The sequence below is a fragment of the Candoia aspera genome, chromosome 10 (genome assembly GCF_035149785.1).
Source record: "Candoia aspera isolate rCanAsp1 chromosome 10, rCanAsp1.hap2, whole genome shotgun sequence".
Classification (NCBI taxonomy): Eukaryota; Metazoa; Chordata; class Lepidosauria; order Squamata; family Boidae; genus Candoia; species Candoia aspera.
This window is the reverse complement of record NC_086162.1, coordinates 18,597,352-18,658,299: the sequence shown is the minus strand read 5'-3', so window position 1 is coordinate 18,658,299 and position 60,948 is coordinate 18,597,352. Positions and strand designations below refer to the sequence as shown.

The following is a 60,948-nucleotide window of genomic DNA, read 5'->3' as shown; positions in this document are numbered from 1 at the left end:
CATTTCAATAAAAGTGTATGCATTTTAGCAATTACATGTTCATCATTTGTACACAGTTATGTTTCAAACTCAGTCTTACAATGTTCAGAACCATAAACTTTCATCTACTTTAAATCTTTCTAGTAACTGTAGATAAGAAAACCATTGACATTCTGTCCCTCTGCCACCCGTTCTTCTCTTGATTTTATTCTGTATTCCCCTTGATAAAATTCTAGTATCTCATGATAGGTTAGCCATTTGTGATTGCCTATTGTTTCTCATCTATAAAACGCTTCTTGTGCTGAGAGCCACAAAGGTGTTTTCAGGCACAACCTGGATTTGTATCTATTCCATATTCTCAACATGGCACATCTAATATAATGATTTTTAAAACCCACATTAACCTTGACTTTGTCATACCCCACATATCCATGCCACCCAAATCTCAGCTTGTGTCTTTCTAATTCTCAGAGCCTTCTATTTCTCAGGAGCACCCACTTTCACCCAAAAGGAACAGCAAGCTGAAACATATACAGTATGTATGACCTTTTGGAGGATTTAGGGGATGATGATCATGTAAACTAGGGTGGGCAACCAGTGGCAGCCTGTTAAATTTTATCACTGCAACGTTTCAGTTTAGAGTTCTGGTTTGAGGCATCTGTGATTTTAGCATTAAGAGGAGAAGCAAGTGGGGAACCATCTCAAGCTGCAAGATGTAGTTACAACAACTGGGTGCTGCTCTAATATAGGTGAGGGGGACAACTGAACTCGTTCAAAGCAATGATGAGGCCAACTTGTGTAAGGAGGGGGCACTCAGTGAGCTGAAGAGCAGTCAATTGTTGGATCCAGAAAAAATATATCTATCAATCAATCAAATAAAAACACATGTTTACCCCCAACTTGCTAGACCATTCACATACACAGAAGACCTTCTTTACCCCATGGTACAACTGTTTGGGAATCAGAGAAGGAAACAGCAAAAGAGAGAACATGGATGGACACATCTACTTTGGCTTCATCCTCTCCACTGAAAGTCTGGAATGAAAGGCTACCTTCTTAGCTTATCAGCTTCTTCTTTCAGTCTCCTTGGAGAAAGATCAGGGTTACAAAGTCCAGTTCCTTTCCTGTTTAGTAGGTGTTTCTCTTTCTCACTGAAAAGAGCTGGTGAGCGATTCAAATAGGGATAAAACCAATAGAAGTTGGGCAATAAGTCAAATCACCAAGAGTCTTTGAACTTTTCAGCCTGATGGTGAACAGTCAAAGGACTATAGTAAAGTACAAATGGTGAAAAGTTGAAGTACTGTACTTTAAACTATATGCAGTTGAGTCACCCAGCACTACCTTTTACACTTTGATCCTGCAAAGTAAGATGCATGACCATCCAAACCAGAAAGATGGAGTGGTTTGGTAGCTTGTGATTCTGACAGTCAGCAGTGGCTGGTCTTCTAAAGCAATGTTTCTCAACCTTAAGAGGTATGGCCTTCAACTCCCAGAATTCCCCAGCCAGAATTCAAGGACTTTAACTCCCAGAATTCCTCAACTAGCATGTCTGTACTTGAACTCCCAAGTCAGCATGCTGGCTGAGGAATTCTGGGAGTTGAAGTCTACACATCTTAACGTTGCTGAGGTTGAGAAATTCTATTCTAAAGTATGTGCCTTGGCTAACCCAAAAGTCTTAGCGGGGGTTGGCAGAACTGGGGGAAATCTACTTTTCTGAGCTAGCCTAGGCTGTATCATTTAAGCTGGAAAAATAAGGGTGGGCAAATAAATTGGGGGTGGGATTTAAACCTACACACACAAGCACACACACACCAGGAATGGGTCTGATTGGTCAAAAACCATGGTAACCATAGCTATCCTATATTACAGCTGCAAACAAGCTTTCTTCTTCCCCAAACAAGCTATTTGGGGAAGATGAAATCAATTGTTGCTGCTACTATTGAAGAACTGGGAGTTAGAATTCAGGATCATCTGATCTTCCTTCTTTTGCACATATCTAATTTGGAATACTTCTGCCTCATGATGGTGATTGAGGATACACAGAAGATCCAAGCCTTACAGGAAGAATTGTTGGAAAAGAGGGCAGTTCCACTTTATTCAGATTTGTTTTGAAGATATTCTAATTTATATTCTCCTAAATTAGGGTTGGTTTGGTTTTTCCCCAGCATTTCTAATTTGGAAAATGAGTTTTATTGGCATGGCACCCTTAATAAAATTTAAAATACATAAAATGAAACCATCCCTCCCTCAAGGTGAATAATTGTACATTCAGGGTTGTTGATAAATTAGAGTTTTCTCAATAATCAGAAAGGGTAAATGATGGTTGGATTGGGGGTGGGTTTTTTTGGGAGGGGGTTCTTTTGAGTTTCTTGTTTATTTAATGTGTGATTTGTTTTAACCTGTAAGCCACCATTGGAAGTATATTATTGCAACCTATGATAAAACTTTAAAAAAAAAGAATTAAGTCTCCATTCAACTCATTTTAAATAAAATCAGCTTGAGCAAGACCAACAAACTAAGAACTACACAGATATCAGGATGGCATCTTGAAAGCTAGTTGAAGGCAAATACACCACCTTGAGAACTGTAAGTAGAATTTCCTACCCTTCTTTATGGGGAGTTAATTAAGATGAAGTGTCTTTAAATATTTTGAAATATTTCTTCCCAGATTTCTCCACATCTGGGCTGAGTTACCATTTAGAAGAACTTAGCTGCCTATTTCTTGACTGCTTATCTCTCTGTTCTTTCCAAGCCTCCCCACAACATCTCATAGAAATTCATTGAATAATATAAGCACAACAGTTTCTAATCTGGAAAATCAAACTAATGATGCATATAGTACATCCTGCATGCAGGATGAATAAGAACAGCTGGAACTGAGGATTTCATCACCATATCTGGGGAGATCTGATTAGGAGTTATGGCCATTGAATATCTCCTGGCAATCTTAGACCATTCAGTTGTATAAATCAAAATACAAACCCAGATTAGACAACATCAGTAAGCCTCTGGTGACTCTTTCTCCAAGGAAACCAGATCTGGCAAAGACATGAGCCTTGGAACTTTTGCCCATTTCAAAAAGTAGATTCAGTATAGTTCTTCTCATCAACTGCTGCCACAGTTTCTCCATTTCTTTTCTATTCACCTTTGATGTTTATTTTCACTAGTAGGTATCCTGGGCCAGAAGCATCTACTCCTGCACTTTTTAAAATAGTGTTGTTGTTTATTCGTTTAGTCGCTTCTGACTCTTCATGACTTCATGGACCAGCCCACGCCAGAGCTTCCTGTCGGTCGTCAACACCCCCAGCTCCCCCAGGGACAAGTCCGTCACCTCTAGAATATCATCCATCCGCCTTGGCCTTGGTCAGCCCCTCTTCCTTTTGCCTTCCACTCTCCCTAGCATCAGCATCTTCTCCAGGGTGTCCTGTCTTCTCATGATGTGGCCAAAGTATTTCAGTTTTGCCTTTAATATCATTCCCTCAAGTGAGCAGTCTGGCTTTATTTCCAGGAGGATGGACTGGTTTGATCTTCTTGCAGTCCAAGGCACTCTCAGGATTTTCCTCCAACACCACAGCTCAAAAGCATCGATCTTCCTTCTCTCAGCCTTCCTTATGGTCCAGCTCTCGCAGCCATATGTTACTACAGGGAACACCATTGCTTTAACCATGCGGACCTTTGTTGTCAGTGTGATGTCTCTGCTCTTAACTATTTTATCGAGATTTGTCATTGCTCTTCTCCCAAGGATTAAGCATCTTCTGATTTCCTGACTGCAGTCAGCATCTGCAGTAATCTTCGCATCTAGAAATACGAAGTCTTTCACTGCTTCTACATTTTCTCCCTCTATTTGCCAGTTATCAATCAAGCAATAGTAATTTTATTAAAAATTGCAATTAAAGAGGTAAAAACTAATACTAACTGAAAAAAGGAATAAAAAGAAAAAATAGAAAGTGCAGAAAAGAAAAAAGAAAAATAGAAAAGAAAGGATAAAAATATAGTAAAGAAAAAGAAAATATATAAAGAAATGACTTCCCCTTCATCACAACAAGTATAAATAATTTTAGAAACTTATCACCTTCTCTTAAAATACAACAAATGATCTCTTCTTCTCATATCCCATCTCTTATCTATAAACAAATCCTTAAAACCTCATCATTTCAATCCTGATCAGCAAAAGTCCATTAAGGTTAACCAGAAATAACAACATATCTATTTTACCCTTGATCAAATAAACCAACTTTATATTCCTTCCTTTTACTTTTAACAATCTTGATCTTTAGTCCCTTCAAATAATGTCCTAAAACTTGATTTCTTTTCGTTTTTTCTTTGTACCTTGTCACAAAATTGTTCAAGGCTTTAACAAGTCTCTTTTGTCAATGCAATATAGAAAAGTTATCCATGTCATTCTTTGTTTGTTATTTGTGTATCTCTTTTAATTATTAAGACATCAGCCAGTTTCATTTTTAAGTCCAGGATAGCATCTTTTTCCATATCATTCTTGTAGCTTGTCATTTTTTAAATCCACTGTAAGATCAGTCTGTCTTTTCCAGTAAAACATGTTCCTCTTCCATAACATCTTCTAAACACAGTGTATCTATAGAGGCAGACACTCTTAAAATTAAATTCTGGGTCCATTGTTCAAAAATATCCTTAAATATGTCCAATGTTAAAATATATTGCTCCATTCTGTATTTGTAAGTCAAATTTAAGTGTTCTTCTCCTCTAATTGGACTCTTTAGTTCCTTCTGGTTCCCTCTAATACCCATTTTTCAAGGTCCCATCCTATTGTGTATGGGTTTTTTAAGAGAATTCAAAACAAAAGCATTTTCCCATGGGAAGGATTCTTATAATTAATTCCAAAATCTCATTTCAAATCCCTCTGGACTCTTAGCCCATTTATAACTTTCTTATAATTTATAACTTAGTCCATTTATAACTAACTCTAATCACCCTTTTGCTGTTTATTACAAAAGAAAAAAAAATTAAGTCCTTCTTAAGTCCTTCTAAAACTTCTTTCATTGAGGATTGAAGGAAACGCACCCAATGCTGTAAAACTTGTCAATCCAAAGGTTCCTAATAGCTGAAAAGCAGTTAACAAGCAATTTCTGAAAGTGATTAGAAAAGGAAGTATGTGAACCCAGGGTCCTTTTGAAAGGTGCCAACCACAGCTTGAACAAAAAGACAACTATTCCCTTGTCTCCCAGGGCTCTAAACCCACCAGAGACTGCTGTCTTGCGGTCTCCTCCTGAGGAGCAACTGTCTGGAGCACTTGTGGGCAATCTCAAGTCCCCTCCTTGTCCAGAGAGGAATTATAAAGAGCCAGTCTGCCTGCCAGCTCTTCATTCTGCCGCAGTCATCGGCTGTGCTTTGGTTCACCATTTCTTCCCCGGAAATTCCAGACGCATCTACTCTTACACTTTGGAAGGGGCCAGATGGCATTTCATAAGAACTCTCAATGTTCAAGCTTATTATTCATTCTTTTTTATTGTACTGATACCCTTCTATGAGAGCTCAATGTAGCACACATGTGGAGTTCCTCTCATTCCATCCTTATAACAACAACTTTTTGAAACAGCTTGTGTTGAGTATATGACCAGCCCAAACCCATCCAGTGAGCTTCCATGGTTGAACCTGGATTTACCCAGTTGAGGCTGAACACTTTAACCAATACACTGGCTTGTATGAACCTGATTATTATGGGTATGTTTTTCTATCCACCCTTGATGTAGATGCATTTGTATAAGGTCAATTCTCTGCCCCTGGGGTGCTAATGCTTTTTTCATTATTTTTTTTTAATGTGCAGGAGAGAATTGTATAGCCTTGATTGCATTACAATCTCATCTCACAACAACAAGTGCTTTGCAAACAAGATAATTATATTTGCTTAGTCTTCCCTGGAGCTCCCAATCGGCAAATTGCTTTTTTAATGTGCAATGTATGGCAACCGAGGGGCACAGAAAGGGTAACGTAAAGGTTCTGGATCCCCACTCTGGGCCTCATTTTGCTCTCATTCTTCAGTCAGTTCTACCCATTTTAAGAGGAAGGGAAGAAAAAGAGGAGATAATCAGATGCTCAGCATCTTTCATGCTTTTGCTCCAGCTCATCTAAGGTTGTTGTGCAGGCAATGTTTTCTTTTAAGGAAGGAGGGAAGGAAGGGTATCATTCCCATTCCAATATGATTACTAATCCCTTAGAAAGTTGTTCTGTGCCATCAGGAAAAGTTCATTCTCTCCAAGCTAATAATAATATGGATCTCCAAGGTCATTGACCACCTCTTTCCCAGCAGGGCAACACATGTCAAGCACCTGATGGACCATTATTAACAGAGTATCCATGGCTGGCTGGAGATCTTGGGCAGTAGGAATAACCTTGAGGAACAGGAGGAAGAACTGAAACCAAGGTAACAGGCAAAAGAAATCTGAGTCTCGGGCAGAAATGTAATTTGAGAAAGTGTCTCAGACATGATCCTCCCTAGTTCTCATGAAGATAAACGGAGGGAGTAGGGAAGCACATCTAGAATTGTAAAATTATATTACTGTAACCTTATAATAAAGTAGTCTTAGCATTCATAATCCTGGCATCCTAGTCTGGTCTACCTTGAAGGGCTGACATCATGAGAACTAGGGAGGGTCATGTCTGAGACACTCAAATTACATTTCTATCCAGGACCCAGATAGAAATATCTGACCGTTGCCTTGGTTGCAGCTCTTCCTCCTGTGCCTCAAGGTTAGTCCTACTGCCCATTACAGGAAGATATCCAGTGTTCAGAAGGCATAGACAAGATATTTGCTTTGGTCTGAGCACTTCCTCATGGCTGCATTAATATGCAATCTTCCCATGCTTGAATCAGTAGACAAGCACAGCACCAAAATCACGCTGTTCCCACAATAGAACTTTATTGAGCTTCAGCAATGCCTCTGGCAGCAAGGCCGCTGTCCTTACAGATTTAACGCAGGACTGTTTCAGGACAGCGATTCCCCTCCCTCCCAGAATCATCTTCTAGCAAGGAAAACCACCACCAATCCCTCTCCAATATACTGTATGTGGTGGGCATGGCTGGGGAACAACAAGACCTTCCTTCTGGAGCAGACAAATATTTCTTCTGTTGGGTTTTGCTATAGGTGCTATAGGACTATTGGTGTCCTTGGATAGCAATAAACCGTGGAAGAAAAAAGAAGCAAAAATGCAATCGGACCCTGATAAAAAGGGACCTGTCACTCCAACCACGCACAAGGAAGCTCATTCCCACTCACCTCCAAAGCTCCACAAACCAATCAGGGATATGGAAATCATATGAGTATTTATCTCTGCCTTTTCCCTGCTCCCATCTAGCAGGTATATCTACAGCAGCCTTTCTCAACCTTTGACCCTGGAGGAACTCTTGAAATATTTTTCAGGCCTCAGGGAACCCATGCAGATTCAGGCTCAAATATAGGCCAGAAGTTACAAAATTATTATATTCTTTTCATGGGTAGGCCTGTATGTTCTTAAACTAAAAATAAAGAATGAAACTTACCTCTTTAATGTGAAGTTGCCTGAATTAGAAATAGTTTTTAAAATGAATCGTGATCTCCCAGGGAACCCCTAGTGACCTCTTGCAGAACCCTAGGGTGCCATGGAAATCTGGTTGAGAAACCCTGGTCTACAATACACTTTTTGCTGGGAAATTAATGTGAGGGTCCACTTGGTCCCTCAGATGCTTTGTACTTTCCAAGCTGCAGATCAGAACAGCCTTGGAGACGTGGGTGAAAAGCATTGCTGGGCCTCATGTTTTCTACTTCCCTCGTCCTCCAGGATTATCCAGGTGTTCTTTGCTTTTTGCTCAGCCTTCAGAGTTGGAAAAACCAAGCAGGTCATAGTTCTCCCTAATGGTTTCTGGGGGAAACATTCTCCCATTCATTAGCTGTGCTTCAAATCACATGGCACAACTTCCAGGCATGATATGGTTTAACATGTGCATTTCCAGGGAAAGGAACTCAAAGCAAGATGCATCCTCCCTTTATACACTGGTTAAGTAGACATAATACTATTTGTATAATTATCTGTTGTGCAAATGAGGCAGAATATAGGATTCTCACAGAAGTTGGGGGCTGTACCTTTTTTTAACCCCATTGTGGATTAAAGTTGCATTTTCTCCTCCCCTGTCCCTGGGAATTTTCACCAAGGAAAAAATAGATTTTTTCCTTCTAATACAAAATATGGTGTATGGTTGTGGATCTCGATCTCGATCAGAGCTACAATGGCACAAACCCTGCTCTTCCTCAATGGCATGGAACACTGGGTAGCCTCTATTTCTGAGATTTCTCAAAAATTTTAAGCCCATTTATTTCTAGTAATCCTCATATTATTGAGTCTACAGTCTTCCTTGTGTTTTTTCCAGTGACAAAATCTGAGATCATCGAAAGAGCAAAACAACTTCAGAGACTTTCTTAAATAATCTCAAAATTATATGACTTATTCTGATGCAGACTTTTTTTTAAAAAAAATCAACTCTGTTAATGCGAATGCGAATAATTCAACATCTTATTTTTATATAGCAGCCTCATGAGCCCAACCTATTTTAATTGCTTATTTCAAAAATGTTCTTTTCCTCTGACATTCTTGCTGCATCCTGTGTGCCCTCTTGTTTTTCAAAAGTATATACCAGCCACAGCAACTAGGACAATCTCAGATAAGAACCTCCCCCAGTTCCTAGATGATGCTGTTGTCTTGTGTAGTGACATCCAGGCATCAGGATCCATAGGAATCATATTTCCCAGGATCCTCAGTTCCTCGGATACTGCCACAAGAATCACAACAATATCTTAGCCCAAATAAAAGCTCTTTTGCAAATTATTTATATCTTCAGTTAGATGAAGATAGAAAAGGAAGGAAGGAAAATCTCTTGGATATCATGAAGACTCAAATGATAGAATGGAACAACTCCAAAATTCATTTGGCTATTAGACTTGGAATACCTGAGTATGTACATTTGAAGTACTCAATATATTTCACCATTTTATTTTATTTTTTCTTTAATGAAACCCATTTTCAGTCAGTCTGTCAGGGCAACCCTTGCCCAATACTATTTCTAAGTTGCAAGAACCAAGAGATGAGACAGCTGGCTGAGATTCCTCAACCTAGCCCAAAACTGCCAAAATTACAATTCACAACATGTACAACATAAAAACTTCAAGTCTGGAGGCCTGGCTGGAAATGTCAGTAATCCCCAGAACAAATTTTGCACAGCCCATTTGGCCTTCAAAGAAGGATTCAAGAAGCTTCCAAGAAATGGGAGGTCATAGCCGGGAAGAGCATACCTGCTCCAGCGGGCCTGCTCTCCCCAGTTTCTCAGTCCCTCTATAGAAGAGCTTACGGATCAAAGAAGGCAACATGCAGATTTGTTCCATCCTGCTCAGGAAGTTCCAGCATGAACGCTGCACAGCAGAAGAAGAAAAATAAAAGATAATGGGGTCCAGGCTGGCATTGAAGGTGCTGGGAAGTAAGGCTTTGTCCCGCCAGTCTGGACTTCTCCATTCAATAAAACCAATCACGTGGGAGATGTTGTAGGGTGTAAAACAGATCATGAAGACAGCTAACGTGGCTGCTACCAACCCCACAGCTCGTTGTTTTTTGCTTCTGCGAATGTGGGGTGAAGAGATCACTATTCTCATAAAGCCAAAATAGCAGAAGCAGGTAATCAGGGATGGCACCAGGAAGAGAACAATGCTGAGCTCCAGGCGGACAGGGAGCAGGGTCTGGAGCTGCTTTTCGGTGAAATTGTCATAACAGATGTTCCTGGAGTATTCACTTGGTAGGGAATAGTTGTCCCGCTGAAACTCAGTGATATACACAATGCTGCAGTGTCCAAAAGAACAGATCCAAAGGCCCAGGCTGGCAATCAGGGCATAGACTGAATGGCGCCTCAGCTTGTAGTGGATAGGATAAGCTACACCCAGATAGCGCTCCACACTCACCGCAGTGAGAAAGAGCGTGCTGGAGTAGATGGTGCTGAAGTAAACAAGACCACTAAAGGGGCACAGGAAAGTGGGCAAGGCCCAGCGGCCAGCAATCTGCTCTGCAATCTTGAAGAGGAGGAAAAGCAGGAAGCAGAGATCAGAGATGGTCAGGTTCAGGAGAAGGACGCAGTTGGGTGTGGCCTTGTTCCTAATCTTCTGGATGAGAGCACAGAGGGCCAACAGGTTGGTGGGAAAGCCAATTAGGATGGTGATCAGGTAGACCGAAAGGTAGGCATTCCGGCTTTCATAGTTGTAAGTCATGCTGGAGGTTTTCCACCTGTGGGGAGAAGAGACACATAAGAGGCATTCTATGGGTCCAGCAAAGGGGGAAGAAGAGAGAAGAAACCTGCTCCCTTATATTCTTTTGAAAACTCTAGAAGCCTTCAACTTGGAGCAGGTGGTATGGAAGCAATTGCATATGAGATTCTGCCATAATTCCTGGTTGCCCAGTTCACAGTCTTGGACCATCTGACTATGCTATTCAGCCCTCAGCCCTGTATTTCTCCCCTCTTCCTTCTGCTTCTTTGCTTACTGACATTGGTAGTCCATCTTACTGCCCCTAAGTTTAGCCAAGGACTGATCTGCCATGAGCATGGGTTAAGCTGGGGCCTCTGCTTTTTAGACTTGCTCTTGTTATTTGTCACCTCAAGCGAGACTTCGAACAAAATGCATTGCATGGATGTTTTCCTCCTCAAGGGGGTGCAGGAACACTGGTTAAACTGAAGACTGTAGAGGCTCAGTGAATGAACTGGGCCATCTGTTCCTCTTCTTGTGCCTCCTTTGATCTACCAAATCTGCTGCTCTTCTTCAATCTACCTCCTCTGAATGATCCTTTGTAAGCAGGCAAGGTATGCAGAGTTTTGAATATTGGCTGGGACCTGAAGAGTGCACTGATTATATTATTATTATCACCATCATCACCATCATTATCATTACTATTATTGCAAAATACACACAAATTCTGCAAAGGTGGAGACTGCGGCCTGAGCAAACACGGAGATGTTTATCCTTTGAACAAACATCCACACCAGTTTGTTCCATTCCCAGGGTCTATTGTGGACTCATGAAAATTGCAAAACTCGGGACTGTTTCTCTGTTCTCTGGCCTTTCTGAATACATCTTTTCTACCTTGTGTAGTTTTGGAGTCCCTTAAACAGTTTCTTTCTTTATATCCTCACCTTTCTCCTTCCACTTTCCGGATTAGGAGTGTGAAGGCTAAAATGTTATTTATCTAGCTATTTTATATATATTTATCTACCTCACTGTTGTCCAGCACTGTAGTCTACAATGCTGTTGGGTGACAAACACCCCTTGTCCTCAATATTCATCATTCATAACAAGCAAAGTTTTTTTCTGTAGTTTTGGGGAAAGACAGTTGAAAAATTGGGAAGCTTTCAGATGGAGAGAAAAACGTTTAAATGATCTGGCAGAAGGTAGAAGCGTTTTGGCCTTATTTTTCACCCCCTTTTTTCCCTTTTCATGTTGTAGATGACTTCCTCCAAATAGGAGCTGGGCATGGATGGTTGCTTCAAATCTCCCTCTGATTCTGAAGGCAAAGACAGGGAATGAGCTATTTCTGCAGATTTCCCCAGAGGAAAGAGAAATGATACGATCACTTTTCAAGGCTGAGTACCGTTACTGAAAAACGCCCTATGGGAAGAATTCAAGGGTTTTAACGAAAGCATGAGAAGGTAGGCTGCAGACTTCAGAAGAAACGAGGGCACAGTGAAACCTGCTCCCTTATATTCCTTGCAAACTATTCTTTTGAAAACATAGAAAGACCTGACACCATCAAGGAGGAATATTTGGCAATGGAGAGAAGCTTAGGAGTGATCGTTCAAAAGCAAATACTTTCTCCCAAGTAGTTCTCCTGGCCGGTCAACCTCCGTTGAGCAACAGTTGATACCAAGAAGAAGCTTTGGAAACAAAGATCGAGAAGCCTTCAACTTGGACCAGGTGGTATGGAAACATGCATGGATGTGAAAGGCAGGACTTCCTTTTTTTAAAAAAAATTGCATTAAACATTTTAAAGGGAACATAAACACTAGCACCAACTAATACAAAATAGAGAGGACAAAGAAAGAAAGAGAGGAAGAAAAAACCAAGACCAAAAGTGAAGTGAGAAAGTGCAAAAAGAAATAGAAAGAAGCAGCTTCCGATTTTCTCAGCGGCAAATGTAAATATGATTACAAAATTATCTCTTACTCTACGATTACAAAAAAAGCTGACTTTTTTTCTATTATCCTTTCCCCCCCCCCCTGAACATCAAAACCACAAGTCATAAGTGCAGAAAGACAAGAGCTTCTCATGCAGTCTCTGGCCACCTCATCAGGAAAGAAGTCCAAGAACAATACGTTCCACGACCCACAGGAATTTATCCAAAATTATCTTCTCCTTTGAAAGAATTTTGAAGGCAACTTCTCTTTCATCAAATTAAATGAGGACTAATTGGAGAGGGGGGGAATTGTCCCATCATAATCAGCCCACCACCACCACCACCACCACCCCCCACGTACATTTTTGGTACAATCTCATCTCGTCCAAATGGGATTCAGTTTTAGTACACATCCCTCCACTGAAGTACAGACTCATTCCAGATTTGGGGTGGTTTCATGCAAAATCCCCCTTTTGGGGGAGATGGGCGGTGATAAAAATTTGAAAAATAAATAAATAAATAAATAAATAAATAAATAATTTACGCTCCCTCTTACATTAGTAAGCCCTGACCTGCTCATTTATTAGGTTTATATCCTGCTCTTACGTTACAGAACTCATACATAACGCTCCCTTCCCTTATTTTCACCACAGCGGAGAGAGAGGGACTGGCCCAAGGTCACCCAGCTGGCTTTCATGCCCAAGGGAGGACTAGAACTCATAGTCTCCAGGTTTCTGGTCCAGCACCTTCACCATTTCTCCAACCGGCTCTAAATGAATACAGAATATAGTTGTATTTTGAAGCTCCGTCACCAGGTAAGACCATGGTACATCATGTAAAAAGGGGTAAACACCCCCCCCTCCCTGGGCAAGCACCATGATGGGCTTTGGAAGGCACTCGATCCCATATAACTCCTCAAGGATGACAACAGCTCTGACGTCCCACCTTGTTGAAAATGCAGCTAAATTGACTCAAGGGCCTTTGCAGGCCACAACATGGAAACATCCTTATCATGAGAAAGTGGTTTCTCTCCTTGTCTCCTTTCAAAGAGAAGCCTGCTTTAGGGAGTTTTTGCCAATGTTCATTATTTGGTGGGCAGTCCTTGCTGTTTCCCCTTCTCTTACCCCAGCACTTAGGGCTGAGGCAAAAAGGCAGTCAGAATTGCTGTGCCACCCCACCCCCCCCACACACACACTTTTAGTGGTGGCAAACAAAATCAGCAAAACCCTAAGGAAGCTAGTCTTCCATACAATAACTGTACGTGTATGCTCAAACGGAGAGGTTGAATTGGTAACCTAGATATTATTACACTGCCCATTGTATTGTCCATGGCATCTGGCATTCCTTGACCCAATTGTCAGAAATTTTAGCTGTCTTTCTGATCAAGAGGTTACAATCTTCCTTCTGGAAGACCCAACTGTAAAGATTGTTAAGTACTAATCGAAGCGAATATTTGTAGCTCAGGGTTGAACTGTAGAGTCCTTGGTGCTCTCTGAGCCTTGTTCTTTACTTGCAGATGTTTCATTGCCAGACTAGGCAACATCTTCAGTGCGAAGAGGGAGTGGGCCTTGCTCTCTGTTTATATACCGTGGCTTGCCCTGCTTGTATTGATGGGGGTGTTGTTCTCTCCTTGGGAGTTCTTTGACTGGGCTGTTGTTTGCTGCTTGGTTGATTGCCTGAGTTAATAATTCCTTGATTAGGGTGTATTGTCCTGTTAAGTTTCTAGCCATAGCTGTGGTTTGCAGAAAGCAAGAGATGCCCTCTTTTCATTATTAATCTTCTTGCCCTTGGTTTTCCTGTATTTTAAATTTTGCACCCATGTTTTATTGATCTGGGAGTTCAAATAAAAACATTTTTCTAGTGCTGATGGCAAGCCCCACCCTTGAGAGACACTTGGAGAATTTATCACCCCTTTGGGGAACTCCAGTCAAATGGTTTAATCCTCTTGCTGATGGAAGGCTGGAGAACTTTGAGAAGCCCTCTGCACCCAGATTTAAAAAGACGAGAGAGGAAGGTTCAGGACAGGGTTGCTAGAAAATATAAAGGATGCCTGTAAAGGGACAGTGAGCATTTTTTTAACAGTGCATCCCTTGTCCACTGCTTGTTTTTCCCTTGCCCATGGGCATGATAGTAAGCTCGTTTTAGAGATTTTTATTATCTTCTTCCATCTGTTCAAATCTGGCAATGTCCCCAGAAAAGATCGACAAAGGATTGTTGTTTACAAAGCATGCAGTAAGAGAACCATGTATTTGGACAAAGCAATTTGGCTGCTGGTTCTCTCACCACCATGTTGGCATAAACCATCCCAGCATACTTAGCCTTAAGTCCTGGACAACAGCTATATTCTTTCTTTCTTCCTTTTCCATGCACTACATGGGTCTGAGTTGCTGATGGATGGCTGTTTCTAAGAAACATCAAGACTGGATGGTTTAGGTAAAGAAGAAGGTAGCCCAGCCTTGCAAATATGGCCATAAAGTTACTAGCTCATCTTACACCCTATCTCCTTGCACATTACCAGGGTTAGCCTACAGAAATTATCCATTTGCATAAACATTGACTTATCCTAAGTCCCAACTTCCATGAAGCTCACCAACTATTTCAAGATGCCTAACCGTGGCAGATGAATGGCTAATCATAAGGCTTCAGTCACCAAAGGTACAGTGCTGACTTCCTTACCGTTTCTTCAAAACCAGATCCAAGCCAAGGGTTCAATTAGTCCAACATTATTTTTCCCACTGGGACCAGCTTGAGGCAATTTCCCTTTCTCAGAGCATAGAAGACTGTTCATCTCAGAATTGTTGTTTGCTTTGGTAATAGGAGCCCAGGATCCTGCTGTTTTGCTTGTGCTATTTTTCTCTGTCTTTATCTATTTGCACTGTTATAACAATGAGGAAGTTTGCAACTGTTGCTCTAAAGAGTGGGAAAGAACCATGGCACCTAGGAGTCCGCCTCTCCTAATCCAGACATCTAGTTCCTTTAGGGTTCCTTCTCTTTAGATCAATGTTTTTCAACCTTGGCCACTTTCAGATGTGTGGATTGCTGGTTGGGGAATTCTGGGACTTGAAGTCCACACATCTGAAAGTGGCCAAGGTTGAGAAGCACTGCTTTAGATCATTTTAGGGACAACCTGAAGTAAAATAAACCTCCTCCCAGAATTATAGCTCTGCTTGTGATAACAATAAGCCTGGTGTTTATTTTGGCGTCAAACACACCCACACCCATGCAAAACCTGGGGTGTAGAGAGAGCAATAAGATCTGAATCTGCTTTTTTTTTTTTCAGAAGGGAACTAGGTAGCACTGTGCAGGCGACACACTCACAGCCCAACTCTCCATGTCGACTCCGAAGTAAGTCCTAGTAAGACTGCCTCCCATGTAAATGGCTGTAGAATTTCCATTTTCATCGAGTCACCTTCACAAAGCTGTCGGGAGGGTAAACCGACACAAACCATTTTTAGATCCAAATTTCAGTAATCAGAAGACAGGGTCTTTTGATCAAAGATTGTACTGGAAATGCATGCAACTGATTTATTCTCCTCTTCTTTATTTTCCACCACCACCACCATCCTTTTTCCCCCCTGCCTTTGTTAACCTTTGCATTTCTGAATTAGCATCTTCTTTCAATACCAGGCGTTTACTTGCAATGCCTCGTTTCTTTTTTCTTTTTCCTAAATCCGATCGTATCTGATTCTCAGAGACTGCCTTGACAGGTCCCTCCAGTTTTCTTGGCAAGGTTTTTCAGAAGTGGTTTGCCATTGCCTCCTTCCTGGGGCTGAGAGAGAGGGACTGGCCCAAGGTCCCCCAGCTGGCTTTGTTCCTAAGGCGGGACTAGAACTCACGGTCTCCCGGTTTCTAGCTGATGCCTTCACCCCTACACCAAACTGGCTCGCCTCGTTGCTATTGCTATGTAAAATTCCCTCAAATGTCACTCTGTGGCTTGGATCAGGACCGGAAGAGTTGCATCTAGGTTGCTGGTGACAGAAAGCAATGATCTATCTATTGATACAGGATATCAGGCAGATGCTCTTAATAACTGCCTAGCAAAGACAGGTTTACACTAATAGAGATAATCACATGTTATCCTGTGCAGCTCATGAAATGGCTGGGATCGATGTTGATTAGAGAGCTGTTCCTAGTGCTTAGCTTTGCAAACAGCTGTCCCATATATTGGACATGGGAGCAGAAAGAAGGGGGGAAATGCAGTTTGCATCAAGGGTTTTTGTCCCATAGCAGAGACTTCTAAAGAAAAATAGTGGTATTTCATGGAATCTTTCTCATACAGGTCACATTTTCTGAGACGTATTGCCTATTGATTTGGAATAAATTCATATTTAAGGGAGCATGCTTAAAACTGCCATGTAGTTGCTGGTCCAGTTACCATTTTATGTTTCAATGTCGTGCATTTCTGTGATGTAGCCTGTGCCTTTTCTTCCCGGACAGGATGGTGGCAAGGAAGCAAATTACCAGAACGCAAATTCCTGCCCCCACTGACTACCAGCGCTGGCATTTGACTTTGGAATAGCACATTTGGTGCTCTGCTCCAAAACGATGGGCAGGACCAGGCCGTCCAAGTAGATGGGGTCAGGACAGAAGAAAATTGGATTCTACTGAAATTAAACTGAATTCGTTATACACAGTTAGTACAATCTACTTCACATTTATTTAGAAACTTCCACTAAACATTATGATTTTAGAAGTGCTCTGGGGTTCATTCCTAAAGTTTGGAAAGAACAGAAAACATGATCTGAGACTTCCTGCCTAGAATCTTTTTAAGGAATGCTAGGGAATGTTTCATGCCTTCTTCGTACATCCAGCTATTCCCCCTGCTGGCTCTCTGTTATTCTTAGCCTGAATCAACATCTCTTTCTTCATATCCCTAGACGGCTTAATGAAACCACTGCCATGCTTCACTTCTCTGATGCACATACTGTCTCTCTCTCTCACACACACACACAGAATGAGGGGTGATTTTAAAATCAATGGGATGATGCTTTTTCAGCTTTCTTTCCTCTTCTATCCTCACTTTTGTTTCTTCTGGCAGCGGTAGAGCTCATCTCGTGCCTGTTTGCCAGCTCTGCCACATCCCCATTTTCCGGGACTAAAGTTCTCATGAACTTCTTTAATGGAGCAGGCAAACCATCCCAGAGAAACAGTCTACTAGATTTCTAAATTAGGCACTGGGCTAAATGTCAGATTTTCCCTTATAACATTTGAGGGGAACTGAATTGCATCCTCCATTTGCATGAAATTTTAATTTATTAAACAGCAGCCAGGAAGAATGGAGACAGGACGTTTGGGACTATACCGTACAGAAAGTAGCAATTAATTAACCCTTTCCTGTACACAATTGTAGAGCCAGTCTTGTGTAGTGGTTAAAGCGCCAGGCTAGAAACCAGGAGACTGTGAGTTCTAGTCCTGCCTTAGGCATGAAGCCAGCTGGGTGACCTTGGGCCAGTCCCTCTCTCTCAGCCCTAGGAAGGAGGCAATGGCAAACCACTTCTGAAAAACCTTGCCAAGAGAACTGAAGGGACTTGTCCAGGCAATCTTCTAGAATCAGACACGACTGAACAGATAAATGTAGTGGCAACGTGGAAGGCCATTGTTATTTTGAGGAGTTTAAGTGACATATTTTGATTTTCTCCTTCACACAAAGAAGCTTAGAGTTTATTTTGAGTTATACTAATGTTTAACTGGCTTGTTTTTTTATTTCTGTTTGGAATGGGGGGGGGGATAAGAGAAAACCCCAAAATTGTTTTTGTTATGGACTAGCTTATCTATACAGCTTCCCAGGCTCTTGGAAACAGGTGCTTCAGACCTGGGACCCATCCCACCAAGGTCAGATCCTGCAGCCTCTGTAGCATGGAAACAGGGTCACGAGGTTTTAGGGCAGCCTTCAATAAAAACCTTAGGATTGCCTTTTGAATTGGGGAGCTTCTGCACAGACCTGAGTGCTGGGTGCTACGGAAATGGAGCCGCCCTGGGGTATCTCCACTGTCCTTATTAGCTCCTGGCAGTCTATGGAGATTGGTTTTCAACTTGCCTGGTATGTAATGATTTTCCTTTCTTTATGCGCTGCTTTTTGTTTGTTTGTTTGTTTGTTCATTTATCTATCATATTTCTATCACCGCCCATCTCCCCCACATGGGGGACCCTGGGCGGTTCACAGTAAAAATAATTTAAAATTCAATAAAATCTTAAATAATACCAATATTTCAAGAAAGATAAAATACAATAAAATCCAAATAAGGGCGGATCAAATTCAGCCCATAAAGGGATAAGGCTGGTCCCTGCAGGGCTAGGGAACTAACCAGCCCCAAGAATGGCTCTTCCTCTCCCCACTCCAAGCATGGTGACAAACCAGGTCTTCAGCCATTTCCTGAGGTCCAGAAGCGAGGAGGCCAACCTCACTTCCGGGGGAAGGATGTTCCAAAGGGCGGGGGCTGCTGCAGAGAAGGCCCGCCTCCTGGACCCCGCCAGATGGAATTCTCTTGCAGATGGGGTCCATAGCATGCCCTCCCTACATGACTAGGTGGGACGGGTTGATGTTATGGGGATGAGACGGTCCCTCAGGTAACCCAGTCCCATGCCATGTAGGGCTTTAAAGGTGATAACCAACACCTTGAATGGGACCTGGAAGCAAACTGGCACCCAGTGCAGCTCGCAGAGCAGCGGAGTTATATGTGCTGATCTTGAAGCACCTAAAATCATCCGCACAGCCGCATTTTGGACCAGCTGTAGCTTCTGGCTACTCTTCAAGGGTAGCCCCATGTAGAGCGCTCTGTTTAATCTGCCTAAATGGGTTTCTGGTTAAACTGTGTTTCTGTTTAACTCGGTCTGCTTAAGTTTATAATAAAGCTTAAAATTTCTCTATCCACTGGTGTGCTTATTGTCTCTGGATCTAAAAGAACCCATTGTCTGAGCACCTGATCACTGCTTTGACACTTGGCACAACAATAAAACAAACCAGAAACAATCGCACTTCACTTCTACTCCATGAAGTTGCTATTAGCTCCAGAAGAGAAGCTGCAACAGCTCAAGCTCCTACAGTAGTTATTAGAGGCAGGAAGGAAAAATCAGGGATTGGAGCATAGACCCTCCTAATGTGAGAACATACTATACTTGTTATGAAATAGTTAGCTATCAGTCAAAGAAAATATTTGTACCTCAGGCTTTTTGCACTGAAGATGTTGCCTAGTCTGGCAATGAAAAGTCTGCAAGAAAACAACAAGGCTCAGAGAGCACCAAGCACTCCACACTTAGCTATTTCCTATCTTTTTTTCTTTGCATGTGACATTGTAGCTGCCTGGAGCTCAGAAGAACTTCGTGACAGCCATACATACAGCAACAAGTGGCTGGATATACAATAACATTTGCTACCCAAACAAATCATTTCCTTGGACACACTGTCATCTTTAGACACCAGCCCCAGAGCTTATTATTGGAACTGATCCTTCCGAGACATGTGACAGAAGGTCATGCATCCAACTGATGATAATGATGTCATTAGACTAATCAAATGGCAAACTGCTGCTAGCAATGGCAGTTGACCTCTGTTCTCAATAGCTCAGGAAAGGAAATTGCTTTGGATCTAATTCTATTGTGTTTGTCTCTGATAAAACAAATAATGTGTTTCTGGATGATGCTGGTGCATGGTAGAATTGATTCACTTCTGAGATGGCACAGAAGACTCTGGGGTTGATGAAGTAATTCAATCTGATGCTCTCAAGGCTCGTTGGACTACATCTCTACTACAGCCCTCGTGTTCTCATCCTGCTCTGAACTCAACCTCTCCCAGCACCCAGGGAAGAGTCTAGAGTGCTTTCTGGAAAGTTAAAAGAGTAGGGGCCTATTTTCTCAAGTTAATTTCTTGGAATGGGCTCAAGACACACTCATCTGATCATTGCCTTGGAGGTGTTCTTCCTTTTGTCCTTCAAGGCCATTTCCTATGCTCTCTACAGTTATTGTGTCAGCCCTTCAAGGTAGATCAGACTAGAACCCCAATCCCACATAAGTCAGTACTACTTTCCATTCCAGGAGGAGAGGGAGTGGGAGGAGGAGTTACCATATCAGGGAAAACCAAAAAAGAAACAATTTTTACAGAAGTATTAAAAATAACATTCAAAGTGAGACAATATTTTCAACCATGTGAAGCTTCCATCTCCTGGATCAGACCATTTGATCTCTAGTTATACTAAAGAGCTTTCCTCAAGAAAAGACATTGGAAATCCACAGGGGAAAAAGGAATAGACCCCAATTCTGCCCAGCAGCTGCTTGTTTCTTTCAGGACTATTGCAGTGGATTTGATTCTCCCTTCCCATAGGAAAGGCTTCCCTGAAAGAGCCCACAGAAGCCAGGGAATATTTCAAGAGCCACAATCAGGATTTGGACTGTGGAAATGGAAGAGAAACTTGAGACAGTGGTTGTCTGCCTGTAGCTTTTTAGCTGAAAAGCACCCTGGAGGACAGATGTTGGCAGAAACCCAAAGTTCTCCCACCATGATGCCCTGTGACATTTAGTTGCAGTTTCTGAGGATGGAACCTCCACGAAAGAATTTGCATGCCTTGACAGAGAGATCTCCTTCCCTGGTTATTTTCTAATCCTTGGAAAATGACTGGAATTATATGCTGTCTGTATAAGAGAAAAATTAATGGCATACTCAGAGTCCCTTGGAAGCTACTGTGTTCTGGATGCATGTTCCCCTCAGAGAAACCAGCCAGCCAGGACTATGAATGATATCACTAGAGGCAAAACAAGGCAGATGGGATTAACCTGGGTGCCGAGTTCATCCATTTTCTGAGTTTGCACAAGGTACTGAGCCATGTGCCAATTGCCTGAGTTTGCAGAAGACACCGAGCTTTATTATGGTTTTAGACCAGCATCTGAAACCACAAATGAACCACATGGCCTGGGTTTGCCCAACCAGTAAGCTCCCCAAACCTACTTCTCTTTAACCAAGCATAATTGGTAGTGCAACGTAGCAGATATGTTAGCAAGCCACATGGTGAAGCATGTTGCACAAGCATTGCTTTCTCGTGGCTTTTGATCCAGTTTCCCAATGGGTCACCCCCTACAGTTCCCCCACCCCAACTCAGCTGCAAGAGCTTCTTGGCCTTGTCTGTTCCTCTTTGCAGTCACCTCTTCTTCATCATCTTCCCCTGGACATGCAGCAATTAGATGATGGGGTATCTCCCATCTCATCTTGCAGCCTTCCTTCAAGTGTCTTTGTGCAGACTGGGGACAAAAGAAGGGGGTGTGTAAATAAATGGCAGTGGCAAGGATAAGGGAAGGCCTACTGTGACCAACTCACCTATGGGATCCCCTGGGATCTACAACCAGCTCTGTTCACCTTTCCTTTAAATCTTCTGGAGAGTCTGGGGTTCTTTGGTTTCAGCTTGATTAAAGGGGGAATGAATGAATGAAAGAAAAAGACACTTCTGTCTCCTTTGTTGTGTTTAGCAACATCCTTCATTCGATTACCAAATGAGCCCCTTTTCTAGTTCTACATAATACGTTGAACCATAAACTAACCACACTGGCTGGGTTTGTCCAACGCAACAGGTTCACATGTGCTTGCTTGGCGTGGTTCAGGGTGTCCTCAAAACATCCCATAGCTGTTGTTGAAAGAGTATTTATTTGCCAACTCAGCAAGCCTTATTCCACTCTTCATGGAATAAGGAGTGAGCCAACCCTTGCCCTTTTTCTCAGATAGCATCATCTCTCCTCAACCTGGTGTCTTCCAACTGCACTGGACCACAAGCCCCATCATCCCAAGACAGCATACTCTGCCAGGCATATTTGAAGGCCACCAGGTTGGGGGGGAAAGGCTTTTTCCTACAAAAATGATTATCCGAATGAAAGCGTGCTATCCTACTTCTCATGGCATTTAGTTCTTGATAGTAATGTTTCCCAGAACAAATTCTTATTGTTGGATGTTCACCAAGTCACATAGTCCTTTAATTGCCTGCTTTTTTTTTCCAGTCCCTACACCACAGTTAGAATCATTAGAGCTAATGGCTTGAGACACTTGATTTCTCGACTTAAGTTTTCTTTTTTAAAATTATGCAAAGACAATGGGTATAATTCACTTCAATCAGGGAAAAGTACAGTTATGATGCATTTGATGAAAGCAAGATAGAAGCGGGAGAAACTATAATGAATCATTTCCTAGTTTGACTGATTGATGGGAAAATCCAGATTGGTCCCTTCCCCATCCCAGAGCACTAATTGAAAAGAGGGTCACAATTCACTCAAAAGTTTTCCTTGGAAAGATGTCAGTGGGAAATTCAGAAGACAAATGTCCCAAGCTGCATCCATGGAGTAGGGTGAGATTCATACAAATGATAGTTCAGGATTTGAAGTGATTGGGTAGGTAAATGTTTTACATTCAAATCAGTAAAACTAAATAAAGTAGAATCCCAAGAGTTTGTTTGTTTGTTTAAAAGTCTTATTTGACTGCCCATTTTGTAGAACACAACTCTCACAGCTCACAATACTGATAAATCCAGAAACAAGAAAACCAGCCGTTTGACCCACAATCACCAGTCCATCAGATCATATAATCCTCAGGCTCCAACCTCACCCTATCCCAGTGCTTGGGGGAAAAGCTAACCTGTTTTGGATTTCCAGAAGGCTAAAAGGATGAGGACCTGCTGGATCCTGGGGGAAGGGTATTTCACAGGGGCTGCTATGGAAAAGTCATGCAAATATTTTTTTAATATTTGGAATTTCTCTGCTTGCTCCCAATGCTCTGGGCATTGACTTCAATGGTAAAAAAAAAAACAATGGAGGGAACATACTGCTTTGGCATGGGAAGCATTCATGGAAAAAATATATCTATGTGGTCGCTAAGAGTCAACACCAATTTGATGGCACATAATCAATCAATAGGAGGCATTGAGGATCAGGGGGCTGGGGTCAAAGGAATATGCTGCCCCCAAATCTTAAAAAAAACTTAGATCAGTCCATCCATAGGAATCTGGCTTGTATCAGATCTTCCATCCATTCAATCAACTTCTCTTCTGCCTTTCCTTCAACAGCAGGATTTCTCAACCAGGGTTCTGTGGCACCCTAGGGTTCTATGAGAGGTCACTAGGGATTCCCTGGGAGATCACGATTTACTTTAAAAAATTTCAAATTTGGGCAACTTTACATTAAAGAGGTAAGTTTCATTCTTTATTTTTAGTTTAAGAACATACAGGCCTACCCATGAAACGAATATAATAATTTTGCAACTTCTGGCCTATATGTGAGCGGGGGTTCCCTGAGGCCTGGAAAATATTTCAAGGGTCCCTCCAGGGTCAAAGGTTGAGAAAGGCTGTTCAAGAGCGAATGCAGTGTGCATAACATACCTTCTTCACATCTTCCTTTAGAAAAGCAATCCTATGAGGTATGTTGGGCTGAGAGTGGCTAATTCAAAATCTCTCCCCCTACCCACCCAGGCTTTCATAACTGAGGATGGATGTGAACCTGGGTCTTCCTGATCCTAGTCTATCCCTTGCCTCATCCTAGTTCAGAAAGGTTTCCAGGTGGCTCTTTAGCAGATCAACCTGGGAACATAGTCATTCCTCCGACTGAACTTGGAATGAAGGTGAGAAATAGTTGCTACAAAGAGGTAAACTGATTGAGTAGGCTTGAAAAACCAGGCATGTACCATTTTTGTCTCCCAAGATCCAAGCCACCATGCCCTGTAAATTTCCAGATGCTTAGCAGTCCTGGAAATGTACATACTTTGTACATAGGAGATTCCATTTTCAATCCTAGGATTCTCTAGGCTGAGCTAGAAAAACAGCCTGAACTGCTGAAGAACCATCGCTGGTCAGTATCAGTCATGCTAAGCTAGGCTGACCAAGAGACTGGAGAGGAGTACGATAGATTCCTTTTTGCTGGGCTACATCAGGGACAGTGTAAATAGGGAAGGAATTGGCTGAGATTCTGAAATTTTGCTAGTGGGTTGAAGTCAAGCTCAGGTTTTTTATTCACAAAGGTAGCCTATTACATAGTACTCCCAAAAGCAAACCAGACACTAATCTAAACAATAAGGAGACACATATTTGTATAACAAATATGTATGGCAATTTAGGTGCATCTATGCATATCTAACCATCACTCCTTTTGAACAGAAATACAATACATCACACCATAATGGGGAAGATTAGCATCCGGGAACCCTGATACCTGCTCAGTCTTCAGATCAAGTGCCAATTGTGGAGAGGCAGCTTTGAAGATTTACGCTGTCTTTTTTTCTTTTTAATCTCATAATCAGATTTGGAGAGGGCCATTAGAGGAGTGTCCTCTGCAGAATAGGGTGTAGGATGGCCTTAATTGCAGGGAGCTGCTTTTATGACTTTTTCATTGTTTGCGTAATGATTTCTCCAGTCTAATACAAGGCTTGCTACACTTTACAGTGGATTAATGGTCCAGACTCTTATGGCCTGGACATCTTCCAGTGTATGGAACTCAACTCCCAGAATTCTCAGCAGTGATCCTGCTGGGTAGGGAATTCTGGGAGTTGAAGTGGGCACTTTGAAAGGTGCTCAGATTGGACAAAGCTGTGTCAAAGAATGAACGGACATGAATCTGACAGCAGATGTAGCACTATCCAAAAACTGGTGGGGAGATTTAGCTAGCCCTGTCCCTGTCCTCAAGGTGGCCTTGAATAAAGGCATTGCAAAAATAGGGTTCCAGAAATTAGTGAAGGTAAAATTCATTAAGAGATTTAACTCCGTGCCTAAACTCACACCACATGTTTAGTAAGATCTCTATAATTGCCAGTGGCTGTGTTTGCACAATAGACTAAGTTTGTTCATATAAACCTTTGTGGCTTTGCATATTTTGCCCTGTTTAGTTAGTTTATAGTTCATGTATATATTGCCAAGAAAACAACATGGGTGTAGCATTAGGAAATGAGCTAAACTAGAGGCTGACTTCACTCTTCATCATGCAAACCAAGACTACAGGTTAATAAAGTACCAGGTTAAATGTATTGTACAAATGCATCCACTTGTTTACATTTGCCTTAGATGTATTATCCCAGCTCCCTAGTTCATAAATGCCTGTGTTAAACTATTGTTTTCCAAATAGTCACTTGGAAACTCTCTTTTTCCCTCCTTTTATTTTTAACCATCCCCCCTCCCTTTTCTTTTCCAACCACTGTGTATATATAAAGTTGCTTTTTTTCAGGATTGTACTCCATGCATCAAATAAAGTGGCCTGTGATGCCTGAACATTTATGCAATAGTAAGTCTGTTAGCCTTTAAGGTGCCAAAAGGCACTTCGTTATGTTTTCTACGCTTCCTTTCCCAACTAATCCCGTCTGGGTGAGGACGCTCTGGAGTGGTTCATTAATTTAAATTCTTTCTCGCTTATATGTTCCAGGATTGAGAGTAACCCATCCAGTACTGGAAAAGATGTCATACACTTTTTGGACTAAGCCTGGAGCAGGTCTCCATCGTTCGGGGGTAACCGTGGGTATCTGCTGGGACCACATCAGCCAGATCAAGTCCTGTGCTGATTCTTGCCCATAGTCCTCGGTCAGCTCTCAATGGCAAACCACTATCTAAATGTCTTGCAATTACCCCAACATAGCATTCATCCAGGCCATTATGGAAAATGGTTTGCCATCTATGGTTACCTCCATTACCCCTCTTCGTACCACCAGGGCCACCAGTAAGTCCAGACCCCCAACATCCCCAAAACATTCTGACAAGGGACTCATCAAGTTGGGAGCCATCTGTAGGATGACAGAAGTTAAGAGCATCCAACTTGCATCCTTTTCAACAAGGTGCCATTTTGCACAGAAAGCTGGATCTGTTCATTAGAGCAAAACAAGTCTTAGCAGGCCTGAAAGAAGCCCACATATATCACACCACTGGCCAATTCTCAACTTTGCCACCTTCCCAGAGATGTTATTGAACAATGATTTCCGGAATCCCCAGCCAGCATGAACAAGAGTCTGGAATGAGGGAAACCACTGCAGTCCAATGACACGTAGGAGCCAATTTGGGGAAAGACTAGGTATTTTATTTACTTATTTTATTTATTTGTTATCTCACCTTTATTACTTTTATAAATAACTCAAGGCGGCAAACATACCTAATATGCCTTCCTCCTCCTATTTTCGCCACAACAACAACCCTGTGAGGTGAGTTGCGCTGAGAGTGAGGGGAACTGGCCCAAGGTTACCCAGCCGGCTTTCATGCCTGAGGTGGGACTAGAACTCACGGACTCCTGCTTTCTAGCCCAGCACCTTAACCACTAGGCCAAACTGGTTCTCTTATTATCTTTTGTGGACCACAGCTTACATCACAGTAAGCCAAAGCCAGTTTTCCTCAACTTGATTCTTGCTGCTATGATGGGACTGATGTTTCCATAATCCCCAGCCAACATGGTCAATTTCTGACTTGCAATTCTGGAAGGTGTATTCATAGTGTATTGGACTGGGAATGCTCACTTACATATTCTGTATGTCCTGGATATATGGGAAAAATGATAAACAGCCACTAACTAAAAGATGTGTCCTGGTATTAGGCAGGAACAAAACAAATGAATCCAAGGTACAATTCATGTAAATCTGAAACACTTCACTGGTGATTAGTTGACACTGCAAGATCAACAGCAAAAATAAATACCCAAATCACTTTCTATGGTGAGCTAACCCCAACCAGGAATTACGAAGAACAAACTTCACAGTTTAATATTTAGCTACAAGTTCCTATTTCACGGCATCTATGAATGCCTATCACATGCATTCAGAAGGTATTTCCTATTCCCAAGGTTGCAAAACGTGGGGAGACAGAGGCTGCCACAGTTGATACACATCAGAATGGATGCATGTGTGAATGCGCACAGATAGCAAAGATACCTGATTAGCACCTATCTGCAGTCTCTGTCACATATTTTCCCACCTTGTGCTCAACACTATTTTTGAAAAGCAGGGGGGGGGGCTGGGGGGGGTCTGACAAAAATGGAAAGCCACAATAAAGGGAGATTATTTCAGAAGTATCCCAGATTATTGAGATTCTGATCTGATGACTCTCCTTAATAAAAGCATTTCAAATACAAAATGTGGGCGTTGATAAGGGGCACCACTTCTGATTACCTGGCCCAGATTCAGAACTCTCCACAAAACCCCCATAATTCATTGTGAATCCCACAGGAGCCTTTGATATCCGCTTTGCACAGCTGGGAAATCTGGGTTCAGTTCTCCCCCTTAACTCCCAAAGGCTCAGCTCCTTCTCTCTTCAGCCCTCCTTTCCTTCCTTGCCTTCTCACTTCCTCAGCTTAAACCTACCTGGCAGGGCTGTTGTGAAGATGGTTTCTCTGCCTTGTAACCATCTCGGAAATACTTTAATTTATAGATTTATAAACAGGAATGAATGAATGGATAGATAAATCAACAAATAAAGCACCTCTTGCTGGTACATCTGTTCCGTTTATAGTCTCTAAATCAAGAAAGCCACCAAACAAGGAATCCATCAACAATTTAGCCCCATCTGGGAATCTCGAACATTCCGCCCCCCCAGGACCCCAACCCTTTTTCCCAACCCAATTTCTCATGGCGAGGCTGAGCCTTCTCGACACGTGTCCACAAAGCATAGCGTACCTCCCTAGGCTGGGACGATCAGACTCCCACGTCCTTTGGAAGGAGGAGAAATGACGGTGGGGCACACGCAGCCTCGCCCTGCTCCTTCACCGTCCTTCCCTGCCGGGGATCCCTTCGCGGCTCTGGGGGTCCTGAAGCCCCATTTTCCCCCAATCCCCCGATTCCTCCGGACGGACAGCGCCAAAGTCGATGGACGCGACTGCCTGGAAGGGTTCCCGAGTCGCGGCCCCTTCGCGGTCCCAGGGAGGGGCTAGGAAAGGAGGGGCGGGGATCGCGGGGAGACAGGATGGCTTGGCGAGCAGGATGCGCTGGGGCTAGGGTTTTTCTTCGCTCATTTCATCCTTTCACTTCACTTCACTTCACTTCACTTCATTTCATTTCATTTCATTTCATTATTTCATTTCATTTCATTTCGCCGGGTGCCCACGCCGCTCTTCCCGCATTTCTTCGGAATTCCTGCCTTCGGATTTGGGTTAGTGCGAACGGCCGAGATTGCAGCCCTGGGAGCGCAAGCGAGGCACGCGTGCTACGCTTCTCGGGAACAGGGCGCCGCCTGGGACTCAACTGGGAGTTGCCTGCGAGTTAGCAAACAAGCCGTCGGAATGCCGGGGGCTGGGGCAGGGTGGGGTGTCAGATGGAAGCCGAAAGTGTGCGGGAGGTGGGGCGGGGGCGGCGGAGCAGGCATTCAGGTTCAGGAGCGAGCAAAATGAATAACCAAAGCAGGGGAGTATGGACAGATCAGCCCGTGAGAATTCAAAAGGGGAGGCTTTCCCCTTGCAGCCTTGGGGACAAACGATCCCTGTTGAATTTCTGCCTGTCAGGGAGCCGAGCCGAAGCAATTCACGACAAAGAGTCATTCCACTTAAACGTCACTGGTGGCGTTTCCCATCCATGCGTTTTCTTGGCTGCGCTACCAAGGCGGTTTGCTACTGCCACCTTTCAGGTTTTTTTCTCTTTTCCCCATTGAGCTTGCTGTTCTGACATTCCCTAGTGGTCTCCCTCCCACTTACTGATCAGTCAGATCCATCCTGCTTATCTTTGGAGCCCAGACAGACATCAGCCAGTTGCTGCTTCCTGTGGAGACGGTTCAGGCAAGTCACCGGTGGGCAAATGTATGACTTTCCAGAGGCTGTTGCGCTACAACTCCCAGCCGTCCTGGCTAGCATGGCCGATAATGAATGATGCTGCCTTCATAATGATCCTTTGGGATTGAAGAGTACAATGCCTTATTTACCATTCTGGAATAAAGCGCTGTGTCCGTGCACCCTCCCCATGCTGAAGTTCTCAGTGGCACCATGCTTACTTGGTGTGAGAGTTCGTTCTCTCACAGCCAGTGAAAAACACCATGACAGCAGAGCTGAGCATTGCGCAAACCAGGGACAGCGGGAAGCCGACCCTCTCTTGCTAAACTGGGGGCTAGACAGCCATGCGCACGGGGCAGGCAAGAGAAAGGCCAAAACACTGATTCTGGCAGCAGGGTTCGCTCTTTGTTTCATTTCTGCAGTGGCCAGAATTCTTTCAGGATGGCTACCTAACCATCCTTCAGCTAAGAATTAATTTCAAGTTCTTGGACTCTTGTGAGTTTATTCACTTCGTTCCAGTCCTGCCTGCCAGACAAAGCTGGGCATCCTGGAAAATGAGTTCCACTGGAGTTGGGCAGCTCATCAATGTATACAAATAAATAAATAAGTTTGGATCAGAAGGGTGTGCATGTCGAATTTCCACGCCTGCCAATTCCTGATGGCTCGGCTAATGCTGGCCCAGTCCTGCGCATTACACCTGAAGAGGTTACCAAAGCTATCAGTGGCATGAAGAATTTGAAAGCCCCTGGCCCAGACAAGCTACCAGCAGATGTCTGGAAGTTGAAAGAACTTCATGGCACAGCAGCTGGCTGGCTGACAAACTCCTTCAATGCCATTGTGGACTCTGGCCATGTGCCTGATGTGCACTGACACGCACTGGGCCATGAGTGTCGCAGTTCCCCTCTTCGAGAACAAAGGCGACCCAGCAGACTGCTCCAACTACTGACCAATCCACCTCCTGTTGCACACAATGGACATTTTTTGAGCGCATGCTCAACCATAGTTGAAATCAGTATCAACCAGCGTGGTTTTGTCAAAGGCTAGAGTACCTCCAAGGCCATTTTTGCAGCTCACGTGTTCATGGAGAAGCATAGAGAAAAGAAGAAGTCATTGCACCTGGCTTTCCTGACCTAGAAAAAGCTTTTGACCGTGTTCCGCATCAGCTGATACGGTACATGCTACATGACCATGGTGTGCCTGATAAAACAGGTCCAGGTGCTTTATGTTCATACCACAGCCAAGTATTATGTGCTGCCGGCCTTTCTGGCAGCTTTCCTGTGAAAGTTGGTGTGCGCCAAGGCTTGGCATTATTGCCACTGCTGTTCATTCTCATCATGGATACCATCACGCAAGACCTGCATCACAGTGCCCCCAGGGCCTTGCTCGACGCAGATGATGTCCCACAGCTACTGCCAGGGGAGAACTGCAATGCAGTGTCCAGACATGGAATGATCATCTTAGCCAATTTGATTTGCACCTCAGCATCAAGAAGACTGAGTATCTAGAACAGTGTTTCTCAACCTTGGCCATTTTAAGAAGTGTGGACTTCAACTCCCAGAATTCCCCAGCTGGTATGCTAGCTAGGGAATCCTGGGAGGTGAAGTCCTCACTTCTTAAAGAGGCCAAGGTTGAGAAACACTGATCTAGAGACTAGCCTGAGCACCTCCACCATCCAGGTTAGCGGTGAAGATCTAGTGAAGATAAACTCCTGTTACTTAGGATCCTATCTTCAAAGTGATGGTGGCATTAATGAGGTAGTGTGCATGAGGGTGAATGCAACATGGCTGCAGTGGAAGGAGATCACTGGAGTGCTCTGCGATAAGTGTATGCCAATTCACCTAAAATTGAAAGTGTACAAAATGATGGTCTGCCCAGTAGCACTGTATGGCACTGAATGCTGAGCATCCTTTACCTGCCATGGAGATGCACATGCTCCATTGGTCATTAGGCATTTCCCTTCTTGACCATGTCAGCAATGATACAGTCCAGCAGCAGATGGGCTTTGCACCAAATAACAGAGAAAATATGGGGAAAATGCCTACAGTGGTACGGCCATGTTCTATGAGCAGCACCCCACACCGTCGCCTGTACCGCCTACCACTTTAACATCAATGGCAAATGCCCCTGTAGAAGACCAAAGTAAAGGTGGCAGGACACAATTAAGACAAACATGAAAATCATCCAGTTGGACCCAGTTGCTGCATTTGATCATGTGAAATGGTGTTTGTTGATTCAAAAAGTGGACCCTGCACCTGTGGGAAAATGCTAGGATGAAGAAGGAGGATCAGAAGAATGTGCATTGACCCTGCAGACATTTGTGCATGGAGACCCAGCTTGGTATAGTGTTAAAGGCACTGGAGTAGGAACAGGGAGCCCTGAGTTCTAGTCCTGCCTTAGGCATGAAAAATCAGCTGGGTGACTTTGGACCAGTCACTCTCAACCCTAGGAAGACTGGACTTTCAAACTCTTGCCCAAAAACCTGCATGCACCTGTCCATGTAGGCACCAGGAGTCAAGATTTCCTCAAAGGACCATTAAACACATACACACACACACATGGGAGGCCTTAAGGACACACCCACAATCAGATTGAGACAGTGGGTGAGCAACGTCTGTTGGCTTGAGCGTTCTACCAGGCTTGGTGCAGCAGTAGACATGGGGTGCTCAGGCTGGCCATCAAACTGAACGAAAAGGAGGGAAAAGGGGAAAAGGAGAACTTTTTGCATGACATGAGGATTCCTTGTTGTTATACTGTGCTCAGCCTCTTTTGGAAATCACCCCATCAACTTAAGTGACCATGCTATAGAAATTTGCTCCCCTCCTCTAAAAAAGCTTTATGGGCTTGAGTATGCCATTGGGTTCACCAAGTTAAATAACAGGGCTAACCCTAATTTTTGTTTATCTTCAACTCTTGAACAAAACATTCCATTAATCTGTCTGACTTTGGTGCCCTGCTTCGGTGTGTTGGATTAACTTGGTAGTATGTGTCCTAACAAGCAGGAACCACGCTGAGACGAGGGATCGGTCTCTAGTGTTTTATTACTGCTACATTAGACAGAAAATCCTAACAAACTGAAGAAGCATGAGAAAACCCAGACAGATAAACCCCAAAAGTCAAGGCAGGTCTGTTCTGTGTCTCTTTGAATGGCTGCTCAAATTCTTTCTACTACGCATGCATTTTCCCCCCTGGATAGGGGCCCCCTCCTGCTCACCATCAGTGCTCATGACAGTATGCTTGTTATACAGCCTCGTGTGGCACAGAGTGTTGGCAGCAGTACTGCAGCCGAAACTCTCCCCACAACCCGAGTTCAATCCCAGTGGAAGCTGGATTCTCGGGTGGCCGGCTCAGGTCGACTCAGCCTTCCATCCTTCCGAGGTTGGTAAAGTGAACACCCAGCTTGCTGGGGAAGATGACGACTGGGGAAGGCAATGGCAAACAAACCCCACTCTATAGTCTGCCAAGAAAACGTCACAAAAGCAGCATCCCCCCAAAGGGTCAGACATGACTTGGTGCTTGCACAGGGGACCTTTCACCTTTCACACAGTATGCTTGTTGGCCAGAGCTAGCTAGAGATTCTAGATGTTGCTGTGAACCCACCTGAGGTTCACCAAATTGGGGGAGGTGAATCTTATATGGAGTTATCTTAGATTTTCTTGGCTTTGCTCTGAAGCTGCTCAGGGTCTACAAATAAAGAGCTGATTGACAGTCCTTTTTGACAACTGACTGCTTCCTGAAGTTGATCCCTGATGCATTATGGGCAATCAGGCCAAGATAATTTTGCAAATAATTGGATTCTTTATTACACACCCTGCCTGTCCATTTCAAAAGCATCATTAGTTTCCTAACAAACATGCTGGGAAGGGGGTAAGACCACAGATAGCTAGGATAGAATGGTTCACACAACATAACATAACTTAACGTAAGTACCAAATTAACCCACTTCTGGATTTGCAGAATTCATTGAATCATAAAACTTAACCAAAGAAGCTGGGTTCACAAAACATACTAAGGCTGTCAAAACAAAACAGAGAAAGAAAGAAGGCAAAAAGCAAGCAAAAAAAAAATCAGAGCTAAAGCTAACAGAGCTTCACATGATATGAAAACACAACCAATAGGTTTTCGTTTTGTTTGTACTATAACTGACTTGGTTAAGTTCGTTGAATGAACCCAACAAGTTGCAAGGATGTTGAATGGATGGACTGATTGCATTGCATTGGGGGGGAATCCTTTAATGTAATTAGAAGAGTGCAGAGGGAAAAGACATACAAATATTGACTAAGGAGCAGCTGTGTGGGTGACAGATCCAGTTCAGCAGGAGAAAGAATTTATGAGTATAAGGGAGCTGCATAAAGCAATGAATCTTTTGCCGTCTTCCAGGTGGTGCTAATTTGGCTACAAAAAGCCATCCTCATCGCTAGACGAGGTTGCTAGGCTGTCATCTGCAGATGATGCTGATAACTTTAAATGCTCTTAAGGTGTTGAAATTGCCAGTAATTTGGTATTTTACTGGATAGTAAAACCAAGCTCTGGGAAGTAAGTTGCAGACATATCCAGCTAGGAGGTAGGAAATGAGACAGCTAATGGAGAGAAAGATTTCTGCAACCATTACTTCCCCCCCCCCCACCCCATCAGTTCCTTCAATTTAAGAAAAAGAAATTGCTTTCAAAGGAAGAAGGGTTTTGGGTGAAGTTCTCCTGAATAGATGGCGGTATGCATGAATATTCTGTCTTTCACTGCATATCCCTCTCTGCAGTGGTCTACAGTGCCCCTGGCTTCCCATGTTTCCGTTAAAGACCAACAGCAGATAGATAGAGATAGATAGAGATAGATAGAGATATAGATAGATAAAAATTTCTATCACCGCCCATCTCCTCTCGAACAGGGGGACTGGAATATGGAAGATATGGAAGAGTCCTCTTCTCACTGGGCTTTTTTACACTAAGAAAGGAGGCATGAACAAATAGAATGGGAGATGTCAGGGTTAGAAAAAAAAATGACACAAATGCAGCAATATCAGCTGTAGAGTAGCATGCTTTCCTCCTCCCCCAATAAGGAAGTCAGCTGAGAAACTCCAAGAGATTTTCTCAAACAACCTGGAAATAAAGGGGGGTGGGGGGACAGAAGACTTTTGGTGGTGTTAGAAACTATATATCTGTATCTATATCTAGATATAATTTTTATTAAAGAGATTTTTAACAAGATAAAAACAATACGATTTGTAGAAAAGAAATAGAGAAAATAGAGAAAAATAGTGAATAGGTAAGAAAGAAAAAAGGAAAAAGGAAATGAATAGAATAGAATTCTGATCTTCTTAACAGCAGTTATAAATGCATTTATACTTTGCCCTCTCTCTCTAAGGTTACAACATAATTTCCTTCTTTCCATAGTCTACCTTTTCTAATCATCAAACCCATAAACCAGAAGTTCATTTTCTTCTTTTTTCAGCAAAAAATCCATAAGGGGTTTTCAGATACTAATAAATGCGGTTAATGTCCTTTCTCTAATCCAACAAGTCAATTTTGCCACCTCTGCTAATTCTGTCCTCTTCACTAGCCATTTCTCCGTTGTGGGTATTTCAGAGTCTTTCCATTTTTGTACATATAATATTGTAGCAGTTATCATATACAAAAACAATGTTCCATATCTCTTTTCTAATTATCTGTCCATTAGACCCAACAAGAAAAATTCTGGTTTCAGTTCAATGTTGATCTTCAAATTTTTTGGTATCACTGTATATTTGAACCTAAAGACAGCATTTTTGAAAAGAAAATGCAAGTTCCCAAGTGATTTCAAACCAACATTAAATAAATACACAACCCACCCATTCTTTAGAAAATGTACTAAAGTGACCTTTCTTCACTGGGATTTTCACCAGCATTAAGTGTTTATTTACAGTTAACCAATGATATTGGAAAACTATAACCACCATATTTTTAAATCCATTGTCCGGTCATTTGTATTTTGTTCTTTTTTCATGTTTCTTTCTTATGCCTGACTCTATATTTTCTTTCAAATGTCTAATAAAAAACAAAGAAAAAGAAAATAAGCGTTAAGCCTATTTTGAGGGGGGGGAAATGACATTTTGGGATTTTTGAAAAATACATGGAAGTGACATTATTGATGATTGGGCCATAAATTTCAGTGAATTTCCTGGTTTCCATGCTATCTTTTTCTTTAAAAGTGGGAGGTACAACTTGTAGCCCATGTGTACTTTGACTGTGGTTACTGGGTTTCTCAAAGCATCACTGTCAAATTACAGTTGTTAATGTGATGGAAAGGAAGAATGCTTCAATGAATGTAGAAGTAAAATCTCCAAGTTAAACTCATCTGGCAGTGACTTCATAGACAGCTCCATGTTGTTTTCTTAGTGCAATTAAAGTGGTTACCATGGTCTTCTTCTGGGATGTCCTTTGGTTGTCCCACTTTGCTCAGCTTAGCTTAGCAAAGACAAAGCTTTAACTAGGAGGATAGGAGGAATTTTAATCAGGTAACTTAGAGACTAACAAGGCAGCAGGAGACGACGGCACCCCAGCTGAACTGTTCAAAATCTTGCAAGATGATGCTGTCAAGGTAATGCATGCTATATGCCAGCAAATTTGGAAAACACAAGAATGGCCATCAGAGTGGAAAAAATCAACTTATATCCCCATACCAAAAAAGGGGAACACTAAAGAATGTTCAAACTATCAAACAGTGGCACTCATTTCACATGCCAGTAAGGTAATGCTCAAGATCCTGCAAGGTAGACTTCAGCAGTTCATGGAGCGAGAATTGCCAGATGTACAAGCTGGGTTTAGAAAAGGCAGAGGAACTAGAGACCAAATTGCCAATATCCGATGGATAATGGAAAAAGCCAGGGAGTTTCAGAAAAACATCTATTTCTGTTTTATTGACTATTCTAAAGCCTTTGACTGTGTGGACCATAACAAATTGTGGCAAGTTCTTAGTGGTATGGGGATATCAAGTCATCTTGTATGCCTCCTGAAGAATCTGTATAACGACCAGGTAGCGACAGTAAGAACAGACCACGGAACAACGGACTGGTTTAAGATTGGGAAAGGAGTACAGCAGGGCTGTATACTTTCACCCTACCTATTCAACTTGTATGCAGAACACATCATGAAACATGCTGGGCTTGAGGAATCCAAGGCTGGAGTTAAAATCTCTGGAAGAAACATTAACAATCTCAGATATGCAGATGAGACCACTTTGATGGCTGAAAGCAAAGAGGAACTGAGGAGCCTTATGATGAAGGTGAAAGAAGAAAGTGCAAAAGCTGGCTTGCAGCTAAACCTCAAAAAAAACAAGATTATGGCAACCAGCTTGATTGATAACTGGCAAATAGAGGGAGAAAATGTAGAAGCAGTGAAAAACTTTGTATTCCTAGGTGCAAAGATTACTGCAGATGCTGACTGCAGTCAGGAAATCAGAAGACACCTAATCCTTGGGAGAAGAGCAATGACAAATCTCGATCAAATAGTTAAGAGCAGAGACATCACACTGACAACAAAGGCCCGCATAGTTAAAGCAATGGTGTTCCCCGTAGTAACATATGGCTGCGAGAGCTGGACCATAAGGAAGGCTGAGAGAAGGAAGATCGATGCTTTTGAACTGTGGTGTTGGAGGAAAATTCTGAGAGTGCCTTGGACTGCAAGAAGATCAAACCAGTCCATCCTCCAGGAAATTAAGCCAGACTGCTCACTTGAGGGAACGATATTAAAGGCCAAACCGAAATACTTTGGCCACATAATGAGAAGACAGGACACCCTGGAGAAGATGCTGATGCTCGGGAGAGTGGAAGGCAAAAGGAAGAGGGGCCGACCAAGGGCAAGGTGGATGGATGATATTCTAGAGGTGACGGACTCGTCCCTGGGGGAGCTGGGGGTGTTGATGACCGACAGGAAGCTCTGGCGTGGGCTGGTCCATGAAGTCACGAAGAGTCGGAAGCAACTAAACGAATAAACAACAAACTTAGAGACTGAGATCAATTTAATCAGGTAACTTAGAGGGACGTGGTGGCGCTGCGGGTTAAACCGCTGAGCTGCTGAGCTTGCTGATCAGAAGGTCGGCGGTTTGAATCCGCGTGACGGGGTGAGTGCCCGTTGCTAGTCCCAGCTCCTGCCATCCTAGCAGTTCGAAAACAAGCAAATGTCAGTAGATTAATAGGTACCACTTTGGCAGGCAGGTAACGGCATTCTGTTTAGTCATGCCGGCCACATGACCACGGAAGTGTCTACGGACAAACGCCGGCTCTTCGGCTTTGAAACAGAGATGAGCATCGCCCCCTAGAGTCGGACACAACTGGACTTAATGTCAAGGGAAACCTTCACCTTTACCTTTAACTTGGAGACTGCTAGTAACTTTCTTGCCAATAATTTTTCAAATGCAACAATCTGGTTTTCTGCTGTTTTCATATGCTTCATTTCTATCATTGCTTTCAATCTATCATTCATATACCATTCTGTCATCTTTATTTTATAGCGATTTTTAAACTTTTTTTTAAAAAAAGCAACTTGTGTTTAGTTGTTCAGTCTGTGCTATTGTCAGATGCAGGGGCTGAAGGCCAGCAGCCTTAATTAACAACTAAAATTAGGTTACCTATAGCAAGAAGCTAGACCAGCCTTTCTTAGCCTTTTGACCCTGGAGGTACCCTTGAAATATGTTTCAGGCCTTGGGGAACCCCTGCACATTCAGGCTCAAAGATACGCCAGAAGTTACAAAATCATTATATTCGTTTCATGGGTAGGCCTGGATATAGGCATTAACCATGTTCTTAAACTAAAAATAAAGAATGAAACTTACCTCTTTACTGTGAAGTTGCCCAAACTTGAAATAATTTCTTAAATAAATTGTGATCGCCCAGGGAACCCCTAAGTGACCTCTCACAGAACCCTAGGGTGCCACGGAACCCTGGTTGAGAAACTCTGAGCTAGACCATCATTCCCTTGGTGGAAGGGAAAGGGCTCCCAAATGATTTCCAAGGAAAATCTTGCATGTTCAACTTCTGGCACACCCCCTGTGCCCAAGAAGTACACTGCTGTCTAACGACAGGACTTAGTCCTGTCATTTGTTCCTACTTCCAGATGAGGCTTTATTATGGGTAGGCAATGGCTTGTTCATGTTTTATAGAAGAATGGAGGACATCAATTAGCCTTAAGAAACCTGGGCTACTTTGCATTCTTGACAGACTCAGCATCTGTATTTAATGCTATTGAGTAATAAGAGCAAAATGTCCTGAGGGTAAATAATTTTTTGATGGGAAGATGACAGTGAAGTCAAGTTTCTAGAGGACTTCATGCCAAGGCTGAATAGCCATCGTCTGGCTTTAGTTCTGCTTTTTCAGCCCAGCAGTTGCACCTCAAAAGATGAAAAAGAATATATTTTAGAATGTTGCATACAAAGAAGAAGGATCTGTTTGGGGTAGTTATGTTTAAAAGTATCTCAGATACATGCCCTTTTTTGTATGGAAGTGGGGAAAGAAGAAGAATTTTTATACACATTCTGCATACTATGGAAAACTGCTTGTTAAACTCTGGGCAAGTTATAAATGACAGTAAAGGTAGATTTTCCTCCCTCTCTCTCTCTCTCTCTGTTGAATTTACAAAAAGAAAATTGAGGGTGCATTGCAATGTTGAAAAAAAACAGATTTAGACTACTGTACAAAACTGAACCATTACATTATAACAATGGATATTCAAGTCACCTTGTTTTAAGTGGAAAACAGGTTTAGCAAAGCAGTTTTAAATGTATGGGTAACTGCTGACTAAAAAATTATGCTTTACAGAGAGTTAGAAATGTGAAGTTTCCCCTGATGTAGCCTTGAAGCCAACATAGAACCCATATGTAATTCAAGGGCAATGGACTATTCTTTAACCAGCTTTTGTTACCTGGAAGAACTAACCCACAAAATATGGACAAACAGCCCATAATAAAAGCATTCTATCTGTTGTCATAGACTAAGCTCCGGAAATATGTGGAGTCCATAAATGTCACTGGCAGCAGGTGGCTATCATACTCGCCCTGGGACAAATTACCCAGTATAATTTGTTTAAGGCAGGCAGGATAAAGAAACCTCTATAAATGTTTCTGGGCTTAGAACAAGCAGCCCGTCATCATAAACAGTATGATATCAAATATTTGTTTGAGAATGTATTGAAACCTTGCAATAAAATATCTTCTGTATTAATTCTGCAGGAAAGACAATGGGTTGTGTATTGCCTTGTTTTGCTATGAAAATCTATTATCACATTAATTGCTTGGAAAATGTATGTTTGTGCAATATATCTGAAAGATAATGAGCCAACATTCAATTATAGTAAATGCCATATTCTTCATTGGCTCAGAAAATGGGTCTTTTGAGTTTCCCACTATACCTCTAAAAGCGAAGAGCCCAGCATTGTTAGTGAAATGGCTTGAGCCCTTTTCTGTGTGCTGCTGATCTTCTGAGTCAATCAGCTGGTCTGTAGAATATCTTAGATGCTTCTTGGGAGCTGTCAGTTATGTTGCCATGATCACTGTAACCAATGAAAGCCAAGCTGTTGAGATGCCAATGGTAAAACACAGGCCAATATTCCACTTGAGACCAATGGGACAATTGGTGGTTGAAATGGTTCTCCCAGGATGGAAGGCATTTCTCACCTGTTCTTTATCTGGCTGGTGGGAAAGGAAGTGCTTTAAACCATGTAAAGAGGCTACTTCCAAAGTCTGAACTGTACATCTTTGGCTCCAAGCCAAAATGCTTTATTTACTGCACTTATGGCTAAACATACAGAGTGTCCTCTCAGCTGTGAAAATACTCCATGCAGATCTTCCATGGGATGTAGGCTGAAATCTTGTGGAAACAATGAAGACCTCTAAAGCATAATCACAAAAGAGCCTTCATTTCCCCACATGGACCACTTCATTAATCCCCAAACTTGAAATATGTTCAGAGACTTTAGAGAAATATCAACCCCTTCCAATCCTTTCAGATGATACCTTTGCCAAGTTAGAAACAGATGACCTGTCAACCCCACTGTTCCCTACTTCAGCCCCATGGCAGGGCAAACAAATCTGATAACCACCAGGCATGAAGGCCTGAAGCTTGCAGCCAATGGTATTAAAGCAATCAATGTAAGTCCGTCGGACAGTGGAAGAGGAGAAATAGAAGATGATTGGATCCAAGGAGGCATTGAGGGTGCTTGGCAACAAAGAAAAGATTCTCCAAGAAGGACTCTGGTTTTGAATGAAGCCCACAATATGGGAGATGTTGTACGGAGCAAAGCAGATGGCAAAGTTAAGTAAAGTTACCAAAGCCAGGCCCACAGCCCGTTGCTTCCGGTTGGTGTGGATGTTAGGTAAGGAAGTCAAGATATGGATCAGGTAGATGTAGCAGAAGAGGGTGATCAGGAAAGGGAGGATAAAAAGTGTCACACAGAGTTCCAGCCGGACAGGGAGGAGTATGCGGAGCTGTTCAGGAGTGAACTCATCGTAGCATATGGAAATGTTAGATTGGGCAAGCTCTGTTTTGTTCATGGGTATTGCATATTGGACAAAATACACAACGCTGCACCGGGAACAAGCCATCAACCAAAAGAAGATGCTGGCAGCTATAGCGTAGGCTGGCCGACGTTTCATCTTGTACTTGATTGGATAAGCAACACCCAGGTAGCGCTCCACGCTGATAGCCATCAGGAATTGAGTGCTGTTGTAGATGCTGCTGAAATAGCAGAAGCCGGTGAGAGGGCAAAGTTCAAGTGGAAGAGGCCAGCTCATGTTGGAAGATGCCTCCAACATCTTAATGGGCAGGACGAGCAGAAGGATGATATCAGATATAGTCAGGTTGAGCAGAAAGATGTCGATAGGAGCTAGTTTCTTGCGTGCCTTGGCCAGGAATGAGTAGAGAGCCAGAAGGTTGGAGGGAAGACCAGTCACGAAGGTAAATATGTAGACAGCAAGGACAAAAGCACTGTATGCTAAAAGAGTCATCATTTGAATCTCTAGAAAAGAAACAACAGATTGGTATATAGGCAAAATGGAAGGTTTGTTGTAACTGTGGTGTATGCCCCCCCCCACACACACACATTACAGTTTATTTGCATCAGGAAATAAATGAGGAAAGTTGCTAGTTTGCCTGTTAGCAAAAGCACAGTAGAGGAGACTATGTTTTAGCAGATCAAAGTTGAGATAAGGTTAACATCAGTGGGGTTCAAATAACCTATGAGTTACGGTAGCACATGGTTCAGTGCGTTGTGGGAACTTAGTTATTGCTTAACCACCTTCGCCATAACAACACACTGACTTTTAGACCAGACCAAGTGAAACTGATATGATTTAAGTCAGTCCTGACTAATTTGCTCCCTGATTTCCCTGGCTGACTTAGCCAGGCAGCTGAATGGTCTCATTTTCAGGGCTTTCAGTACTCATTCCACCATGATCTAATCAAATGGCCCGACTTCACACAACATGCTAAACCATAAAAAAAAAAACCTAAGGACAGAATGTTGGGCAAATATAGAAGCTAGGTCTTTAACTGTCCTTGCTAAACATGTTATGTGAAAACCATCAATGGGTCCAGTCCAGTCTTTCGTATGACTAAGCCTGGATTTCACTTCCTTTTAAAACATACACACAAACCAAAAAAGTATGTCTGGAAAACAATATATAGTTTGTTTGTTTGTTTGTTTTAAAGAAAATGTGAACAAAAGAAGAAAGTTACATTAACATAGAGCAAAAAGTGTATAAGCGTTTGCAGGAGGGGAACAGTGCAGCAATGTCATGTTGCAAAGGTGTCATGATGCACCTTTTATCACTTTTGTGTCATTGTGATTAGGGATTAATGTCTATGAGAGTGCATGAGTTTATATGGACACAAGTTATGCTGAAAAAGACTCACACTGGATAAATTCCATCACAAAATACAACATCATTCTCTGGAAACTGATGATAAAATCTATGTATATTAGCTGACATTGTATGCAGATCTCCATAAGTTGTGATAAGTGGGAACAGAGATACAGCTGGCCCTGACCCTGTTGGCCTTCAGAAAATCGATGAAGACCTGGCTTTTCCACTAGACACTGGGGTCAGGATGTTCATAGATCTGGCATGGGTAGATGGTAGATAGATGCCAGTTTTATCAGAATCTCAGCATTGTATATTCTTTTAAACAAATAATACCTAATTGTGCATAATTTTTATCCTACATGTTTACATACTTTATATGGCCACCTATCTATCAGAAGGAAATCTGGACAGTGAAGAAAGTAACAACACAATGCAGTAAAATGACCATTTAAGAGGATATACAATGTTGAGGTTCTGATAAAACTGGCACACATCCACCATCCACCATATCATATCATCACAGGCCCTGTCCCTGTTTTCCCTCTCCCACTGCCAGAAACAGAAAGCAAAATGTGAGAGATCTACTCTATATGGTAACTTCCTAATATCTAATCTATATCCATATCCTTTAAGTTTCATCCCATTCATTCTAGTCTTCCCCTCTGGAGCAAGTGAGAATCCATCCAACCCTTCTACAATGTGTCAGCCCTTCAAATATTTGAAGACAGCTATCCTGTCCCCTCTCAACCTCTCTTCTGCCAGCTAAACGTACCTGCTATAGGTCTTTTCACCGTTCTTCATAGGATTTGGTTTCTATTCCTTTCACCATCCTGGTAGCTCTTCTCTGGACTTGCTCCAGTTTATCAGTTCCCTCAAGATCAATCAAACCAACAAAATTTCAATTCATTGTTCTGCTCTACGATATTTATATACACTATATATGGAGCCAGGTTATTTGAGGGGCCACCTTTTCTCAATCACATCTGCCCATCCCATCAGGTCCAGCAGGAAGGGCATGTTGCGGGTCCCGTCCACAAAGGGATGTCATCTGACGGGACCCAGGAGGAGAGCCTTTTCTGCCATGGCACCCACCCTCTGGAATATCATTCCCCCTGAGGTCAGACTGGCACTGATCTTGTTTTGGACTTCCAGAAGGGCCTGAAGACATGGCTTTGCCATCTCACCTGGGGATCTGGTAGTGGTGGTGTGGAGCCTGCAAAATGGCTGTACTGTTAGTGACTGATTGTGCTCTCTCACAGATTATGTTTTTCTTTTATTGTTTTAATAGCGTTTATATTGTTTTAATGTTTTTAATTATTCTTGCGGTTATTTGGGGGTTATTTTGTTCTATTGTTTTATGTTTTTAATTTTGTATGCTGCTCAGAGTCACATATGTGAAATTTTGGTGGGGGAGGGGTGCCTTCAAGTCAGTGTTGACAAGTCCCTGCACTTTTCTTGGCAAGATTTCAGAAGTGGCTTGCCATTGCGTTCTTCTTAGGACCGAGAGAGAGTGACTGGCCCAAAGTCACCCAGCTGGCTTTGCACCTAAGGCAGGACTAGAATTCATGGTCTCCTGGTTTCTAGCCTGGTGCCTTAACCACTACATCAAGCTGGCTCTCACATAAATTTACCAAATAAATAAATAAATTTTAATTAATATGCTATTAAATCCCTGGACATAACAACTAATCTGGGGGGAGGAGGAGATTCAGTTTATATCTGCAGAAATGCTACTGCTGTGGATTTAATATATAGGAACACCCTTCCGAGGTACTGAGGTAAGTTCACTATTTCTTCCATTTGAGAGGGTTGTGTCCCAGCCCATTAGTGGTGAAGCCTTGGCTGGAATGTAGATAGCTGCCCTGTATATTTATTTATCTCTATTTGTTTAGCTTTACTTCCTCATCAGTTATTTGGAAGTTATTTCTCTGCTTCTTATTGGAAGAAGCAGCAGGGAAAGGATAGAGAAGGGGGAAAAGGTCTGTACTGCGATATGAAAATGAGGGGCTAATCACGGGCAAAAGGACAAAGCAGAGCTATTCGCGGAATAAATGTAAAAGCAAGTGCGTTGGAAAATAGTAGTAAGGGAAGCAAGCAACTAGGTAATGGCTAAGGAACTGTGAGAAAGGACCTACAAATGACTTGTGTCCCCTGTCAGCACCCTATACTTTTAAAACCAAGGGCCTCTTTCAGAGCACTTAGAAATGGAGGGATCTGCTATTCGTGCCTGTTGTTATTGGGGATTTTGAACCATCTTTTCTATTTCTTATATGGCATGTGTGCCCTTACAATATCTATCTGTTTATTTGGCAGCAGTGATATGGTTAGAAATACAAGGATTTTCCATAAACCAAGTCAGATCCTGATCCATTAACTTCAGCGCTATTTCAGCTGATGGGTAGTAGCTGGGCAGGATTTCAGCCCTTCCTAGAATGCTCAGAGACCGAGTGTTGTATCTTATACATACAAAGCAATTATTATTTCATGCTGAGCTACAGTCTTGCTGTGATAGAGGTTGCATTGTTCACCACCACCACTCCTACCATCCAAATGGCTGAAATGATAGCTTTTATGGCTTGCAATTTATTTCTCCATTACGGCTTTATATCCCACCCTTCCCCCACTCTGTATGGTTTTGCACACTCTTTTATCCTTATAACAACTGGGTGAGTAAGCTTAGGTTGAGAAAGACTTGTCCAAAAAGCAAGTATAGGTAGTCCTCATTTAAGAACCATTAGTTTAGTGACAGTTCAGACTGATGATGGTGCTGAAAAAAACAACCTGTGGCCGGTCCTCACATTTATGACCGTCACAGCATCCCCGTGGTCACACGATCACAATCTGGGCACTTGGCAATCGGTTCACATTTATGACCAGTGCAGGATCCCGTGGACACATGATCGCCATTTTTTTACTTTTCCGGATGGCTTCTGGCAAGCAAAATCAATGGGGAACTGCATGATTTGCTTAATGACCATGTGATTTGCTTAAGACCCACAGTGATTTGCTTAATGACTTCCACAAAAAAGGTTGTAAAATCAGGTCAGATTTGCTTAATGACCAATTCACTTAGCAACTGAAATTCCAAGCCAAATTGTGGTCATTAAGCGAGGATTACCTGTAGCCCCTTTATGCCAATATCGTTAAATGTAATAGAGTCATGTTTTTGCCTAGAGAATTGGCAAGAAGAGTCTTGCAAATCACCCTATGTATGCATTGCAGAATATTTTTTTTTAATGTTCATGAACTGCTACAGCTGACCAGCATGCAGTACATCTTACTTCCTGGTGGAATGTCTAGGCACAAAACAGGAAAGGCAATGAAAAAAATTACCTTCTTGTTGCTAGAGGCAAACTCATTGAGTAGCTTTATTTACTTCAGAAAGAACATACAAGATTAGAATGGACTTGGTTGCACATCGTATGATTTAGTGTTATGGAGAAAAGTCCTTTATCTTGTGGTCTATATAAGTCAGCCAGTCTAGCTCTGCAGGCCGAAGCTCATCAGCCAGCTGTGGCTTGTTAAGCCAGCTTGGAATCTATGTCTGTGCAAGTTTGTGGATCTTGAGGATAGTGGACAATGTCCTATTTATTTGGACAACATGTTTGCATTCTTGGCATGAGTAGAAGAGAGAAATATTAAGATTATATCTGTCGTCCTCTTCCTGACCTCTGTATTCAAACCTTGGTTTCAACTAGTTTGAAATCCAGGCAGTTACTTGAAGAAGAAAAAAGGTCTCGCATGGAAGAAAATGAGAGGCACAGGGGACAGAGAAGACTCTTTGTGGGAGGGGTGGCAATATACTATCAGATGGTTAACCAAGGCAAATATTTAGAGACATGCTAGGCAGCAAATATTATTGCAAAGAACCTGCCTAGCTGGGAGACTGCCTTCTAATTTGGAGGCTAGCCAAGTTGTGTCCCACAGATTCGTGGATCCAAATGTCCTTCAGTATTTAGAAAGAGGCCTTGAAGGTAGGACTCGGAGCCAGATATCCAGGACCCCATTCAGCAGAATGAGCACAAGGGTACCCCAAACTGAGCAGAGCTGGCTTGTCACATTTGAAACAAGCAATGCCATACCCACTCCTTTTTAAAGAGAGACTTCCCCATACCACCAATGATAAGGAACTTCTCATTCCTCCCTCTATTCTGCTTTTTCCCTCCCTGCCAAGAAGGAGATACACAAAACATCTTACTGTTACCACAGACCATGCCAGCTGGAACTAGTGAGAACTGTAGTCCAAGCTATCAAGAGGGCACACAACAGGCAACCAACCTGAATCCATGGAATTCAATGCCTAAATCAACTTTACACCTCGCACAAAACTAATAATCGTGGTAGATACAATTCTCAGTTCTGTTCTTATTGGCAAGCTGGTGCTCTCTGCCCTGTAGAGAGCTTTAAAATGGAAAAATATAAGCATATTTTAAATAAAAAAGGAAAAATAGAAATACATTAATATGACATGTTGAGCATGGGAACACCTATTAGATGCAGAATTCAGGGTTTGAGACATTGCTCAGCCCTACCGGGATGAACTTGTGATCTTCATTGTATAACATGTTTGCTGCATGGTTCAGCTTTTTCCTCCTCCGTTTCATAATTTGGAACTCATTCCTCCCTAGGTTACCAATGTGTACAAATGCATTGAGAAAACAGTGCAAAAAATTCTAGATAAATGCAACAGACTTATTTTGACATGAAACTTTACTCCTGCATGCAGCCAGGAAACACGACACAAACAGAATCCATATGTACTGATGCATCAACAATGCATTTTTACTGTTTTATCAGTACACCTTGCTATTATTTAAATTTTGCTGATGTTTCCATTTTTAGTCCCCTTTTTTGCCAAGGCTGATCTCGCACAAAGATCTCTCATCCTTCCAGTTGCTCCCTCTAAGACTTAGTTCCTTTTAACAGCAATTCCTTGCCTGGGATTTATTGTACTCAGGTCTCTCACTGGTGGCCCTCTGGATTCAGATTTTAAAAAAAACTAAGAAGATATCATAAATTTGAAGTCTCCTCTATAATATTTTGTATTTTTATATTTTAAACTCGTAAACCTCCCTGCAGCCATATTTGGTGAAAGACAAATGCAGAGAAGGAAGAAGGCGTGAAGGAATTAAGGATGGTGACAAACTCTAATGCAGATTCTTCAAAATCCAGGAATTTCATTACACAGACTCCAGTCCAGAAATAAGAGGAGATGACTTAAAACTCCAAAGCCCAGGAAGAAATGTGGGTAAGAATTTTAGACTCCCATTCACTGACTTGAATTCTCTTTACAATGCTTGGTTCTTTCTATATACTCAGGTGTTGAGTGCCTATAATTGGTAGTCAATTGCCAGTTTCCAGTTGTCTGAATGGTAGTGGTCACATTCCAAAAAATAGACTAGACCCAAACCTACATTTGATTTCATTTCTATTATTTCAGTTAAATATTTTTCACATCTCCATTTTCAAACATGTATGTAGCAATTACTCCTTTCTATCTTCTGAAAAACACAGATTAGTGGCAATTTTTGGAGGTCGGACCAAAAGTTTTCAAGGATCACATATGGCTGTGGGCTGTCAGAATGTGCGCCTCTGATATGCAGAATAACCAGATTAATTTCTTCCGCTTCGATGATGGACAACTGCAGATTGGCTTAGGGCAGTGTTTCTTGATCTCAGCAACTTTATCTCAGCCTTGTGAGGTAGTCCAGACCAAGAAGCACACCCAGAAGTACTAGTTCTATCTTTATTGTAAGGTTACATTAACAGAATCTTGCAAGTACATCTCTCCCCCTTTGCCTTTATAGTCCAAGAAACTAGGGAGGATCCCTTCTGAGATATTTGCCATACCTCCATTCCTTCTGCAGGCTCAGCTGCCTCTTATTTCACCGCTGCCTAGTCTGTAACTCTTCCTCCTATCTCCCAAGGTCATTGTCACATACCATTACATTTCAAGACCTGTGGACTTCAACTTCCAGAATTCCTCAGCCAGCATGCTTGCTGGGGAATTCTGGCACCTGAAATCCACATGTCTTAAAGTCACTGAGATTGAGAAACACTGGCTTAGGGGATCCAGGTGAGTTTTACAGCACATGCAGTATTGTTCAACATGTCCTGCTACCAGGGGCCAGCTCCTCACTCTGCCTTAAGGTAGGAGTGACCCTCTTCAGATTGCTACACTCCTTTTCCACCAGAGCTATCCATAAACACCTGAACTGATTTACTGCATTTTGAAGTAAGTATACTATTGTCCATTACATTCTCAACCCCTCCCAGGTAAAGGTAAAGGTAAAGGTTTCCCTTGACGTAAAGTCCAGTCGTGTCCGACTCTAGGGGGCGGTGCTCATCTCCGTTTCAAAGCCTTGGAGCCGGCGTTGTCCATAGGACACTTCCGGGTCATGTGGCCAGCATGACTCACGGAACGCCGTTACCTTCCCGCCGAAGCGGTACCAATTAATCTACTCACATTTGCATGTTTTCGAACTGCTTGGTGTGCAGGAGCTGGGACGAGCAACGGGAGCTCACCCCGCCGCGCGGTTTCGAACCGCCGACCTTCCGATCGACAGCTCAGCGGTTTAACCCGCAGCGCTCCCAAGGGACCACTAATTCCAGCATTGGTAGTTGCATAGCTATTGGCTGATTATAGTCATTATTATTAAATTTGCATCTATCAAGAGAAAGCAGCATGCCCAAATGTTATGGAAATCTGTCCTTTCTTTCCTTTTGCATGAGAAGGAGTGGGAGCAGGTGCTATGTGGGCAAGGCACTTTGAATGGGTTGGCAACACTATCCCAAAGCATGAACCAACCTTTTGTTCTCATTTCACTTCCAGTCCTTCTCAATTTCTTTGACTCCCGTTGGCCTCATGAGCTTCTCCCAGTGGTTCTCTGTTTCCCTGGATCCTGTTTGTCCTTGGTCTAAACAGTCTGTGGGCAAAGGAGGTGGGGCTACCTTCCCAGTGAGAAAATCATTTATCCATTAGTATCTCCAAGTGATAAATCACGGGAAAGAAACTCAATACAATCACGTGGGGAGGAGGTGAAAACCCAGGAGCCTGAATGTAAACAGACTAGTAATAGAGTATCCTTGCCCAGTTTTAACTTTCCATCCCAGCTTGTAAAGTTGTTCATGAGTACACAGCCGCTCTCTGTTTTTAGATTTCTGTCAGAGAGCTGCTCTTTAAATCTGCCATCCTTCATTTTCACCTGCTGTTCCAGAGGCAGAAGGCGCAGACCAGCTGCTCTAGAGATTCAATTCAGCTGTAACTGACCGAGTGACTTTTATTTTCCTGGTTCTGTATCTATGAGGTAGGGTGGGAGGAAATTATAGCTACTTCATGTTTTGTATCAGGGCAATACTTTGGGGGGGGGTCTACTCAAGACCTCACCAAGGAAAAAGCTTTCAAGATCTCCAGATTGCTTGGCTGAGAGGATGTGATGTTCTCAAAAGGCAGCTTGGGAATTGGGAGGAAAAAGCAAAAACTGGGGGGAAACCCCCCTCCAAAAAAAAAACACCCCCAAACCAGAACTGAACTGAACTGAACTGTATGAGCCTGAAATGCATCACTTCTCAGAATGCGACAGAAAAGCAAAAGGAAGTTGTGGTTTCTTCCCTCTAGCACTGACTGTTCGTTTGGAAAAGCACCTCACTTTCAGGTCCAACTTTTGCTGAAGAGTAACATTGGATAAAAGGGACACGGTGGCACTGCGGGTTAAACCGCTGAGCTGCTGAGCTTGCCGATCAGAAGGTCGGCGGTTCAAATCCACGTGACGGGGTGAGCTCCCATTGCTAGTCCCAGCTCCTGCCAACCTAGCAGTTCAAAAACATGCCAGTGTGGATAGATGAATAGGTACCGCTTAGGTGGGCAAGTAACGGCGTTCCGTTTAGTCATGCTGGCCACATGAACACAGAAGTGTCTACGGACAAACACCAGCTCTTCGGCTTTGAAATGGAGATGAGCACCGCCCCCTATAGTCGGACACGACTGGACTTAATGTCAAGGGAAACCTTTACCCTTTACCTAACGTTGGATAAAGGAGACGAACAAACCCACTTTCCACTATTTCATCAGAATTTTAGAAGCATGACAACCCCCTCCATGTAATTCCTTTGTCAGTTACCTGCCCGTGTCCGTCCCCAACAGAGGGGATCACTGTTGATGTCCCACTATCTTGAAGCTCTCTTTTTTTAATCCTCTTGCTGCTTCTTATAAATATACTGTGAATATTCATACCTTTTGTCATCTCTGAGAATTAGTCATGACTGGCAGGAGGCATCTTACAACCTAAGATCAAGGTGTCCTTGTCAATGACAAATTCAACATGAGCTAGGAATGTGATGTAGCTGCTAAACAAACAAATGCTTTCTTGAGGTGCATTAATGGTTCTGGTCTGACCCTATTTAAATAGTCTGTCTGGTTCTGGCCACCAGAATTCACAAAGGACAGTGACAAACAAACTCAGAGGAGGGTTACTATGCTGATGAACATCCTGGAAACCAAATCCTTTAAGGATTGGTTAATGGATCTGGGCATGTTTGTTTGTTCGTTTGTTTGTTTATCATATTTTTATTACCGCCCATCTCTCCCACTCGGGGGACCCTGGGCGGTTCACAATAAAACAGTATAAAATACAGTAAAATCAGAATAATATCAATAAATATGCATATAAAATATAATAAAATCTAAGTGATGGCAGATCTAATTCCCTCCAAAGGGGACCGGAACCGGTCCTGGCAGGACTAGCCTACAGAAAAGAAAACTTGTTGGAGATAGAATACCAGTCTTCATATACTGAAAAAGGTTGTCTCACAGAAGAATCAGCAGACTTATTCTCTATTGCCCCAGAGGGTGGGGTCAAAACTATGAGGTTTAAAACTACAAGGAAGCAGATTAAGGCTAGACCTCAGGAGGAATTTTCTGACTGCATAAGCTGTCAGCCACCTAAATAGACTGCCACAAGAAGTGGTGAGTTCTCCTTTGCTGGAGGTCTTCAAAGACAGGTGGGATGGTCATCTGTCAGAAATGTTCTTGAGGATCTGCCCGGAGCAGAGAGTTGGATAGAGGACCTCTAAAGTCCTTTCCAACTGTATGATTCGATTATTCCATGAACCTCCAGAGGGGCATAAATTCTGCATTCCTGAGGCAGAAATGGCTGGATTATATACTCCCAGGTGGATCACTGCTCATCCAACTATGGACACTCTATTAGATCTCATAGGCCTCAATCTTTTGGCTTACAATGTATCTTGCTTCTGCCCACCATCCTCCACTGCTCTTAGCTACCTGGTTCAAGAAGTTAGTCCTCAGTGTCCTAATAAAAAAGAAAAAGAACATAGATCCTATATTTTTGAAGTCTGCCAGCTAGCAATGTCCCAGTCTTCCATCTCACTGCCACCTCACCATCTTCTTTTTTACTGGAAGGTGACAAAGATTGGATTACAGACTTTCTGCATGAAAAGTTATTGTTAACTGTTTCCCAATAGTGTCTCCTCCACAGAGAAATTCAACAAGCAAAACTGTTCTTGTCTTCTTATCTCCCATCCAGGAAATATATCGACTGATAAATTTCTACCTAATCTGCTGCTGCTGAAGCCACATGACTGGAGACAAAAGCAAACAGTCACTGAGAGCTGTGTGTTTGAAAAGATGTATTTGTCTTTTCTAACAAAATTGACTGAGCAGGACCTTGAAGTAGAGAGGAAATGCCTATCGAATCTGGAGATAGCTGTTTACCCTAAAATGAATCTGAGTTCTACTTTAAACCACAATTACACACCTGGTTCTCTAAAGACATTCAATAGCAGTACAGCTCTATTGAAACAGGATACAACCTGACTTTGAGCGTAAACCCAGACTATCCACTATACAGCTGCCTTAAAGCCTGCTATTGAAACAGTGGCTGTGTTCACAAGACACATACTCAACTCTGGTAACAGAATTAACCCATTTTCTGGATCTGCACATTACAGTGCATTGAACGGCTAGGATTCACAGGATGTGCTAAGCCATAAAACACACTCAATTAAAACTAACCAAGCTTCAAATGTCAGATGACCACAGTCACCTAGTTTTCTTCAGAAAGTTCATGTCTTAGCTGAAAATGACTTTTTTTTTCTGGTCTCCAACTATTGACCCCAGTCTTCCCTGGAAGAAACAACAAGCACTTGGTTCCATTTTCTGCACTGGAATATTCCCTTCAGCTAATGGAAGATGGAGAGCCAGTTTGGTGTAGTGGTTAAGGTGTCAGGCTAGAAACCAGGAGAAGGTGAGTTCTAGTCCCACCTCAGGCATGAAGCCAGCTGGGTGACCTTGGGCCAGTCACTTTCTCTCTGCCCTAGGAAGGAGGCAATGCAAACCACTTCTCAAATCTTGCCAAGAAAACTGTAGGGACTTGTCCAGGCAGTCTCCAGGAGTCAAGACTGACTCAAAGCCCCCCCACCCCCAAAATGGAAGATGAACCTTATCTCTCTTTTCATCTGTCCTTCAGGTTAATTTTGTCCACATTTTCAACTGGTCCTCAAAAAGCTTGACTTCACTTCCATGGCCAGATCTCTCCATTGCTTTCCCATCCCTGTGACATTTCAAGTAGTTGTAAGAGGTAAGTTTCGTTTATGTTTTGTTTTTTTGTCAGAGCACTGTTACTGAGAGAGAGCTTATTGTTCCCCTCTTATTCACACATGCATCATTTTCCTATTCAAATCTCCTCGAGATGCAGTGAGCATGAATGATAGAGCCCCAACCCCTAAAATATAAGACATCTGCTGTAGACAATTGGAACCCTTTCTAGTCTCCCACTTTTTTTTCTTTTCTGCTGTTGCTCCAAGGAATTTTTATCTTCCCAACAGCAGCGGTGAGATGAGTTAGGCTAAATGGGTTAGGTTACCTGAGGGACCGTGTCATGCCCATGACATCGACCCATCCCAGCCAATCTTGCAGAGTGGACATGCTATGGACCCCATCGGTAAGAGAATTTCGGTTGGCGGGGTCCAGGAGGCAGGCTTTCTCTGCAGTGGCTCCCGCCCCCTGGAACACTGCCCCAGGAGGTGAGGCCGGCCCCTTCCCTCCCAGCCTTCCAGAAGAACTTGAAGACCTGGCTCTGCTGCCTCACCTGGGGTGGGAAGGGGAATAGTTCTTCCTGGGGGTGGCTGGCACCATACAGCCCACCTCACTGAATCAAATCTTATCGCCTCTTGGATTTTATACTTATTTTTATCTTTTATGTATATTTGGCCATTTGTATTTGTATTTATCTATGTTTATGGTTTTGATGTTAATTTTATTGTAAACCACCCAGAGTCCCCCTTTTCAGGGGAGATGGGCAGTGATAAAATTTGGAAAACAAACAAGCAAATAAATAAATAAACAAAGTGGCAGAATAAGCATTTCAGCCTGCTTCTCCCCAGTCTGAGGCACTTTAATCACATTTTCTGTTCATGTTCATTTTCTCTAAAGCATAGGCATAAATGTGTCTCTCCATACGTGCTTGGGCAGACAGACAAAGGCACAGACATAATATCCATCCTGCCAAGTGTTCATAATATTTCAAGCTCGACAGTGAGGACATTTTAATCAGGGTCATGATGTGAGAAGTTTAACCTCCCCCCTCCTATACTCTATCATCCCAGAACTGACTCACATCTGTTTCCTTTTCACATATATTCCCAAATACATTCCTGCTTCTATTTAACCAAGTATTTATTTTATTTTATATTTCAAATTTTATCACCACCCATCTCACTCAAAGAGCGACTCTGGGCAGTTTACAATCAAACTCAAATAAATGCAGGTTAAAATACAATAAAAACAGTATTCATAAATATAAATATAAATACAAATACAAATAATATAAAATCCTAGATGGAGATGTTAAAAAGTTCTTAATTTAAATTTAAATTTATGTAATTCACGGGGGGCTTTAACCACAAGATATTATAAGACACATCAAGATGTTAACCGCAAGATACATCCAAGATATTTATATGTTTAAAGTATCTTCTCATTTTGGTATGATGCCAGCAGTGGATCTCCATGTATCTTAAAAACTGTATTCCAACCCACAAAAACCTCTCCTATGATAAATCTACCAGCCTTTCACATATCAGGATGCAACCTATCTATCTGACCATGGAGTTCTTCAAATCTCCTGATCAAATTCTTTAAAAACATCACAAAATTAATAACTGGAGGGCCTTCCTGCCTGCCTGCCTTCCTCACCTTGTCAGCTGAGCCTCGTTCTGGCTGTCTGGTTGTTTCTCTTTCTTTCTGATGAAGAAACAGGTTTTTTCCCACCTCAGGTGAGTTCACCACCTTTCTGCCCTTCCAGCAGAGGAGAAGCTCCTTTGAACCTCCTCTGTCCAACCAGCAGACAGGTTTGCCTGCACTTGGATGCTGGAATGCAGTGAGCAAGAGACTGTTGAACGAGGGATATACAGTGTGTGTCTGTCTGTGTGTGTATATATTCAAACGGGAAACAAATTCTTAGCTGAGAGAAGAGGCGGGGCAGATGCCCACTGATAGCCTCATGCCAAGGAGTGCCTCTCAGAGCGTTTTTCATCTTCTGTAGAATTGGGGATGCTCTCATTTCACAGCCTTTCCACTGAAATTTTCTCTGCTGTTGCTTTCACTTTGAGGACAGGTTTTTTTTCCCCAACTCAACGTTCTTTCAAAGGTGAAGAGAATTTTGATGACATTTCCATGGATGGAGTGGGCAATTCTTGCCCTTTTGTAGTGGTGTGTCAGCTGAGGGGTGTGTCTAACCATCCAGTCTTGTGGTAGCAACATCTTTGTGCAGTCTGAAGTTCCTCGGGGTTCTCATATGTCCATGAAATCCAAAAGGAAGACATTGTGAGGGAATGAATCCTGTGGGATTTCTTTAAACTGGGAGAGATGGACTCCGTGATATTTCCAGGTCACTTCCTCAACATCTTTCCTGGGGTCCTTCAGAGGCAACGAATTTCCTCCTCCCCCTACCCCACATTCAACTTTGGGAATAAAAACAGTTTTAAGGAATTCAGATTCCTTCTGTACTTATTCGCCTTATTACCCACTTCTTCAGATTCTGGTGCAAAAGAAAACTGCATAAGAGAAGAAGGTGTAAGACCCACCTGCTCCAATCATATCTGCATCCATCTATCACTGCTTAAATGTTTGTTTGCTTGCTTGCTTCAGTTGTTGATTTTGCATATTCCACGCCTTGTGCCACACTCCTTCTAATGCCTGGTGGGGCAATTCCTACCAAGATATGTAATTACACAGTTATAGACACAGTTATGAACACACCCAAATAACAATTTCTAGTAGCCAACCTCTATTTCTGCTGGCTAGATAGACATTTGTATGGCTTTCTCTTGACTACTCTGACAGCCTTTTCTAGCATTTACAATACTTGGGAGGACCTTTGGGGCACTGGCAGGTACCAGGTGAGGATGGGGGGGGGGGGCTAACAGAGCACCATGGAGGCTAATGGAAGCTGTCTTGCACATTCTTGTAAGGAGAGCTAACCAAACAAATCAGTCCATGGCAAAGGATCCACCACTGCTGCAAATCTGAATGACAAGATAAATTACTTTATTCCAAGATATCAGATGGGTGGAATCTTTTTCCTCCAAAAAACAACAATCTTACTGGATTCTCCTTGTCTTTTCAAATGTTTCTGGTTCCACCTACTGGCAGTTGAACATAAAACCAATGACTAGCTGACTCCAACTGCTGCTCCTGCCGCCGCTGCCGCCTCGTCTATCATCATCAAAAACAACAAAATGTGTTACACCTAAGCTGACCATGCGTCCTGTTTTGAATGGGACAGTCCCGGGTTTTTTAACATTTCCAGACCGTCCCGTCATTTTAATATAAATGTCCATTTTGTCCCATTTTCTTAAAAACCTTACTTAAAAATTTGAAAGTTCCCGCGAACCTGTCAGAATGCAGTCTGACTTTCAGTGGAAGGAGGGGGAGCTCAGCAGAAACTGCGGGGAAAAAGCTGCAGAGCTGAACCTGGTGGGAAACCTAAAAAGAAAAAAACAGGATCAGCTGATAGGCAGTGATCAAAGGGCCAGCTGATTGGCTCCTGCCTTGAAATGGCAGGAAGAAAAGAGTGTAAAAGCACATCCAGAGGAGGAACGGCTTGTCGGGGACAACCGTTCACTAGAATCTCCAGCCCAGCCTTGCTTCTCGCAAAAGAAGGAATCCGAAGATTCCCAGCCCGAGAAAACCAGAGAAGTTCCTGCCTGCCAATCCAGCCCGTCACCCAGCCCTGCCCCGTTTTGCCATCCCAATGTTCCGTTTTTGTCTCAAGGAAATATGGTCAGCCTAGTTACACATGATCAATCACACTGCAAATATTCTGTTCCAAATAATCCAGCAGAAAAGGCCTCAAACTATGGAATCTGTGGTGGAAGAAAGGCAAGATGCAAGGTTGTACCTCCCTTTTCTTGATTTTTTCATGACTCCTTTTGTCAAAAAAAAAGGGGGGGAGGGAATTCCAATGGGAAGTGGAACTACACTATGTCCAAGAGGAATGTTCTTGACCCATTTCAGGAGTTGGTTGGAGGAAATCTTTGCAGCAAGCTTTGTCCCAGGCATTGGATCCAGGAAAGGTAAACAAAATGGCACAAAATAGACCAGCTATTTCTCAAAGAAGCAGATGGGCCAGGAGACCAAGAAGTGGGCATTTGTCTTATGATTGTTACTGGAAGGACAGTGATGACAAGAAATGAAGTCACCATGACAACTTGATCTGGGATGCCCTGCTGTTGCAATGTATAGGCAGATGATCATCTAAGCTTCGCCTACCACAAGGAAGTGAAAGAAAGGAATTTCTTCTGCAAATTTCTTCTATAAAATTTACTTGACCCTTCTTTTTCTTTTCATCCTGGAGAAGGTCTATCAATGTGATTGCTAAAGGTCAACACCAACCTGATGGCGCATAATCAATCAATCAACCTTTTTCCTTAATATTTGGTATTAGTGAACTCAGGCCCCCGATGGACAGTGTTGGAACATTGACTTGGCTGCATACAAAATATGACCAATTAGGCAAAGTGAGAAGAGAAGAACATTAGAACTGGAGATTCTGGTTCCTATTTTCTCCTTCCCAAAAAAAAGGAATGCAATCATAGTAGGTAGTAATTTAGCACACCACGCCCTGGGCCCAAAAATAGTTGCATAGTTCCAACTTAGGATAAAAGGTCTGATATTATGTTAAGAAAATGCACTCAAAAGTGTATTTCAACTAGAAGTTTTCAATCCCTGGTTTTCTGCTAGGAATGCAAACAATCTTGCAAAGAAATATTATTTTGATTTGAAAGTGGAAGTAGTTTTGTGAGAGGCAGCAACAGTGGTAGCAGCCCTGACCAATCCTGTCTGGGCTTGGAAGCTAATCAAGAATGGATCTAGTGAGCATCTGGGTGGGAGACCAGGAGAGAATCCCAGGGCTATAAACTAAATTGGGAAGTTAAAAAGGCAACCTAGAAGAAAACAATAGCAAATCACTTCCATGTTCTTGCCCAGAAAACAGCATAGATGTTACCTGAAGCACCAGGAATGAAGTTTAATTTAATGGCATCCTTAACTTTCAGATGAAACCCTATCAAAGAGAAGGAAAGAAGTCTCCATCCTCAAGTGAACTGTTTTCCTCTTCTTTCAATTTTTTTCACATTTTGCTGCTGTTTATCAATTCATTCATTTCCCGGAGGAAAGAGAATCCATCCATTGTTCTGAGAGATGTCCATCACTCCTTCTTTGAAAAATGTCCTTGAGCCTTTCCCTTGACTATGCCATTGCAAAGCTCTTTCCCTCCTTTCATCAGCCATCAGACAGGACAAATCAACAGTGTGTACTTTATTGAATGCAATTATATATAAGTAGAAGATTTTCAATTTGATGTTCAATGGGGGCATTCTCTCAATTCTACTTTTAATATTGATTTGAGCTCTGGGAAATTCAGCCAGCATGGTAGGGGAGAAACAAAATCAAGGAATTAATGAGTTTGGAAGCTGGTTGAATCTGGTTGCATTCAGAGCTTGGAAGACACTGTAATGTTGTTAAACTCCAAATAATCAATAAGTTTAAAAGGGTGGTAAGGGTTTTGCTCTCTTTTCTCCTTTCTGCATTTAATAAGAGTAAAGAAGAGGTGGTCACACTTGCCTCTTCATGTCAGACAGGGAACTCAATACTCAGAGTAGAGCAAAATAGCCTCCATAAACGGATCTACACTTCTTCTTAGCTTCTTTGCTGTAAGGTTCCACATGGACCAATTTGGATTTGAACTCTTTCATTGGTCATAACCAGCAGAGACAGAAACAGAGGTAAAATTCTTCAAATTGGTGGATCCCCTTGGGGAATGAAAGCATGGTTCCCATGCTTATGGGATTAGATGGGGAAGGCTGTGCTCTATTAGTAGATACACAAAACCATCAGAAGGGTCATATGTAGTTGATTGATTGATTGGACTTATATGGCCACCTATCTCATACAATGACTCTAGGTGGTTTACAACTATCCAAAAAACATAGTTAAAAACAAAGGTACCCTTTCCCCTAGGTGCCAGGCCAAACATCTTCACAGCTCAACCCTCATCCTAGCCTAATGCTTGGGGGAAGAGCCAGGTCTTCATGGCCCCCCTAGAAGGCTACAAAGAGTAGGGATCCCTCGGACCTCAGGTGGGAGGGAGGCTCTTCCAAAGGGCTGGGGTGGCCACCGAGAGGGCACACCTCTGAGGTCCCATCAGGTGACAATATGCATATTGGATCACCCCATCTTAGAAACTTTAGCCTACGTATTACCCTTTTTGTTGTTGTCTGAGTAGCCATGGTTTGGGGCCATAGGAAGCATGACTGGTAACATCATGATATCTCTAGAATGGATGGGATCAGCATTTTCAGCCCAGTTTTTTTTTAATGTAATAAAAGGAGCCCCTTAAAATAAGAAACATCAGACCAACTGGGGGAATGTCAGGGGTTTTAAGGAATGCTTAAGCTGGAATTCACCTCCTCCCAAGGGTCAGAAGTTCAGCCTTGTCATCTCTGGAGGCTGCAGAACTTCAAGTATCCTACTGTAGAGACTGCACACTTTTCCCTTAGCTCGTCAAAGGCTGATAAAGCAATTGGGTGAAACAGATTGGAGGCTTTTGAACGCAGCATTTTGGTACACAGATAAGATGCATGCAAATTAGCAAATTGTTTGATCATTTCAGATAGTAATGAGATTATTGCTCACCAGAAGGCTGAAGGAGCTCCCCAAAAACATCCTTCCTTCTTCTGTAAGGTGCTTGTACCCGTTGATTATATCACTATAAATTAAATCAGGACCTTTTCAGCCAGTTAAGAGTGTCATGTCTTTTTTCCCCTGCGGGTGAAGCTAATTAATTTTATCTCACTCTGCAAGTGATGTGAAGTGAAATTGCTGATCACTGATAACTGTAGGGTTTCTTTTTTCTGTTTTAAGAAGTGAGATTAATTTCTTCCTTCCCTCAAAATGATACAGAAGTGAATATCTTTCAGATATTGATGGGACTTCTTTTGTTCTAATACACATGTGAAGATAATTATCATTTTTGAAACAGAAGGTTCAGACCAGTCACCAGATCTCCTTTGGAAGTTGATGATCCTTGGGATTCTGGCAGTGATAGTTTGTTTAGACCACACATGAGATTAAAGATGGCTGGAAAGTGGTGTAAATATTATGTGCAACCTTAAAATATGTAAATGAAATGCATCAGGAAGGAAAAAAAACCTATATGAAATATTATCATTCAAGCTTCTGTCTGTTTCCTGGAACTTGTTCATCAAAAAGTATTTCTCTGGAAACTTGTTGGTAGCAGATCCCTCTGGCAAGTTGAAGCGATGAGATTAAAGTGTCCAGGTAAACTGTGTGCAAGGGAGTAACTTCTTTGACTTTCTAGGCTTCTACTCAATTCCAGATTTAGCCCTTGGGTGGGAACATTATCAGAAGAGATGCTACTGTGCCTGCTAAGGAAGAAAGCCCAACAAACATTAAAAAAAATAGCACGGGGAGGGGGGCAGCAGGGAGGCTTCTTTAAAGTAACTCTACTTTTGGATTTTTCACTTGTTCAATCTGAGGTCATCTCCAAATCTTGTTAGAAAGAACCTCTTTTTGGTGGTATCAGCACTGGAGCAAATATGGCAGAGTGGTCAATACAGTGGTGATTTCCTGGGCCAGGAAGGATACTCATGGCTCTCTTGCCCACTGGACACAGAGAAAGATCAGTTCCTTTGGTAACCCGCAGGACATTTATTTATCTATTTGTTATGTTAGATATATGCTGCCTTTCATAGTTATATCCACCCAAACATACAACTGCCTACATTCAAAAATGATTCATAGTTGGGGGAACACTGCCCCCACCCCCAGAAATGCTATTTTGAGGTCTTCTTCATGGAGGAAAGAATGACTCATTTGATGAACTGGGGGATTATATGGGTTAAGACATGGTTAGATGTTCCCCTTCTCAGGCAATGTATTGTGTTTACTTGCAGGATGCATGAGCTGTATTCACCACAGGCTTTACCAAGTCAGTAACTAGTGGCTGCATTGACACACCACCTGCTAAGTTTGGTTAGTTTTCTGCAAACTCAGTTCATTTCATAAATTTATCATTCAACATCTTGTGCAACACAGAAAATGAGTGCATATGGTAACCAGATTAAGCATTTGGTAGAAAAGCATCTCCTGCATAGTAGTTACTCAGTGCAGAGGGGTATGTTCCTTGCTGGATTAACTCCAAAGAACAGCTGCCCTCAAGAGTTCTGTTTGCAGCCTAGTGGATAGACTAAGGACTGGCTGACCAGGTCAATGAAAAGGAAGTTGACTATGCTATCCCCCCACAATAGAGGACAACTCTTATGCAGCACTAACATTTGCTAGCAGCTGGTTGCTAGGAGGAAGTGCAACATAAAGCCACTTGTCACCCACTCTGTGGTTATTCCAAGGAACTTGATAGCCACTAAGAGCTAGCTGTTGAAACTCTGTTTTGTCTACAGCACAGCATTTCCCTAATGCTGTGTTCCTTGAGACCCTCAAACATCCTCCCTTCTATGTACAAAATATAGCCTATTTCCAAAGGAGGCTTAGTAAAGTCTTAAGGCAGGAAGGGAAGTTGATCTGAAGATGGCAATGTGAAATCCATGATATGGAGAAGGAAAAAAGGAAGAGCAGCAAGCAAGGATGAAAGGTAGCATCATAATACCTCTTGGCACTTCTGCCTATTTATCTATTTATCCAGATTTAGAAGGTCACCTAACTCCCAAATGACCCTGGACAGCTTACATATTTTAAAGAGAAGAAAAGGATGAGAA

The 60,948-nt window shown here is 42.5% G+C and overlaps 2 protein-coding genes across 2 annotated transcripts; both read right to left on the bottom strand.

Moving 5' to 3' along the window:
• Nucleotides 1-8,819: 8,819 nt before the first annotated feature.
• On the bottom strand, nt 8,820-27,961 carry LOC134503252 (free fatty acid receptor 2-like). The gene is made up of 3 exons (XM_063312003.1): nt 27,728-27,961; nt 9,203-10,251; nt 8,820-9,161 (listed from the first exon to the last, which is right to left on the bottom strand). The coding sequence occupies exon 2, from the start codon at nt 10,233-10,235 to the stop codon at nt 9,255-9,257; it is 981 nt and encodes a 326-aa protein (XP_063168073.1). The 5' UTR covers nt 10,236-10,251; nt 27,728-27,961; the 3' UTR covers nt 8,820-9,161; nt 9,203-9,254.
• Nucleotides 27,962-39,003: 11,042 nt separating this feature from the next.
• On the bottom strand, nt 39,004-40,776 carry LOC134503135 (free fatty acid receptor 2-like). The gene has a single exon (XM_063311783.1). It carries the CDS (start codon nt 40,774-40,776, stop codon nt 39,757-39,759), a length of 1,020 nt encoding a protein of 339 aa, XP_063167853.1. The 3' UTR covers nt 39,004-39,756.
• Between the last annotated feature and the right edge of the window lie 20,172 nt (nt 40,777-60,948).

Coding starts and splice junctions, on each gene's coding strand:
- LOC134503252 (XM_063312003.1), bottom strand. CDS start 10,235: ATGACTTACAACTATGAAAGCCGGAATGCCTACCTTTCGGTCTACCTG.
- LOC134503135 (XM_063311783.1), bottom strand. CDS start 40,776: ATGACTCTTTTAGCATACAGTGCTTTTGTCCTTGCTGTCTACATATTT.